Source organism: Anastrepha obliqua, chromosome 5 (assembly GCF_027943255.1).
Source record: "Anastrepha obliqua isolate idAnaObli1 chromosome 5, idAnaObli1_1.0, whole genome shotgun sequence".
Lineage (NCBI taxonomy): Eukaryota > Metazoa > Arthropoda > Insecta > Diptera > Tephritidae > Anastrepha > Anastrepha obliqua.
Window position 1 is genome coordinate 59,773,414 of NC_072896.1, and position 72,089 is coordinate 59,845,502.

Here is a 72,089-nt window from a genome sequence, read left to right on the forward strand (position 1 = left end):
CCTCGCTTTTTAATTACGGATTGGGAGTTAAACACGAAAAAGTAGATAATCTACTTATATGTGAACGTATTATTAGTTTATTTGCTTGAGCGTATTGGCGGGGTTGCAATGCCAAATTAAAATTTTTTATGGCAACATTAAAAACAATAGAATATCAAAAAAAATAATAATAAAAAATAGTGTATAATGATATTTCACTTGGAAAATTTATTATACCAAATATTTTTAATATATTTCTTAGCTATAGTATTTGTTGTTGAGAAATATCTTAATTTGAACCGCATTTTTTAGACTTTTTGGTACAATTTTCTATGACATTTATAACTTCCATGTTACATAAAATAGCGTTTTGGAATCAGATGATCTCAGCTGTGATCATTTTTTGACATTTTTTGTTTTTAATTATGAATACGTTTCAAAATGATATACTAAGGATGAGAATACGGGACAAGGTCGAAACAGAATGTTGATAGAAATTAAGACACAAGTAAGTATAAGGTGTAGATGTGGATAAAGTGTATTGCGTTGAATTTGCGAACGTCCACGGGACCATTCATGTTCATAAGTGAGCTTATGTGATCCATAAAACATATATAAATATTTATTTGATATAAGATCTGTATGACATGATCTAAACTAAATTTTTTAAGCTTTTTAATTTTTGGCTACAAATACTGAAAGGCTTATATTACGTTTCCACCAAAAGCAAACACCGTGTTTGCAGGAGTTGTGTTTGGGAGAACTGTCAACTGTTTCTACCGAAAGTTTGGGAGAAACTGTGTTTGAACTGTCTTTTGTTGACATTGTGAAATGAGAATTATAAAAATTGATAAAATTATAAAATGGTGCATAAAATTAAATTTGTTATGTTGATTTTATCATTTTATTTTAAAATAATTGATAGTGAGTTGGTCACATATTATTTAAAAAAAAGGTTAAGAGAAAATAAAATAATTTTAAGCGTTGCTGCCAATTTAATGCGTTCGCAAAGTGTATAGTCTTTGGTATGGTAAACAGATTTATGATACATTATTTGTGTATAATGTATATGTATATTTTAGGATGTATTTAGATGTAAATACAAATAAAATTACATATATAAATAAAAGAAATACCTGTTATACTATCCGCAACGAGTTGATTCAGTATTCCTGAGGAAAGATTGTAGATTTATTTGGCTTATTTGACTTATTTTATATTTTGCGCGCACCACTTAACGATTACCACAAGAAAAATATTAAAAAAAAAAAAAAAAAAAATAATTGGGGGCGACCGCTATTAGAAAAATGTTTTTATTAATTTTGCTTTCACCGAGATTCGAACCAACGACCTCTCTGTGAATTCCGAATGGTGATCTAGCACCAACCCACTCGGCTACGGCGGCCGTCAATCAAATGTCATATTGACAAATTGCAATCATTGTTGCCATATTTCGATAAGAATGCAATAATAAATGAGGAAAATGAGCAACATTGCCACCACTTAATAATTAAATTAGACGCAAACCCAACAAAACACGCTTTGAAAAGTGGGTTTAGGTATGGAGTTGTGTTTTAATTTTGTATGGGATTTGACAGGTGTTTTGTTTCGTGTTTGCGCTAAGAACACGATAGCGGCAGAGAACACGATAGCGGCTGCGGTGGAAACTTAGTATTAGTTCAACGTTAAAGTTGGGCGCAAATTGGCTGCCACGAATGAAGATTGCGAGTTTGAGCAATATTTAAAGGAAAATAAATATTATATTTTACTATCTATATCACGCAATGAAGTGATAAATAATAGTATAGATATTTTCAATATGCATGACTAATGGGAACATATGTATATATGGGAACATTGGATTCAAATTTATTTAAAAATGCTAGTAAGATTGCGTTAGGCAATGAAATCAAAAATCTCTATTTTAGATGCAGAGTCCATTTTAGAATAAAATTTTAAACAATATTCGAAAGCAAAAACGATGCTAATAAAAGATAATTTATAGTAAAGCCTTCTTAAAACTGTCTCCTCAAAATTAGTTTAATGATTGATAACAAAACGAGGATAACTTTTTCCGAAACGTATGTATACAATGTAAAAGTATCGTATGTATGTATTGAATCAGTAAAATACTGATACTTTATAAAGTTATGCCTTGCAACCGTGTTGACGTTTTGGAACATTTTACTTATATATACATACATATATAATTGGCGTGTACACCCTTTCTGGGCGTTTGGCCGAGCTCCTCCTCCTATTTGTAGAGTGCGTCTTGATTTTGTTCCACAAATGGAGGGACCTACAGTTTTAAGCCGACTCCGAATGGCAAATATTTTTATGAGCAACGGCGGCAGACATTTTACTTACTTTAAATATTATTAGAATATAAAAAATTAATTATTAAATAAAGTTATCTTGGATTGATAAAAAACTTGCAATAATACTTGGCTTTTTTCGTTTTTCACCATTTTTTCCTTTGTACATGTACACATATTGCATCAGCTTTTTTAGTTATGTCTTGGTTGCTTTTTGTTACGTATCGAGAGCATCAACGATATTTTTAGGAAGGCGATACATCGTCCAAGATTTCAGGGTTGCGTTTAGGAACATGATACTTTGTTCGAACACAAAGCAACAGGCGCTTTCAAAAACGCCCATATTTTTGTCGTATACTCTATTACACATTAAGAAAAAATAAAATCATTTTATAAATAAATCACACTAAAATATTTAAATCCCTTTATTGGGTGTACCGTTCACTTGATTTCAATGAAACATGGAAATAACTTCTTTTAGTGTAGAAATGTTAACCCGGATGTAAAGGGGGTGACATATCGACACAAATTTGAAAAACCAATATATCTCTAAAACCAATTTAGTTAGATAACTTGGCACGAATGCATAAATTGTATTGGGTATTTCAAAAGTGGCACCCAGATGTCAGTAATGAATGAATTTATAGATAGATAGACTTGCAGACCAAAAACTATGAGGGACTTCCAGTTCGGTTCTTTTAGCAACGGTATTTCGACATTCTCAACAATTAGGCATTCATCAATCGACTGTTTGGCTGATTTTATGTGTACACGTGCCTATGTTGGACATTTAAATGATGTAATATTTCACATAAGAGTGTTTTGCGTGTTCGGCAATTTTCTGCTATCGAAAATAATGGATCAAAGAAGTTGCATCAAACTTTGTGTAAAAAATGGAATTAAGTGATAAAAAAAAACTTGAAATGTTGACAGTGGCATACGGTGAGAGTACTCTGAGCAAAAAAAAAATGGTTACAAGTGGTACAAGCTTATCACAGAAGGTCGAGAGGATGTGAATGACGACGCTCGCTCTGGGCGCATCAGTACATCAAAAACTGACGAAAATGTTGAGAAAGTGAAAAAAATTGTGAAAAACCGTGAGAGAACCGTCGAATCACAATTAGAAAAGTTACTAAGGATGTCGGCATATCGGTTGGCTCATGTCATGCAATCTTTTCGAAAATTTTGGGCATGAAGCGTGTGGCAGCGAAGTTCGTTCCAGAATTTATAAATTTTGACCAAAAACAACGTCGCATGAGCATCGCTCAGGAATTGTTGATTCACGTCAACCATGATCCAGACTTACTTAAAAGTGTCATAACTGTTGATGAATCATGGGTATATGGTTATGATATCGAAACCAAAGCCCAATCGCCTCAATGGAAGAGTCCAGGAGAGCCGAGAGTCGATAGTAGAAAATCGCCGAACACGCAAAACACTTGGCTTATTTATGCCTCACACAAAAAAACTAAAATACTAGATATATTGCTGAAACCGTCAAAATATCTTCGAGACGAGTGTACCGACGTAAAAAAAATAATAATCGAAAGTCGAATTCACCATAAACCTCGTATAGCTCTTAAGAACGAATCTAAATTATTCCATTAATCCATTTATTTTAAAGATGTGCTTTAAAAGGCGGTACGTATTGGAAGAGCAAGTGTAGCACCTCCCATACAAAGTGAAAACTTCATATAGCTTTTCTCTGGAACCGCTTATAGTAAGGCACTGAAATTTCATATTGTAGTTACGTAAATGATTATATATGTATATATACATATATATATAATATAATTGGCGCGCACACCCTTTTTGGGTGTTTGGGTGTTTGGCCGAGCTCCTCCTCCTATTTGCGGTGTGCGTGTTGATGTTGTTCCACAAATGGAGGGACCTACAGTTTCAAGCCGACTCCGAACGGCAGATATTTTTTGAGGATCTTTTTCATGGCAGAAATACACTCGGAGGTTTACCATTGCCTGTATAGGGGCGACCGCTATTAGAAAAATGTTTTTCTTAATTTTGGTGTTTCACCGAGATTCGAACCAACGCTCTCTCTGTGAATTCCGAATGGTAATCACGCACCAACCCACCATTCGGCTACGGCGGCCGTAAATGATTATGAGTTACATTTTATAGTACAATTGAAATTGAAAACCTACTACTTACAGTGAGAATTGTTATGGGCCGAATTTTCGACCCCGGTAGTTTTAAATCGGCTTCGATTGGCGGTTTTCTTATATTTACACATATTGGCATTAAAAGAGGTACGACAAGTTCGCAAAAAGAAACGACTCAACAATGTAGTATCAGCAAGAACTGTACGGCGTCGATTGTACGACATAAACCTACCAGGCAGAATAGCTGATAAAGTTCCTCTATTGAAATTTAAGGAATAGGAAAAGATTTGCTCAAAAGCACAAATGTTGGTGTGAACCAGAGGGTATGAAAAAATGGTATAACATACTATGAAGCGATGGAGTAGGACTTATCACCTCATAACCAATAAAATCGACAAAGTGTTTTACAAGGGCATACTTCAAGAAGTGGTGCTACCATTTGGTGGTGGTGCCAATCGGTGGGTTTTTACGCAAGATAATGACTCAAAACACTCCTCAATGTTAGTACGAGAATGGTTTTTACAAAGTAATGTTAAAGTTATGGATTGGCCAAGCCAGTCACCCGACCTAAATCCCATTTAAAACCTATGGCGAGAAGGGGAAAAAAGGGATTATGACAAAAAATCAAAGAACTGTGGTATTCCACTGCCACAGGAACCTGCCGTAAGATTATCAATTACATGCCAAATCGAATACCCAAAAGTCATTGACAATCATGGTGAGCACAGTGGTTACTGATTAATTTTCAATAATTTAAACAGCATTTTTAATAAAATTAATAAGTTCTTCTTGTATCGTGTCTACATATTTCTTTTTAATATATATTTTATAGAATATTTTCACATGAATATTTCCTTTTTGCTTCTAGTTTAAGTTTAAGATGTGAAAGATTCTTGAATTATCTTATATATAAAATAAAGTCAACTTTTTGTGTGTGTTCGCTAACCGGCCGTGTCTTTGCACCGAATTAAACCAAACTTACACACATTGTTAAGTAGGTATTGAAGATGGTTTACATATAGTTTGGATGTCTATTGGTGGATATGAAAGCAAATGAAAGCTGTCGATAAGTACTTTAATTGGCAAATTCAAGAATGAAGACGTTCTAATACCGAGAATTCCAATGATTCCACCTGAATTGCCATTTGAATTCAAGCGTTTGCAACTGCACATTCGTTTAGCATTTGCAATAACTATCAATAAATCACAAGGGCAAACTTTAGAAATATGCGAGATGAATTTAGAAGAACCAGTATTCACCCATGGTCAACTATACGTTGGCTGTTCACGTGTTGGGAAGCCAACAACATTATATATTTACTCAAAAACAAATAGAAAAACAAAAAATATTGTTTATGCCAAAGCGCTTGAATAAAGAATAAAGAAATAAATAATATGAAAACCATATCTTTTCTGTTCTAAACCATATCTATTCTATTTTAGTGTGCCCAGCGAAGCGGGCGGGGTTTGCTAGTTATTTATATTTGTTATATTAATCTATTAAATAAAATCGCATACAATTTAATATCTATTATTATTAATTTTAAGAACTTGCATTTTTCGTATGAGCTTGGGGCTACCTATTTTAATAACCATGTGTGTTAGGCCGGGTCGATTTGTGGGGAGGCAAAAAAATCGCCCATTGCTTTGTGAAAATCATATTCTAGGGATCAAAATAAGAAACTTTGCCGAAGGAACCATACCTCTAAAACGAATTCTGATGCCCCCCAATTTGGGTCGAACTTTTTAGTTTCTTTTCTATAACTCACTTAAATTAATTTTTTCATTTACATATGTTCTGACTAAATAAATTTCTTAAGAGAAAAAATACAATAGATATTATTATTATAAATAAATATTATTATAAATAAATAAAAATAAAGAAAAAACATAGCCATTTAGCTGATTTTTTCATGTAAAGGCCAAAAATGGTGATATTTTGAAATGATTGTATGGGGAACGCTCCAGGGGGTGTGCCACTGGCATGGGTGGATCGGCTGTCCAAAGTTAGTGGGGGTCGGTCATACATTTGGACTCGATTGGAGCACTCTAAATGGGTCAAAGTGGGATTTTTCAAAATTTGCCCCTACCCAAAAGTTCGACCCAAATTGGGGGACATCAGAATTCGTTTTAGAGATGGTTTGAACTACTAACAAAAGGTTTGACAAAATTTCCAACTTCGAAGTAGTACTACACGATACCGAGCGCCGCAATCCAAAAAACCAATAATTTCGAACAGTTTTACTCTATCACGAATTCTGCGATACGGGCCCTAACTAATATATTAAAATTTACATTATAAGAACTGCCTAGTTCTAATGAACAAAGTCTATAGCAAAAAATATGAACGCGAATTTTTCAACTTACATTAATTTTTAAGCTTATCGCATGAAAATGAAATATTTATTCAACTTAAGCAACTCGAGCAACTTTATACAAATTCTCTCATCCAATATAAAAACTCCATTCAATAATATTAACAAAATTTGTTTTTTGGAAATGTTTAGGTTTATTTACAATATATACATTTAGCTGTTTAAATTTTAAAATTTCTAAAATACATATTTAGGTATGCAAAGCCTATTTATTTGTAATATAATAATAACTCATAAATAAATATGGATTATAATAGGTGATTAACAAACATACACTTAACTATTTGTTATATAAAACTTCTTTACACATTCAAGTAAAGTTTATAAATATGTAAATGGAACTATGAATAGTTAACGTTTTTCAAACATTTGAACTTGTAATAAATTATATATATGTATGTGTATATACAAAACTACTACTCTTAAATACTCCATTTCCCATCTTCAACATTATTCACTTCCCTCAGAAATCCACTTGCGAATGTTATACGTTTACTGAAATCACAGGTGGTAGTAATGTGTGGTAAATATACGTATGTATGTGTGCATATATGCATATATTTTGACATATTTACAAAGATATAAGTATGCATGTATATTCAACCATAAATATTATATTATTTTTTTCTAAACTAATATCTAAACATAAATAACATATACATAATTTGTGTTTAACAAGAACTGAAGTGTACTTGCCGTAAGCTATTTTATATACATATAATTTTTTTTATAATAGTTTGTTGGTTTTTCTCAGAAATCAATTCAAATACATACATATTTTAAAATAGGCATCTTTTTGTTTTTCTTGTAATACATTGGTATTTATAATACAGATGCTGTAAACAAAAATATCAGGTGGCAAGCTATCCAGAAAACTATATATTTAGGCAATAAAACCAGGGCTCTATGTATCTTATGGAGATCTTAGCGAAAAGAACTTAATCATTTGAGTTCAGTTTCCCAACACAAACCATACATCGTCAAATAAAAAAATCACTTTTCAACATTCTTGCTTCATGCACTTACAAAACATTAGTTGTTAGACGCAATCCTAGCTAGGTTTCATCTTTGAATTTAATTGCCTTTTAGAAGAAGTTGCTATTACTCAAAATCATATAGTATTGATAAGCAATTATGATCACATTAAAGAGCGTCAGAAAATTAATAAATTTTTTCGTTAAACAGACGCACAACGAAGAAAACGGCTGACATGATGTTTTGTAATGCCCGTTTACTTTCAGTAAATTTAAACTATTTTATTTATTCAGCGCTATCCTTCATACACATTTATTATAACATACTTGTAGGTGCATGCACAAGTGGGTACTAGTATTAAATATACATACACCTATAGATAGTATATATATATCCCTATCAGAAGGGAATTGATTTCACTATTATGAATTTTGACTTAATTGCCCATTAACGCGAAGTGTTGTTAAACTTCTTGTAGATTTTTCGATTTATTTTTCTTACAAAAGGTCACTGTTGCAATCAGCTTGAAGCAAATCATTTGCTTCATAGGTATGCATTGTACACCAATTTCACCATACATACGCTTCACATTTCGCATAAGTTCCGTAAGTATTAGTGAGAAAATTGAGTTCAAATTAAATTCATTCTAAGTAGTATAAAAATAAATACTTGGTGCGTAATTATATTTAATAAAGATTGTTTAGATAAATTATTCACACTCGCATTTCTACCTAACGCAATCCACACAAATACATATTTAAAAGGTTATTGTGTCTCTGCTCTCTCTCCATTCATGTACAAACATTTATGTCTTACAGCGGCGTTCAAGATGATTATGGAGCTCCCATTCTATTCATCTCAAATTTTCAAATCTGCTGGTGTACTTATTTGGTCTACTGAAAGAATCATCATATTTTTAATATTTGCTACCTCCGATTCTAGCCGCGCCAAATGAGATTTAAGTATGTGTTCGCGTTCCGACGGCGACACGCCCACTATTGAACTGCTGCCACAATTCGCTGTATCAACTTTTCGTTGAAATTGTGAAGTCCACTCAGTGCTGCCGATCGAGATACCAGAATCGCGTTCATCGCTCGAGTTGTCCCCGTTATCGACCCAAGCGGGAGGCGAAGCCCGATTGCTCACCGGTTCCTGTTTGATATGCTGAAGTGCCAGCAAAGCTGTGGCAGCGGCGTCTTTGTCACCTAAATGGGACTTGTGCCTTAACTTGAGCGGTAGACAATTATTGGAATCGGTACTGCTGGGACTGGTAGTACTAATGTTTACTACATTATTATGTTCTATATCTTCGGTGCCATCCGGTTCGTGTTCGTCGTCGCCAGAGACGACTCCCGACGAAGAGGCCGAGGACAGCGAGGATGATGTGGATGATAGTATATGTTCATATGCAGGTGAGCAGGCGCGACGTGATAAATTTAGAACGCTACTGCTAGTGTTCGCGTTTCCATTGGTGACAGAGGATGAAGAAACGGCATCCACTGCACTTGAACTAACATGGTTGGCCTCAGTTGATTTTGCCTTAAAGCCGCTTTCCATATTTTGGCTGGATGCTGATACTTGCTCCTTTGTGCTATATGCATAGATACTGGTCGGATGTGGTGGCACATAGAGAGGTGCCGTTATCGGTGCATTATACAACGGAGATTCAGTAGGTTCCGTTGTGACATTTGTATTTATAGCAGCGCCCACTACAGCCACAACTTTACGTAAATTGTCGAGATCATCGCAATTGACATTGCGATTAAGGGCTTGCAAAACATGTAAATTCTGCAAATTGGACGGTGGGGACTGCTGGGGCGTCTCTGATGTCGACATATGCCGAACATTCTCTAGATGTGATGTCGTGTTCGCGCTTGGATTTATGTTATTTAGCATATTGGAGTTGTTTGGTCTAGACATTTCAGTATGTGGATAGTTGTTGTTAATTGGCAGGGGTGGTGGTGGCTGATAGTGTTCAGCATTGAGATGTACTGGGGAGGTGGATAATTGCATGTGAGCCAGTGATGACATCGCATGTGGATGAGACAGTGTTGGAGATATATTTGGATGGTTAACATTTTTGATGCTCTGTTGCAGCGACTGTTGGGTAGTTTTGCATATCAAACTACTGTCTCCGTTCAGTGCATTGCTGGGATCATTGCTGGGAACCTGATTTAGGTTATTTGATTTCTGTGGTGTAAGTATTCCACTCGACGATGGGTTTTGTGCAATGGATGTGGAGGTCGGAGGACATCCTGAACCATTTGTGGATGTATGCGCAGGGACGCCATAAACAATAGATGTGGGTACGCCAGCTGTGGCAGCATTGAAACCGCTATTCATTGTCATCTTGGCACGTTTGGTTATACTCAAGACTTGTTCACTTGTTGGCAACGAGGCCAATATTTGTTCAACGCTCACCAAATTTTCCCCAGAGATGTTAAATTTGTCTTTGATGGCATCTAATTGTGCCTTTAATACGTGATTCTCCTTTGTTAACTCAACAACTCTTTGTTCCAAGACCATGTCATTATAGCGACGTTTTTCGCGACTACGTTTGGCCGCTTCGTTGTTACGTCGGCGACGATCCCAATAGCTGTCATCCTTTTTGCTATCTGGCGTAAACTCACGCTGCTTTCGCTGCGTGAACAACTCTTTGTGCGATTGCGACTGTTGTGATGATTTGGACATGTTATGAGAGTCGAATGAACTGTTTGAGCCGCTGAAGCTGTTGCGGTATTTTGTACCATTTACATGCGAAATGTTATCTGGTAAACTATGGCCACTATCACTGGACTGTGGGCTTATTGGGCCGTACATGGAGTAGGGGTGAACTGGAAAAACAAAAGAAAAAGAGGCAAATATAACCTATAGCTTATACATTTCCTTTACATGTAAATATATTAAAAATATGTACTTATATATTATATGTATATGCATGCATAGAGTGGCTGGTAACTGAATCCGTTAGACTCACCATTATTTGCATCATTAGAACTGCCATTCAATGAAAGCGTTGGCGAAATGGACGGTAAGCGTACGTTGTGCATTGTGGATGTTTTTGTGGTCAAACCTGCTACTGAGGAACTATTGTTGTTGGCGCTCTTGTGATGATTATTGTTTAAAGCAGCAACGCTAAGGATCTCCGGCATATCAGCAACGAAATTTCCACTATTTAAGGCCTCAGTACTAGCTGAGGAGGCGGTATCATGGGGGAGCTGCTGTTGACGAGCGATCAGTTCCACAACGGAATTGCGTTTATTATATTGTTGTTGTAAGAGCTCTAATTGTTGCTGGTTCAGATTATTACTGCTATTGTTGTTATTGTAGATATCTGTAATTTTGTTCGCATCTAAAAAGAAGCGAATGAAAACAAGTTAATATAAATATTCATATATGTATGTATACATCTACAAACATATGTTTATATTATAATCCCTGCAGTTAAATCTTCTAGTTATGTACTTTCCTACTACAATGCTTGCAACTGGAATCTTCCACTTGGCGTTATCCTACGAAATTGTCGAACTATGCATCAGCATTACACCATTTAACGAACTATTAAGCCTATGCATCAGTGTTATACCAGTTAAATGAAAATAGGCACATGCTTGATTTGCAATATTTACAATCCTCATTTTGTGCATCGTTAAAGTATAAATAATTTTTATATTTTTATTTATATAATATATTTTTGCTCACACCCTTAATAGGGCTCTTTGTAACTGGTACAATTCAGGTCACTTTGTAACTTGTATGAGTTCTTCTTTCAAGTACCACCAGTTCATGAACAGGAATATTTACTGAGAAATTTGACTTTTCAGAGGAGGGACAAAAAGATAGAATATAAAATAAGCTCATTGTTATTTTTATACAAGATCTTGGTTTCAAAAGTATCTATGTTAAGTTCGAGCTAGTGGCAAAGACGTCTTCTTGCGCCCTTCAGCTCCAAAGTTGAAAATATTGAAAAAAGATATGGAGTAGCTTATATAAGTTTCTAGCCGAGCTCCTCCTCGTATTTGTGGTGTGCGTCTTCACGTTGCTCCACAAATGGAGGGACCTACAGTTTAAATCCGACTCCAAACGGCAAAATGGTTTTTTATGACAGGATATGCAGACGCTTAGGATCAGGCTTTGACTTTTTAGTATAAATCTAACCCGAATTTCCTGCCTTACCTGCGTTACAACTGAGATGATTCAAACTCACGACTATCTTGCATTTTTTTGTATGGAACAATATTAGGTTTATATGTAGTTCTCAAAAACAATCAAAATAAAATGCTTTGATTTTCCCAATTGAGTCACACAATAGGCGGGAAAAATGACGCCGTCATGGCTTATTTCATAGAAACCAACTGGCGTAGAACTTCTATATACTTATTAATTGTTTAAATACCCGCATAATGTAGAAGACATTTAAACAACTTGCCAATCTAAACAAAGTGCTACTTCAGCACTCCCCTTTAATGAACACATGCATTTGCATGTATGTACCTAAGTATGTGTGTACTTGAAAATTGTTTCACTCTATATTTTCACTAACGTACTTTTATCCTTCATATAAATGTTATTGTTGTAACTTTTAAAAGCATTCACTGCTGCCCTGCTAGATGATGTTGCTGCAGTGGACTTTGTCACATTATTATTTTTCAAAACAAGCATATTTTTGGCAGTTGAGTTTTTGAATAAATTCACTTTTGGCTCCAAAGTGCAAACAATAGACATTTTTGAAATTTGAACAACTTCACTTTATATTTGTTTTAAGTTTGTTTAGGAATTTTTTTATTTAAACTTTTTGCCAAAGTTTTATTTTTTTCTATTGCTCAAAAAATATTTTAAACATTCACGTTTACATAGCACAGCATTTTTATTTATCCGTTATTAAATTATTTTTATTTTAGAACTGTATTTATTTTTGTTCGCCAAACACAATGTAGCGCGCAACGCAGTTAAACAGTTACGTATACGTACATATGTACAAATATCACAAGCCAAGACAGTAGCTAACGAATTCACTGCGCGCTCATTGTGTTATATTCACGACTTGATTTGGAGATTTTTTCTAATGCTGTCGGTTTTATTTAGTGCGTTCCATTTATTAATTCAGCTGTTTAGCTAGGTACTGTTGTCTTTTCAGTCAGAATATTGCATTAGCGAAGCTGCAACTCGTACAACCGTTAACCACGACTGTTAAAACACAATTGAAATAGAAAAGCTTTCACAAGTAAACCTCTTTCACTGTTCGTAAATGACAAATGGCAAACCCGGCTACAGCAGCTGAGTTGGCTAGTGCTGGTTGTTATGATGTGCTGGATAATGGCATTGCGAGCAGGCTTCTCTGTGTTTTGCTATTGAAAATACGGTCACGTTGCAGCAACACACGTTAATTAAGTCTCGACTCAAACATGTTGCAACCCACATATTTCATAATGAAACTGGTATTGACAGCTGTGGCACACTACCTCTTCCATTGTCAATCCAACTGCTGCCACCGTCGCTACACTAGTGTTGTAGTTCTATGTTGCTTCTACCGCCTCTCTCTTGGGGTTTATTGGCAGTTGGTTATTTGTCGTTGTCGAAGTGTGTAAAAGTGAAATTTCACCTCAAAACATGTTGCTCATCTAACTTAGCTTCAAGCCATTCTATGTACATAACCCACGGTTCGCATGCAGCGCCTTGTGACTAGTGAGTTAACTAAGCGAGCTGGCAAATAGTAAACTGTCTGCTCGCCCTCTAGCTAGCAGATCATATTGCCCATGTTCGGTTGTATTAAGTAATAAAATAATCCAACTACATACAGTAGTGGGGATTGGGGTGGGAATGCGATGCTTGCTGGATTTCAACTGTTCAAGCATAGTCACGCGTCATGGCCGCACTCTCACTCAGCATGGGTCCATTGCTTAATCGAAGCTGCGCGAAAGCAACGTGAGTGCACGATATACAGAATCAAAATCGAACCGTTATCTGTCTCTCAGCGAATTTGAAGGAATCAGGAAATAAGAGATATGACAGGGCTTTGTTTATAACATAGGTCGGCAAGAACTGAGAGTTTTTTCGTCATATACATGAGAAAAAATCAACGCAGCCATTTCTCATCTTACTCCGTTGTTGTCGGAACAACGACTGTACGCATATGAAATGAACGGGTACAATTGCACTGTCAAGTCCCCTATGACGTAGCAGCTAAAGTTACTTTCACAATTTTACTTCGGATGGTTTGAGTGCCATTAGCATTAGAGAGCAAAGAGATACCGACCTGGGATTCGAACGAAAATATGATGTGTGGTCAAGAATCATATAGTGTCGGTAATAATGACCTTGTGATCATTCTGTGGAGGTCTGTGGAAATAAAAAAACCTGAACATGGAAAAAGTGGTGAGGTATAATGATATGGAGCTGTTTTTTATTCCATGATGTTGTATCATTGTATCAGATCGATGGCATAATGAATTGGACAGGAGGAGCCGATAATTTGGGGCTTTCAAAAGGATAATGATCTTAAGCACGCGGCTGCTGCGACAAAAAAATGGCTGCGTGATGAGGATGTTCACGTGCCGGAGGACCCTCTTATTGCCCTCAATTCAGAAGCGGGAACTCTTAAAACTATCAAAACTCATTTTTTTCGGCATTAAGTTGTGTTGCAACTGCTAAGCTTTATGTGGACGTGTATTTTTTCCTTGGACATCAAAATGTAAGTGATAATAGCAAGCATATTCAACCACAAAAATCTTTAATTATATGCACTCATTCACAGCGGCGCCTCGCTTATGTGAACTAATTAAGTTTGCGCTCAAAAATCGGCTAATTTTGTTATTTTTTTATGTTCTTTTGCTGGCGGTCTAGCGCATTTTCTCCAATATGAAGAAATCCCAACACTGTCAGCCAAAAATATTGTAAAAAATCAGCGTAATTTTGGAGCCACTTGTATTCAATATAATTACGTATCTCTGGTTGTCAACGCAATGTTCTTAAGTATTTTTCAACGGCTGTACGTACAAGTGAATGAATATACGAACGTGTATATACAAGTACATATGCATACTCGTACATGAATACTCACTCTAGTATGCAATTTGTAAGGCCGCGAGTCAAAGTAGCCGGCAATAAGAACAAAATAATATACCAGTTTAACGATTCTCAAAATGTACTGCCCCACTTAAGAAAAAAAGAGTGGGTTACACACATAGGCTTAATGGATGGTAACTAATTTTATTGCCAACTTCTTCTTTCTGCTGAGTAGCTTAATGGGAGAGTACTAAGCGGAGCTAACATTTCTAATGATAGTGCGATCTTTTTTATTTGTACAGCCCTCGATAAATAAGAGCTAACAGTGGATTGTTAAAATAATAGAATGAATGTTCACATTTTTTCGAGTACAAATGTATTACTGGGCCAAATGTGAATTGGGGATTGAAGACACAGATTATTTCTACATACATACATATGTACAAGTATATACATATGTTACAAATCATATTTAGTCTTTTATTGAAGCTTTTGTATGCTTTCTAGTAAAATTTAGCCTAATAGCCAATATGTCTACATATGCACACATATATATATTCGAACCACCAATTTTTTCAAAACGCACTGCAACTTATTTGATCGTCATAGATCATACACCAGCTAAATAGAATGTTTGGTTAAAATTAATGTGCACATACTTTTGTAAGTAGGTTCTTGTGGCAAACGTAGATAAATATAAGTATAATACTTCTATGAAGAGTTTATTTGGTCTAACTCAAAGCTATACTGGTGAAAAAATTTATGTTAGTAAATGTGCTGTTAGTAAATGCTCCATGGATACGCGAAAGCAAAATTAAATATGTAGACCGAAATTAAAAAGAAACAAGTAAAGAAGTTTAAAACTTGGCCGGTTATTTTATTTTTTTAGTTTTACTTAGCTAATGGCAGTTAAAGTTTATAACATCGGAAGCACGTATGGAAATTTAGTCTTAGCATAAAGAAAGTTGGCGTGGTTCTTGTCTAATCTTAATAATATTTATGCCGGCATTTACTCGAAAGTGGGTATGGCACCGCTCATTTTTAAACATTTTTTTGGCTTCATCATTTATACCAAATGTGAGTACATTTGCTATATTTATAATATATTATGTATCAGTTTTTTTTTTTTAATTTTTTCAAACTTTTCTTATACTGCTGCAGTGGTTATTGACCGATTTTCCCATTTTCAGTACTATATTGAGGGAAGAGTAATATGTGTAACAATTTCTGCTTGAGTTATCGTGCGCACGGATGGACGGACGGACATGACTTAATCGACTCTTCTCATCACTCTGAGAATTAAAGTATATATGTATACGTATAGGTACTTATGTCTATCCCGACTCTCTTAGGCTCTTACATACAACTGTAAAATGATATATCTCCTGACTTAGTGGTCCTGTATCCATACAAATGGATTCATAATTGTTGTTTAAAATACGTTGCAAGAAAGATTCGCTTGTTTCGACTCCCCTACGGTCTGATCCCTCTTATACTACGGAACAACAACTGCAACTAGTAACTTTCCAGTAAAAAGGACATATAAAGGATGCTTTTCTATAAACATGGTTGTGGAACAAATATGGTGCTAGAGCTTTTAGATTTTACATTCAAAAATACATCGAACAGTCAGTGGGGCAAGTTCTAAATTTCATTTCGAGTAGTGAATAAAACAAAAAAATCCAAAATTGCATCTGATTTGGCAGTAGAACGTTTTGTTTTTTTTATTTTGACAATTTGTAAAGAGGAAATTTTGAAAGTATTTATTGTGATCAAAGAAACGTAAACGAGCTAAAATACATCTGACAATATTTTATAATATATATGTATATATAATTGGCGCGTACACACTTTTTTGGGTGTTTGGCCGAGCTCCTCCTCCTATTTGTGGTGTGCGTCTTGATGTTGTTCCACAAATGGAGGGACCTACAGTTTTAAGGCGACTCCGAACGTCAGATATTTTTTATGAAGAGCTTTTTCAAGGCAAAAATACACTCTGAGTTTTTGCTATTACCTGCCGAGGGGCGACCGCTATTAAAAAACTTTTTCTTCATTTTCATCAGATTCCAACCTACGTTCTCTCTGAACTCCGAATGGTAGTCACGCACCAACCCATTCGGCTACGGCGGCCGCCGTATAATATAACAACTTAAAATTAGTTGAAGAATAAGCATAATTCGTAAAATATCGCCACTTGCACTTGAAAGCACTGGCCAAAGCATGCCGCTTGTGAGCTAAGCGGTTGAAAACAAATTTGCTTGCATATCGATAAACTTTTATTGCTTTCACATACAAATTTTTTGCCTGGCGAGCAGCAGAATTCTCTAGTGAGCAGAGAAGTGCGAAGTAGAGACTCGAAAGCAGCTACTAGGTGGCGTAATTTTTCGCCATCATATTTGACAGCTGCAGTAAACAAACAGACCAACAATGGAGCGCGCAAAGGTCAATAGAGATTTCCATCACTGAAAACCATTTTTTTATTTAGTAAGAAATTATTCAAAAACAAAATTGGATTATTAATTTTGCGCCACCTTGTGCTTCTTAATTGAAAGTTAGTGAATCGATTCTTGTAGGCATTCGAACATCAAACATCAAACAATCATTATTAGCTAAACATTGAACCGCTGTGCACTGAATATATATTAAAAAGTTACAAACTTGTGTGAATTTAGTAATACCTACATAACTTCAAAGACGTTATACTATAATCTACTAATTTTCTTCAACTTTGTTTCGAACGCAGCAAATTATTTTATAGACACAATTGCAATAAAATATTTTTTCTGTAGTATTCTCTCACGTTGCAAACTAGTTATATACAAGTACATATATAAGCTATTTTAGTAAATATGTAACCATACACGTTGTTCATACAATTCTCCAACGTTTTGCTTGGCGAGCTGTTACGAAACACCTCTGCTTATAAAAACGTAATAGCAAAAACACATTCTTCTGCAGCTGTTGATATCATGTCGGCTGATGTGGTTGCTGTTGCTGTTGGCTTGGTTTTTGTTGTTGTTGCTGCTGTTATAAGTTAGAATCAGCGCTATTTATATATCAGAGCACGGGGCGGCAAGCTACGCTGCCACTGTCAGCCAACTAAGGAACAACGTGTGTCACGTGTAGGGAAATGTGCACTGCGTTGTTATGAACAATACCAGTGCAACGCTCCCTCAACTCACATGTTCTAGACACTCATTTCGCTGTTGCGGCGATCAGTAGTGCAATAGTAACAGAAATTGTGATAGCAACAAAAACACTGAAGCAAATAATAACATGCATACGTATTTTTCAATATAAATCGATGCTACAACAGTCGATAGTCAACTGCACTGCAGGGAGCTTGTGGGAGGCAGGAGAGCAATGTAAATGGGATCGAATTAAGTAGAAGTTAACGCGAATGTGATTGAATTGAATGCAGTGAATATATATTTGATGATAATACAGCGATTATGCAAAATGTTGTATTTAAATTAAAAGCAAATTTGGTTTTTTCTCCTTGTTATTTTTCATATTTGTTACGCAAAAGGAAAACAGCTTGCAAGTGAGAAATTCTACGGCATGCGAATTGCTGATTTATGCGCCAAGATACGTTATTAAGAAAGTGAAGTTAGTTAGTTTAATTTTGATGAATGACCTTATGCATGCATTTATTCTGTACCATGGGTCGTGAAGTCGTAGTGCTGGTGTGAATTTTTGTGCTTAGAAGGGCAACAAGATCAATTTTTTTCAGGACAGTTAGAAGTTAAAGCCTGATAGTCTGAGGCAGTTTTTATAAGCGCGTAGCAAATGTCTTATAAGCCTGATGGGAATTTTAGAAAGAGATAAACGAGAGTTGGGTACCGGATTGGACATCATCTCAAAAAGATTGCCACACTAAACCAAATTGAGAGGATCGGTCGAACACCATCTTTATAAAATATTTATTAAACTTCATGAGCATCGCTCATGTATACTAAGCAAATAAAAAAATTAAGTTGTTGCTTATATTATTGTATTTACAACAATCTGATTTATGATACCATGGCCTTTACCAGTATTATAATTTTTGCATACTTTTAAGCCAAAATTATCAGATTTTTTTATTGAGTGGTAAAATGTTAAATAATATGATGATAATTCGTATAATCGAATAATAAGATTACAGGAGAGTACCTATATATGAATTTTACATAAAAAATACTAAACATTTGTCTAAGAAAATAGTAAATAAAACTGTTTGAAAGACGCCTTTGAATTAAAAAACAAGTACAAAAAATAGTTTTTAGCAAACCAAATTTGCATTAAGTCCCACATTAGTGTCAGGCGAATAGCAATACAATCGTCAAGATTTGATAATTTTGGATATATTAAAGGAAAAATGAATATCTAGATACATGCAAGGCGGGGTATGCATACAACAGATTGAATATCGACTAGGCAGCTAAAATCTCTTTTATCATTTAATGAATTTTTAATTAGTAAAAATGAACTTTCAAAAAGCATAAGCTAAATAAAAAACAAACATTTCTTTCAAAGTTATAACCAAAAATGAAATCTAAGTTTTTGGATTCCGGAGGATTCTAGAAAAAAAAATATTTTGAATAGAATTTCATAAAAATGATAGATAAGTTATGCAACCCTATAACTTAAACTTTGGAAAATATTTTTAATTTATATGACCATAACCATTTACCACATTAATTAACGATTTGTTGCTAATTTCCGAAAAACTGTTGAGATCTGCACGCGAAGTCATGCTCCCGTGGATTCGATTTAATAGCATTGTAAACATAGTATGCAGTAATTGTATTCTTACCCATATTTCCATTATTATTAAAAATATTTTCTTCTAAAAAACCTTATTCATACATAAGCATCTGCATATGGTATGCATGATATATTGTATAAGGTGCTATACGTAATTTATCGAAGCAGCTCAGGACATTAGAAGGAAAAGGTCAAAGTTCAGAAAAACTGTGAGAATTACTGTTTTAAATGGATTGATTTGTATATTTTTAAGACAATACACACTAGCAAGGTTTTCGATGGAATTTGATGTAACGGCAGCAAGCCAAATAATAAATAGTTATGCATAGCCTCGTGTTGGTTGCGGCGTCAATCGGCCACGTTGTTTCAAACATTCTCGGCAGCGACTTGATGAATGTCAATCACACGTGAGAGTGAATTGTGCAAATGCGCAAACGTGACTCAACGTGATGATGATAATCGCCTTCGCTCCCGACAGCACACCACACCACCCATGTAAACACATACATACATACGTTGGTATGCATGTGCATATACACTTCATGATGGAAATATTATTGCAAATTAATTTATATTTTTGCTGGTCGTGTTTTTATTACAAGTATGCATACATACATATGTAAGTACGAAGCTCGCTGCTGGGCTATACACGAGTAGTACGGGTTCTTTTTAAGTGTAGATCCATGGAGAGTATTAAGAGGTCTACTGAAAACTGCATTTACATGCATATATCTGTATCGAATATACAATTTTCTGAGTTGAATTAAACTTATCATAACTTGAGTCGATAAGAAGGTATGCAAACATGTTGAAACTGAAATCAACAAGTTGAGAAGTGGTAAGTTAGAGTTTATATATCCGCCCAAATCTTAATAAAATTTAATTTGGGATGATTAGATTAGGTTAGATTAGTGGGGGGTTGGACAAGTCCAAGCACTCAATCACGAAGACCATTGTACTACACCCGGATAGATTACAGTGGAAGGAATAGAGAAACAGGATAGATACAATATGGGTGGTAAGACGAGCGAATTGGTCACTCTTCCGCGAATCTTTTGGAAGAGTATAAACTTTATCGATGCTCAGGACATCGCCCTCCAATAACCTAAGTCTGATTCTAGAGAACGCCGAACAGCTGCCGAGAAAGTGTCTCTAGTGCCCTCGTTTTCACGGCAAGCCAGGCATATTGGGTCGTCGATGATTCCCAAGGTAGCCATATGCTGCCCACAGGCGTTGTGCCCTGTGATAATACCTACCAGTACTCTCTGGCCCTTTCTGCTAAGTTTTAGGAGAAAGGTCGCTAATTTCCTGTTTGGTTCTTTCACAAAGCAGGGACAGCTATTCATTTTTTGAATCAAAGTAACAGCTTGTAACATCAGACAGACGGGCGGATATTTGGTCATAGCATATAAAAAGTGGCTATGGTTTTTATCTAATCTCAATAATATTTATATCGAATCTTGCCATTGCGGGTTTCGAACGTGAGCACTGCCGAATGATAGTCACGCACAAATCCAATCGGTTACGCTTATATCTTAGAAAAAAATTATTGAGATAAAGAATTGTAATCTTTATTTAATTTTTTCGTTATAGGTACCTTCGCTGACGTACATATGTATATAAACCATCAAGTTCTAGTAAAATTGAATTTATAAATACTTCTACAGAGTTTATGGAAGAGCTTTTAGATAATAGTCAAAAGGATTATTATTGGAGGAGATTTTAATATTGATTGGTTGAAAAAATGGGATTACTGTACTAGAACACTAAGAGCTCTAACACAACGGGTATGAAACAATTTATATCAAATGCTACTAAAGTGAACAAGGGAGTTTCACTGCCACTGATAAATCTTCTGGTAATAGAATTATGAAATGTTCTGTGCTTCATACTCCAAGGTTATTGCATCATTAAATAATTCACATTAAGTTTGGAAAGTTATCAAGCAGTACTTGAAGTGAAGGAGATAAGTTTCTGATGAATGGGAAACATAAATTACATGTGTTACTTGATTTTAACATATACAGTGCACTCGCGGTAACTCGAATAGCCGCTAAGTCGAACGACGTGCTAACTCGAACACATTTTTTCCCCTATTGACTTCTTTGTAACTCGAACAATAAAAAAGCGCTATAACTCGAACAAAAAAACAAATTTATTTGTACACACATTCTTTTCAAACATGTACATTTTGTACATAGATACATATGTAATAATATAGTATATGTATATAAATTATATGTATACTAGTGTATTGTCCATATGAATATTTCGACGTTAATATCCCGTTAGTTTTCTGGGAACAACATCTTGCATTGACCAAATTGCTTTAAATTTGTCATTTGTAGTGTATCAGTGCACGTGAGTAATGGATCGTAAAAGGTTGAAGTGTTTAACATTAAAAGAGAGGGCTGAAGTCCTTAACAAAATTAAACGTGGATGTAGTGTTACTTCTCTAGCGAAGGAATATGGGGTAGCCAAGTCCACCATAAGTCTTATAAAAAAGAAAGACAAGACAATTTTAAAAGCAGTAAACAACACGTTTTTGGGTCCTGGGAAGAGGAGAACTTTAAAAGCTTCTGAGTTTCCTAAAATGAAAGCCGCTTTATACAAATGGTTTCTGTCCCAAAGAAAAAAGAATTACCCAATAAGTGGACTCATCTTGAAAGAACATAACATGAAAAACATAATTTACAGGTCGAATTTACGCTTTATGATGTTAACAAATGGAATGATGGTGCCGAATTTACCGACACAGAAGTAATAATTGAAACTAGTGATTCTGAGTCTGAGTTTAACAACACAACTGAGACATGTGAGCGGATATCATCTGAGGGGGCAGTTAGCTCTATCAATAAGGTAATTCAGTGGGCCACAACTGAACAAGTAAGCCCCGCAAAGGTTAACACTCTTCAACATTGCTGCAGGCAAGAAAAGACAAACACACATTACAACTTTCTTTTCGGCCTAACTTTTCTGTTAAAGCTGACTTTTTTTGTGTAACTGACACAAAGACTGCCAAATATTTGATGAAAAATATTGAAACGAATTAATTATTTTAAACATATTCATGTTCATATCCATATGTAAATAAATAAATAAATTTAATTGAAAAAAATCGATATCGATGACTGTTTTTTTAACATAGCACACTCAATTGATAAGTCGAACAAATTCGATAAATCGAACAGCGCCTGTTTTAATTAGTTCGAGTTATCGCGAGTGCACTGTATATATATATATATAATATATGGCCGAGCTCCTCTTCCTGATTGTGGCGTGCGTCTTGATGTTGTTCCCCAAATGGAAGGACCTATAGTTTTAAGCCGAAACTTTTGAAAACAGTGTATAAAACTGAATCAAAACAAATTAAGCAGTAAATAGACTAAATCAGTTTTTTGACAGCAATATAGACTCTATAGTCGAAAATACAGGGTCCGCCATATAACTTTACGGAATTAAAAAATTCTATAAAAAGAAACTACTCAATATTTTTCCAAACGGTTTTTTTTTATTTTGAAGTACAATCCTTCCGGTTAATGATGGAACACAACTTCATTCATATGGCTGCCTCGGCTAGCCATGCACCATCCCATACGATCGGTCCAATTTTTCAACACATTTTCGATTGTATGCGGCTGTATTTCAGCTATGACATCGCGTATGTTGGTCTTCAGTGCATCAATTGTTGCTGGTTTGTTGGCATAACACTGGCCTTTAACGGCACCCCAAGGATAATAATCCAACGGTCGGTCACGCGTTGGTTTGTCAATAAGCAACCCAGTTTCTTTTACTTTTTTCGCAAAGTAACGCACATACGCTTCATTCGGTGCTTTTCTTCTTCCCATTGCCGTACGTAATTTTCGTACACATTCTGCAACATTACCATGATTTTCAAAGTAATGTCGCAATATTTTCCAGCGTTCTTTGAGCGTATACACAACCATTTTCGTTCAGCGGAAGAATAAAACTAATTTTCTGTCAAATCAGATGACAGCTAAGTGTTACCATTCTTCAAATAATATCTAGTTCAAATCCGTAACGATAGATGGCGGGCCCTATATATGTAACGCAAATGACTACCAAATGCACAGTAGTATTGAAAGTGGCTGTTCAAGCGAGTTTTCTGAAGTAATTAAGTAGTAGGTTCTTGGAAGAATGGGCAAAAATCTGATAAATACTAATGGCTCCGATGAGATGAGTTATGAAATTCTAAAAAAAATTGCCAGAAGTTGGTGACGAAGAAATTGATATTGCAATTACAATCACTTGCACAAATATTGATGCAAAATCCCTAAAAACGCCTGTAATTGTTTCTATTGCTAAATTAAGATAAGTTATATGATCTTAGTTATTCTCTTTTTACATCCAACCTGCAAAATAACACTAGCACATTTTGCGAATTACGTGGAAAGTAATAACTCGTAATATTCATACAGATTGTTAGTTGTACTCGTAGTTAAGATTTTCAAAGAACAATAGATAGCGAAGACAGGGCTATTAGCAGATTTTCTGGAGGACTACTAAAGAGCTTTTGGAACATTGAATATATATGTAGCTGTTGTTAAAAAGACTAGGGGAAATGTATAGCATTATTGGTTTTGTTTATGAACCAGAAGACCTAGAGGCGTATATTACCGTTCTTTCACCTTCAATTTAAGCAGAACAAAACATAGACGTATTCATAGGAAAATCCTATTTTTTACCCGTTTACAATTTATAAGCTTTATAAAGATGCAGTTATAAATTTGGGGCTTTTTCCTGGAAATTTTCGACTTACATATGTATAAGTAAGTATGAAAGTTAGCAATGTAACTGGGCTTAAACTTTTATGTAACGAATCAAATCTTCTTTGATTTTTGATTTTTTGTAAGTATGTACACATACTTACGTATTTCCCGAAACAAGTAAAAGCGAAAAAAGTTATAAAAAATCATTGCTCCGCTGTCAGTTTGGTAAATAACTGTAAATAGCGCGAGATTTCATTTTACAGAATGAACGCAACTAAATTAAAGTGTTCTACATATAAATTCAAAAGAAATAAAATGAGACCAAAATGCTAATGAACTTTTGTAACAGCGACGAATGCGACGAAGCGGTGGGTGGCTAAAGAGGTAAAATGCTTTATCGACAAACAAACAAGAGAAACAAATTGCGTGGACGCAAAACAATTCAGTAATAATAACTTTCACGCGTTGCGTTACGTGAGGTTGAACAATCACTGTATATGATAAGTAAAAACCACGCACACACATATTTACATACATATATTTATTAATTTCATTGCACATATTGTATTTACCACATTTGCTACATATGTACATATCTATAACGTTACTTATCTCATTACAATTAAAACACTTCTATGGAGCACATAGTGGCTGAACAGATATAAGGGTTAATTGGAGAAAATTACTGAATAATCGGAGTTTTGTATTTTTGAATTACGGCATCTTAGATGCTAAATACCAGTAAAACATCACTTCAGAGTTAATCTTCTAGCCAAGACGTGCATTCATGAAATTGCAAACGTCTTCTTCTCGAATAAAAGTTGTTCTCTCTTCTATGACTAAAAGACCGAACGCATGTGTGTATGTACAGCTTTCGTATTGCATTTTTGACATTAGAGTCCATTACAAAATATCCGAACTGAGTTGTCAGTCACATCTTGTTTAATATACCTTGGTTGCCCTGGATTTCGCTTTATTTTGACAGCTGAGATGATATACATTTTTAGGGCAATTTTAAAATTTTAGTGTGCGTTGAAATAAATAAGTAAAATTTGTTGGAGAACTGTAATTTCGAGTATAAATTTACAATTAATACAATTAATGTTTTTAAATTACATATTTTTTATTATATATTATATTATTGTATTATTTTTTTACAATGTTCAAGCGTTCAACAACGCAGTTAGAAAATCCGCACCTCTCCTTCGGTGAACTAAGTATTACTTCAGGGGAGGAAACCTTTGCTTGTCAATGTGTGGTGTCTTTTATGTGCATCTAAAAGTTTTTAAAAACTCAATTTATGTGATATGTACGCATATGAACACTTAAAATAAAAATAAACTCTTTTCCATAGAAAATGTAATACAATTTCGATGCAATGCTGTGTTCTGACCGAACTTTATACACGCGCACTCGTATATGGTGTTTTCTTTTCTCGCAATGATGTCGCAATTTTTCTCTCTTTGCCAGAGCTCTCAGATATTCGTTTTCGCAGCATATTCATAGGGTAGCGTTTTCTTTTCTCAAGTTGGTTTACTTGCACCAGGCGAATGGGTGGCATTTTTATGACATGTGAATAAAAATTAATGTTTGTACGAAGTTTCATCGAAATATATTATATTAATTTTTCCTTGCGTTAACATGCATACTGATAGACCGACGGATGAACAGAATTTCTAAATCGACTCCTCTCACCATTCTGAGCTTTTTGTGCTATTATAGGCACATATGTACAACCGTTATATGAACAAAATTACAATACCCTTATAAATTATATTACCCTTCACAACAATAAATTAAGACTCAGGTACATAATAGTTAATCGAAAATTTTTTGTGCATGTCAACCTTAAAAATATTCTGTGCTTCCTGTATAAATTGCATTGTATGTATAAAAAACCTGCCAACGGAATATGTTAATGGGAATATTATCTCATACACAGCATCTATGCGGAATAATATGAGGATAATTTCCAGAAATTTGAGTCTTTTTTGTCACTTTCAGCAGAATACAACTAAGTGAACAATATAAAGCTATTTTTTATAGAATTTCAGATCATACCTCTTTATGAACTTACAATATATACTCGTCTCACAATTTATCTATATAGTCTCACAATTTTGCTTCGGATAGCTAGCCCTTTTAATCTATTAGGTGCGCAACTAAGTTCTCGTTATTTTTTTATGAAAATACAACTTTTTTCTGAAAAAATGGTTACAAGTGAATCATTGAAAGTATTGCCCATCGCTGGCTACTACTTTTCCCATCTTTCTGGTTGATCTCGTATATCGTCGCGGTAAAACTGTTCATCTTTTGAGGCTATCCACGGATCAAGCTATTTTTTGATGTCTTCAAATGAATGGAACTGCTGGTCGCCTAGACCATGCGCCATTGATCGGAACAGGTGATAATCGGACGGCGCAATATCTGGAGAATATGGCGGGTGGGGAAGGATTTCCCATTTCAGTGTTTCCAGGTAGGTTTTAACGGGTTTGGCAACGTGAGGCCGAGCGTTGTCATGCTTTATAAACACTTTTTCATGCCTCTCCGCGTATTGCGGGCGCTGCTCGCGCAGTGGTTGGCTCAATCGCATCAATTGAAGTCGATACCGATCCCCAGTGATGGTTTCGCTTCATAGTTCATAATAAATAACACCAACATGGTCCCACCAAATACATAGCATAACCTTTGCAGCGTGAATATTCGGCCGAGGCGACGACGTAGAAGTATGACCGGGCAGTCCCCATGACTTTCTTTTATTTGGATTGCTGTAATGACTCCATTTTTCACGATATCACGTGCGCCACGATGCGATGAAGAAAACCCTTCCTTTTTTGCCGCTGGAGCAGTTGTTCACAGACGAAAAAACAACGTTCAACATCCATTGGTTTTAACTCATAAAGAACCTAAGTCCCCTGTTTCTGAATCATTCCCAAAGCATGCAAACGCTTGGAAATGGATTAGCGGGTAACTCGTAATACTGCAGAAAGCTCTTCTTCGAATGAAAGAGAAAAATCCACACTTCCCGCAAACGACGATTATTCGGCACAAAATCAGACATTTTCACAAAATCAAAAGTATATATAGGTATAATACCAAAACAAAATCACTAATGTGTCGAAACAGTTTGTTTACCATATGCCCTAGCTTGTTTTATGACGTTTAGGTTATGTTAGAATGGACTAGCACACACTGCTGGCGGCATCTATTGACACACAGCGAGAACTTAGTTGCGCACCTAATATCATTCTTGTTTATGCGTGAGGTTTGAAAATAGTAAATAAAACTACATGTTTATGGCTATAGTGTCCCAAATTTCACTACCTTATTTATATAATAGAAAAGCACGCAACATATTCATTGTTTTTCATTGTCTAGAAGGTTACCAGTTGCAACTAGTCGTTTGCCCTGCAGGGTATGTAAGTATGTAGAAATATATGAATATAATTACGAAACTTTCTCGCTTGCAATTGTTGTTGTACATATGTATATTATTCTTTACAACCACCTTCCTAATTTTCTACGTCTGCACGCCACTGAAGTTTTACTTTTTCTTCTGTTAACGGGTCTCTTTTTATCATAAACTCATATGTATAAGCATACATACATACATATTCACGACATGTACTCAATGTTAATATTCTTCCATACTCGTTTGCTTTCTTTCTTCACAGTTTTTAGCTTTATTTGTTGTTAGTTTTTTCTTTTCAATTTAGAATTGGGTCACATAACGGATTTCTTGTTCGTTATATCAAACAAGCTCAGTTTAATAACAACAAAAACCTCAGCCATACCGTATGAAAATGTAATGAAGCTCAAACAGCAAGAGCAATAACAAAAATTTAATGTAAATGCAAGAGAAAAAGAAGCGGCATACAAAAAACTTAAAAAGTTGCATACGAGAGCACATAATTGAAATTTAGAGTTCAGATTCAAACGAACCGGTTTACCTTCTGTTTGATCCACTAACATTTCCCCTCCAGTCGCCACTACTTCGGCCAATAACACTCTCTCAAAGCTGATACAAAGAAAATTTGCAGCTCTCAACTATTGAGTAAAGAAAGGTACGAGAGCTAAAGAATTGAGAATAGTTAGAAAGTGTGGAGTAATATGCAAGGGGATCGGGTGGTGGGGATGTTTTGGGCTGCTTCAGTGTTACATATGGTTGTGAATGTAAGCCCAAGTTCCACTTTTAAGTTTTTATTGAATGCTCGTTTATAAGCATCTCATTCATACTTAAATATACACATATGCACATACCTATATATATAGGTGTATATATACACAACCCGCATTCTAGGTTTATGCCGTGAAAGTGGGACGGTCGTTCTTGAAAGTGGAACTGTTAGTGCTTTGCATGTACGAGTATAAGCGATCGTGCGGCGCGAATACTAAAAAAAGGCAGCAGATAAACCGGCACAAGAAATAATTCAAAATGAATGTGGCAAGCAGTAAAACACCAGTGACACTTCCCCACAAAGATTGGAACCGTGAAACAAAAAGCGGCTCTCGAATGTACGGTTAGTAAGAGAAAGTGTTACGTTAAAGTTGCTTGACTGACTAGATGGCATGCGTACAGAATGGAATTGAATAAAAATACTTGAGCGGCTGCGTAAATGGCTAAGTGACAGCCTGCATATACATACATATGTATACCCATATACATGTGCACAAGTATAAATATACATATAACCAACTTATCAAAAGTATGAAGTCGTTGTACCATCAACGTTCGCTGTACTTTCAATGTACTGGATAAAGAGTATGTATGATATATAAATACATACATACATAGTTGTCGTTGGCGATATCAAGTGCCAGTCCCGTACTGAGGCGCATTGGCATGCCGCGCTGCATCTGCGCATTGGTTGGCCATTAGATCGACATAAAAAGCTATTTGGAGAAATTGAATGTTATTATTCACACAAATACTTAAGAGCAGTACTTATTCGAGCATTAGTCTGTAGAATCTTACTACTACTTACTTTCGACGGTATTCCGTAAACAACCGAAATAAGAAAAAAGAAATTTTTAAGCGCGATGACGTTAACTCTCGTATTATGTTGAAGTGAAAACAGATATAAAAATGTATTTATCATAAAAACGTATATATGTACATATGTATGTATGCATGCACATTATATCTATGTATTTCTATCCATCTCTGCGTAGGCACCATTTACTCTAAATTAATAACGTAAATCACTCTGTCAGTTCTTTCTGTGGAGGTCCGTGAGCACAAAAAACGGTGGAACACGGCGGTGGAAGAATAATGGTCTAGGCGTTGTTTTTCATACGATGGCATAATGAATTCCACAAATTACATCGATATTTAGAAAAATTTCTTGTTACTTTATACTACAGAGGATTTTGGCGCTTGTAATAATGATCATAAACAATTGGCTACTGCAAGAATACAAAAAAAAAAAAACAATAATAGTTGCGTATTGAAGGTGTTCACGTGCTGGAATGGTCTTAGAGCTCAGATGTCAATTCTATTGACAATTTCTGGAGCTCTCTAAAACACCAATGTCTCCAAAAAAATAGGTTTATTGACAATATATCTCGAAGGAGCGATGTGAACGACTGATGAAATCGATGACTCGAAATGCGTCGCTATTATTCAAGTCAAAATATTAACTATTATTATTTTTAATCTTTTTTTGATTAAATTGTCTTTATTTTAGCACTTTAAGTGTATTGATAGTGGTTTCTTTTATTTTTTTTATATATATAGGGATAAACGCTAAAAAAAACACTTTTTTCATGAATTTATTGTAGCGAAACGGTTCAAGTCAGTTTATTAAAAGTTGTTGCATATTATAAAGTAACATTTCAAGAATATTTGATAAAATTTTCATGTAAAAAAATTGCAAAATGAGAGAATGAGAGCACATTTACGTAGACGTCTTTTCAAAAATACATTTTGCAGTAGTCAGCATATCTCAGCGTAGAATCATCTGAAATCAAAAAAATCGAATAACTTAGTTAAAGTATGAGTTAAACTTCCCCCCCAATGTTTATTTTGACGATTTATTTTCATTTTCAGCCATTTGGTAGTCGTTTGAAGTAAAAAGTGATTTTTGACGAAAAAATGCCGCCATTTTGTAGGTGTAAAACCACCTTAATATAAAAAAAAATGGCGAAAAAAAAAAAACGTTGGCGGGAGGTTTTTTATATGTAAAATATGTGTGCAAAATTTCAAAAGGATCGGTTGAGTAGTTTTCAAATGCCAATGACTACGCACTTTAAAAAAAAAGGTTCGAGAAAACCGCGTTTAAAGTTTGTAACGGACTACGCGCGCAACTGCTGCGTCTCGGCAAATGTTTGAGGCGGCTCGGCTTTATGCTCTATAACTTAAAAAGTTTTGCTCGGATTGACTTAAAATTTTAACACGGTATTTTTGAAATGTTTTACTACAATGACATGCAAAAAAAAAAAATCGATTTTTATCCCTTACCCCCCGCTCCCCCTTAACGTATACGTTTCGGTAAAAAAGTGGTATATCGCTTATCATGCAATGCGCGAAATGCACTTCTTACAGAACGACCATTTTCATTAAATGTTTGGATCACTTTTGCACGTTATCTGATTATGTATACTTCGCACAAGTTCGCATAAATTCTAAACTGACAAATAAAAATCTGTTGAATGCACCGTGACTAATTTTGCCAATTTAGTGCCAATTGTGCGAAAAAATATTAACATATCATAAATAATCGCTGGCATAGATTTGCATCACCCTTGAATCACCCTATATGTACACCTACGTGCATTAAAATATATCTGTGCATGTAAATAATTCCTGATAGCACAATTCTAAAAATGGAAGCGAAATTTCATTTGCTTGTATACATACATACATATAAGCAATATACATACATATGTATGTACATATATACAAATACGCTTGCATAAGGAATACCGAGAATAAGAAAAATCACAGGGGAATGTAATATGTGTATTTAATTTTCGCTGATTACTCAAGAATATTATATAAGCCGGCGATTTCGCAATAACTCGACAATAACCGCTGCCTGCCAATGGGCTCGATCTGCACACATACACAGATACATCCAAATGAGAACGCCATTGCTCTGAGACGTAGTATAATTATGTATGTGTACATATGTACAGTTACAGAATATATTCATGTGTGTGTGTTGTAAAGTAGCTGTATAATTTAATGTTTTTTTATTAAATTACACATATGTAGATATAAATAATATAAATAAATGTTAAGTCATTTAATATACATAAGTACATACATATGTATATTACCTGCACATGCATTCACAAACATATGGATAGGTTATGTGTTCTATACATTACCACGGACAATATGCACATATTTAATATGTAATATGTATTTATCGATGACACACTGCGCTTATGAGTTACTATATCCCTTTTCAAGCAACTAAATTGCCTGTCGAGGAAAAAAGGGAGGTTGTCGAGAAGACGAGCAAGTTAACCCCTAGGCTCTACTACATACATATCATCTCACAAGCTCTCAAATAGTCTTTATATATGTATGTATACATAATATATTGTGCCTTGTAAAGCCACAGTCAAAGCAACTAGAATTAAAGGCTGAGAAAGAGGAAGGCTGTATGTGGTAAAATTCTTTCATAGTGCTAAATTTAGAACAGAGTCTATCATGTAGGTTGATTGGTCACCAATAAACAACAACTGTACCATCTCGCTGTTAAGCGTGGTGGGGGAAGAAACGAAATCGCAAAAATTCTGCGCAATTGCTCAGCTTGTTTTGGTGCTACTGCGCTGCAGATTACATTCAATCTTTTAGCGCTTGCTCCTCTTCATTCCTGGCGTTGATTGTCCCCCCATCACATACAACAGAGGGAGAAAAAGCAAGTGGCAAAACGAGCACGTTACGATCGACTTCAGTGTGATACTGCTTTAACCGACAGTGTTTCGGTCTTACCGACTACAGGCACTTATAGTACATCTACCTATTTTTTATACCTGTCTTGTGTAAAGGGTATTATAATTCTGCTTACATAACGCTTGTTTCAAAAAAACAAAAAAAATGGAAATACCTGTTATAAATTAGTCATATTTTGTAGAAATAGTGAAGACAAAAAAGTAAATACGACGCAAACAAAATGCTCAAAAATAAGCGGAGCCACGGCAACTTTAGAGTAAGTCTAAGTATCTCGATAATGACTTAATAGAACTCCCCCGAAATTGGTACACATGTAGCTCCACACTTTAGTTAGATCTGACATGTGTAAATATAATTGAAATCGGGTCAAAATTGTTCCCACTTTTTAAATGTTAAGACTGAAACATCGATTTCTAAGATTGAATTGAACCGTAACGAACTTCGGCAATTTCGGTCGCAGCCAAACTATATTAAATATTTTCAAGGGCTTATCGACATTTTCACCCTACAAACGGAACATTGTATCTACTTATATATAGAGCCGACCTGCAGTACTGAAAAATTGCTTAGTGAGCTCCACTCGATGGAGGAGCAGAAAGATATTTCAAAGCAATTTTTCTCCACAGAAAATATCCAAAACCCATATTTACCAATATTAAAATACAAAAAGTGATGGTTTACAAAATTTTTGAAATGTTCGGCTAAAATTCGCCTTTGTTTTGCCGAAGCCGAACTGAATTTTTGTGGCCAAAACTGACGCCGAAGGTTACTCCTTCTCTAGATATTTCTGCGAAACTTAGCAGGGACGCTTACCTTAATACGAGCGGAAGATGAGTTTATATTATAAGCGATAATTTTTGGCCCAAGCTTAGACGGAATCAAACTTTGTGTACCCATTCACATTTAAAATGTAGTTTGAACTGGCTGTTAATCATGATATTCCCTTGTAAATTAGTTTTACCAAAATGTGTGGCGGTATAAAAAGTTCAGTCTGGACGGAACTCAGCACGTTCTGGCTTGCTGTAATCTGCACTCCCTGACAAGATTTTGTCAACATTTTTCTAAATGTTTAAACTGACTTTTTAGTTTTGGATTTGAATCAACCGAGGAGCTTAGGACTTTAGCATGAATATATGTATGTATGTGTAACGTAGTATACATATAAATGTATACCCTGTACTCATATATGTAGTTGGTAGTTTTCACATTTGTAAGGAGGTGTGACATAACCAAGTAGCTCCGACTGACATAGGGTCAGATATGTAATAAATTCTGTACTGATAACTTGAGGTTTTAATTTTCAATATGTGTTCTGAATAGTGTTTTACGTCGAAAGACTTTACAAAGTTCTGATAATCCAATGGAAATCACTTATAAGTTTTGGAATATATTCAAGAAGTCGGTACAGAAATTTAGTAAGTCCCTAAACTCGTTGAGCAAAGATTGCAAGGCTTTTACATAAATACTGAATACCCAGTATTGCGCAAAATATAAGCAATGTGTCTATGCATGATACATATCTCCAGATGTAATCAAATCCATTTCTTTTCTTAAGCTTGAGAGTTTATAACATATTGGCACATGTAAATAAAATTCAGCATTTTTGCTTTGCATTTTTTAAAAGATAGATTACGAGTATTTAAAATCTTACTCCTTTATTTCAAAATTCAAGAATTGTAACTAACCGAGAGATGTCTAAAACTCGCGCCTTAATTTTTTAATAATTTTGTTTTTATTTGTTTTAATTTTATAACAAATTTCTAACAAGAAATTTATTTTTATATGCATTTATTTTCGCTTGTAGAAAGTTCCCCATGCCAATAATCCCAATATTAATTATTAAAATGAAGGTAGTACTAATGTTTGGCTATAGAAAAACAGTTCCTTAGTTATGCCGGTACGGTCGGTTCGATATGACAAAATATTAATTAAAACATCATTCGATCAAAGCTTTTCATATATTACAAATCTCATCTTTGAATTTAGTCTTGGAAAATTCTTTATTAATGGACGTATTCTGTGAATCTATATACGTAGAACGTTAGTACGTACATACATTTTTATGTGGTATATGAAGAAAAATGTTTCAAAAAATTGGGTATTCACTTAAACTTCGGAAACTTTCAGTAAAATCCAAGTTGTTTCTTTGGAAACATTTTGAGCCTTATAATTTTTATCCGCTTAATCATTATTATATCATGCGCTTATATTATTTCTGCTGTTTTCTACATACATATGGGTTGTTGATTATTCTTTTCATGTTTTTATTTTGTACATTTCTTAAGTCGCATTTCTCTAATCGTTTGCGATGCATGCTTTCTTTTGCAATAGCTTTCATTTGTTTATTTATACATACATACATACGTAGGTTGGTATGTACATACATCTGTTTATTGGCTTTAGAGCCATTTGGTTTTGCTTTCGTTGGCTTCATTGTTTTGTGTTTGAATTTGTATTTACTCTTAGCGCATGGCAAATGTTCTTGCTGTCTAACCACGGCAATGACCTTCTTTATTGCACTGTTGTTGTTATTGAGCTCTCCCCTTCTAGCCTTGGAATTTTATCTAAGGGCATTCCCTTTCCGATCCCTTACTCTGCTCACGGCTCGCGCTTATTTATGCTTGCATTAAAGGCAGACCATTAGTACTGTCTCAAGCACACATACATATGTTACATATAAGTATGTCTACAAACTTCCCTTCGTGTAGAAAAGTGAATCGGCCAAATATTTATCGCCTCCCCACCCTCATATTTCGAGTGTTCAGTTGACTAAATAAGCTGTCTGACGAAGAGTTTGCTGCTTGCGGCGCAGCGCCACTACTCATGGAAGTTTAAGGAACTTTTACAGACCCGTGCATCTCCACCTCCTCAACAACAGCTTTATACATTGCGTTGTACGGTCGATCCTCTTGCAATTGCGTACACTAGTGTCGAGAGGATAAAATGTATATATGAATGAACGAATGTTAGTGGCTGTATACATACATGTATAGATGTAAAAATTTTGCACGTTCGTGTTAATGTGCATATAAACAGGCATGTATGTACCTATATATACAGTGCTCGCGCAGTAATGTGAACAGCGTATAATGAGGATGCTTTATTTTTCATTGACTACTCCAATGATTGAGCAGGGCTTAAAAGATCTAAAAGATTTTCAATATGTGATACATTTAAATGCGTACTTACATATTGAAAATACATAATACATACATACATGCAATTTTTGAATTACTGAGTTTGGGGAATCCCATATCATTGCAAAATGTGCTTACTTTGCTCACAAACTCAGGCGCATTTAAGTCATACGAACTTAGTACGGGGTTAGGACGGTTTGATTTTTGGTATGTGCTCCAAAAAGTTTTTGCGATTAAGAATTTACTCAAATATAAAGTGTCCATCGAAGCAACATGAATGTTCAAAGACGCCTTGTGGTGTTTTATTCATTGTAAAGGAAGAAGGAGGAACAAAAAATGATTGAATCCTTTGAATAGGTGATTTTCATTCTTGTTAATGTAAGATGAGTTTTAGTTTGAATGCGTTAATTTGTTTTAATAAGTACATTTCTTTATTTATATTCTATTATTTATAAATGCTGATATATTTTGTTTCAAGGTCTGACATTATTAAAAGTCAACAAATTAGCAAATATGAACCCGCTTGGTTTTAAATAGTTCAGATTATCAAGCGTGCACTGTTTTGCAAAAAAATCGACTTGATTGTCGTTTTCTGTTGTCTCGTTCAGTTTTGGTGCCTTGCTTATTGCTGACGATGCGGTATGGTCACTATTTTTGCTGCTTTTGTAATACGGCTGTTGTGTTTTTTTATCATGGTTGTCTTTACTGCTCCGTCTGGTTTCATATAATGAGACAATAGTACCCTAAAGAATTGTTGCACCGCTGTAGTTATTGTTGCTCATTTTTCAGCAACGACTTAATACCGATAATGCCGGTCTTACTTATATAGTCATAAAAGCACGTACATATGTATGTAAACAACTACGCACGCATTTATACTAACCCCATCATTAACACTATTTAGCATCAGTGGCTCTGAGGTCTGAACAGAGTATAAAAGAACAAAGATTCGCACTTGCTCTAAAGAACCTGCTGCACTTGAAAATTGGGAATGTCGTGGGGCACGAAAACACCGAAATACAAGTATACATATGTATGTATGCATGTATATAGATAATAATTGAGAAACATTTGTTTTCATATTTGCTTTATTCTATATTTACTCACTGTTGCAAAAAATGATCACATTCAATATGAGAACAAAAATAATTGCAAAAAACATGAAAATGCTTCAGCAACTGAGACCGAGACTGTCAACAAAACAAAGCCAACATCCAACCGCACGACAGCGAACGCAATGATGACGGCGAGGGCTGATTTGCTCAGCCTTGAACTTCTGTTAGAGTGCATTAACTTTAAACTGCACTACACTCGATTAGCGGCAGGGGCTTTACGTCATGCGAATGTATTCGTGATACCTCTGGCTTTGTGTGAACGCGAGCTTGTGTGTGAGTCAAATAATACATGTATGCGTATATGTTTGTAGGTATATATGCATGGCTGTATATCTATAACAGAATGAAATCACTTCATCGAGGTTGGGTCGCTTTGTTATTGCAAGTACAAATACATATGTATGTATTTTATATTCTATGGAATGTGTGTACGATAAAACTTTTGATTGCACATGGTATGCGTGACTTACGCATGTACATACATACATACGTACATATGTGCTGCAAGTGGATGGCGGTCGGTCGCTTGTCGGTCGATTGCTTAAATATAATTTTTTTTTGCTACTGGTGCATTTATAGAGATTGCGTACATTATTGTACGATTAGCTTAGCAACGAGTCAGTCCACACCTCCTCTCAACTCTGCACGTAGCGTTTAAATACAAAAGTACAATATGGTATATGCATAAAGAGAACATTATTTATATTGAATTTTCGTACATTTCGGACATTTTTATTTATGAGAATTATAAAAACCGAAGAAATTGGTTAAAAACATACATTTTGTAAGTGAAATTACGTTCAATCGACTGAACTATAAACCTTTGCTAGCCGAAAAGAAAAAAGTGCAACACCGAACTATTTCCCATACACAAAAAAAAAAAATAGATCTGCACGCTGGCTAGCACGCTGGCTAGCACGTGGCCACTGTTAGAAATTCAGCGTGAGAGTAAGTGGGAGAGTGTTAATCACTCGTGTACTACAAAAAGTTCAAGAATAAATTGCTATATTTTGCAAAGAATGAAAGTGAAATTCCTTAAAGCGAAAAAGAGATGAGTCATTCATTTCCTGCAAACATATATACATACATACATATGAACTTGTGTATGCACAATATATGCGCAGAAAAGGTTACAAAGCAGACATTTTCCACAATTGTGGATGTATTGCCTTGCTAGTTACAAAGTAGACGCAAATTCCAGAACTTACCCATGGTGGAAGTGCAACTATTGCTGCTGCTCAACATATAGCATGCTTTTATTTACACATAAATTTGTATAGTACCTTTGTATTTTCTCCTAGATTTTTTCTGATTCTTGATGGGGAGAATAACTCAAGTTCAATAACGAGCTGTTGATCAATCCTATTGATTCAAGGAATTTTGAGTGGATATTTCCACTATTGCATCTATTGGTTTTAGGAGTGTGTGGTGATATTTCATCTTGACCTAATTAAAAACTGTTGTTGCTTTGTATCTCCCATTCTCGCTATCTCTATGCTCTATGCGTAGCAGCAACTAAACTCTTTGATTTCAATTGTGACACAGTTGTTTGTTATTTGTTTTGCTCTTCTATACGCGTTCAAAGTTTTTTATACTCATATTCTCTTAAAGCTTGCAAGTTTGTCTGCAAGTGCCGCCACGCACAGCTAACGCAAATGTCGAAAGCCGAAAGCCGAATGAGTGAATGGCGCAATTTCTCTAACAATGCTTTTAGCCCGATTGAGGACCGTACTTTTCGAGTATTCTAATTGCGCGTCGTCGATTTACGTACTTGTTTTCTGCTGTGCTAACAATACATACCTTTGTGTTGTATTTTTCTTATAAATTATTTGTTTGTATTTACTTGATAAAGTCCAGTTTTGATTGGATTTTATTATTTTAGGTTTGTAATACATTCATACATATCAACACATACGCAAGTACTTACATATAAGCATTTTTATACGGTATATATTGTTTATAGTTCTTTATAAAAAACTCACCGAAACAGTAAATTTGTAACATTCGGTGGATATCCCTAAAATTCTTCGTTTCACTTTTAATATTGGGTTTAGAACGTGGAATCGCCTGTCTTTTTGTTTTTAATTGTATGCACATATATTGTTCTTGAGATTGTTTTGATTGTTGCCTATTTAAGACTAGGTATTGTAAGGCCAAATCCGAATCGCATTATACACTCCACAATTGTCTCTTTCAAATACAAAAACAAAACACAAGAGCCCGCACTTTTCTATTTTATTATTAATTTATAATAGTTATTAATATCTTGACACTTTCCGTGGCATAAATAATTGCTTGAAAATGCGATCAGATCAGTTAAACTGAACGTCTCTAATGTTTAATACAATGACATCTAGCTGTGTCTCTAGTTATGCTCCTCAACGTTTGCCGTAAGAATTATGACTGATTTGTTGTTTTGAATTGCATTGGCGTTCGTGCTGGCTGTTGCTCCGACTAATGTGGCCGTAATGGTATTTGTATGGATGTGTATATGTATGCATGCCAATGAGCTTTGGCTATGACTATGCGGCTGGCGCTGGCATGGTGTGCTTGTGTGGTTATACGCTGTCGCTCTTCTAAAAAAAGGTAGAAGCAACTAAAAACATTGAAATGCAGAGAGAGAAGATAATTTGTTTGGTTCTCGCCGATCAAAACAAACGGAAAGAAATGGCTAACATAAAAGAGGGCATGGGTGGCTGCAAAAAAGTTGCATATACACTAGAACAGAATATCAGTGGCTAACGACCAAATTAACGGCGTCCAACGCCGATATTAATGATCTATCCTCCTCTCTCGACTGTTTGTCTTCCTACAGCACCGACTCCGTTCAAATTCTTTATTTACCTTACTTTAGCTTTCGTCGGCTTGTGGTGTTGCGCTTCAGTTATGTAAAAATGAGGCCAATCCCACAGAACTTGCAAGCCACTCTTTACGAGGATAGATACATGTATGTATTTAAGTTTGTATTACCAAGAACGGGGCGGAGGATGAAACCCCATTGGAATGCGAGTATAGAAATCGTTGGAAAAAATAGAACATGAGATCCGAGAGAGAATACAAAATAAATCCCGTTTAAGCTGGCTTTCGCTCAGTAAATGTATAATATGTATGCTCTCTTTGGCTGATATTAATAAATGTACTATACATACAAATGTATAGTTGATATGTGGGGCGTTGGTTAACCGCTAGTGGTTTCTTTTTCCAAACATATGCTTAGGATGATCCTTCAAAGTGAAAGTCTCTGTTAATGTAATCGCACACCTAATATTACTTAAGCGTGAGAGTAATCGCCGCTCAGACCTCATAAATTAAATAATTTTTAACAAATGCATACAAAAGAATCTATAAGCGTAATAAATCAAATATGAAAGTACATTTACGTATGAATCGGTGTATGCGCATATACATGTATGCTTATCTGTTCGAATGTTTAAACCCACACGCCGGCGTTTATTTAGCCCTCAATGTACTTATATAAAATATAGGATAAGTTTTGATCGCTTGTAAAACAGACTTCAAACAACCTTATCAGACATGGGATATATAGGCCACATTTAGATTAGAACAAAATTCGGGAGAGTAAAACTTCTTTTTTTTAACATGGGCATCAAATCAAAGATATTTAAGAAAACTTCAATCGCACTTAAAGGGATACAGGGTATATTAGAATTATATGAATCAATTGCACAGTTGCAGTGAAAGTTAAGGTACATATGTAAAATTTTGTTTAAATGACCGAAAGTGGAAAAGCAAAGTCTTTTTACATGGAAGAATATGCTATTTAAAAACTAAGTTAAAAAATGTGATTAATCAGGTCCGCTGTGGGATTTCTACTGAAAGCCTTTAAGATACAAAGTGAACCTCGTGGCGTTTGTATATAAAATTTCATTTCATAGCTATCAACATATCTGCAAAACTACGCTTGTATTAAATTTCATTTAACTCAGTTGCTTTAATAGAAAAGCGTATAATCCAATCCAAATACAATAGGCCAGAAAGTGATTTATTTTAATAAGGAATTAATAATTTTAATAAGTAGATACTTTAGGTATAAAAAACTCATGTCCTCCCATGTCTCATATCTTTATGAAATTTTGCCAGCGCTTCAAAGCCATACACTCGATCAGCTGCGAGTAGGAGAAAAAATGGCGCGAAATTTTGTGAGCTTGGAAATTGTTTAAGTGTGAACAATAAATGAAAGTTATTAATGGTAAATTAATGGAATGGAATAGAAATTAATGGAATTTTTTATGTTTTAAAAAGAATTTGTTGAAATTCGTTTATATATTTTCGTATTTACTGTTTCTTTAGTCCAACATTCGAGAAAACTTGCGCAACGTGCCCGGGTATTATGGAGTGAAAATTTACTTTTTGTAAATTTCCGCACACTACCGCAAAAGAGTAATTATTTAAAATTAATGTGGAAAGTATATATTTATTTATAATATAATATATACTACATTTGTAGTTTTTTGCATATTTTAGTTTGTAGGTAAGGTTGAGTTCTGTCAGGCAACGCAGCTCAATATTTGGATTTATAACATTGTAATAACACTTCGACAATGATCATTCTGATTTCGAAATTGAAGATCAGACATAGAATTAGACATAGATAGTGATATTTAAGAACTTATTGTATCTTAAGTAAGACCTTTTCAATATGGATTTCTTGGAATTTTTTATATAAAATTAGTGAAAATGAGGGAAATATGAAGATAAGTATTTTCTCACATAAAATAATAACGCCATTAATAATGTAACAGTTGAAAAAACTAAACAAAATTTGAACCTTAATCTAAAACCAACCAATCTAAAATGTATCTCAGTTCTTAAATATGTACATACGACATTATAATCGACTGTACCAAATTTCAAGTATTTAACTTAATTTTTCGAATTTATGCCAAACATTTCGCCTTCTGACCCATTGTGCAGTGACAAAATGTGTACTGCATTTACATTTTTTATCTTTTATTTGGTATATGCAAATGTATACCAGGTAGTATTTTAACTTGTTAAGTAATTATGTAACCCCACTTTTTATATTAGAAATTAGGTGGCAACGCTTCTAAAAAATTCTTAATTAAAGTTGTATACTATAAGATTTAGGATAAGAGACAGCCTTATACCGATATTCTCAAGTGTAACACCTATTTAAAAACAAAAATATTAAAAATTTATTTTATTCTGATTTTCAGCCCGATTATATAAACACAGTCAATAGCTGTATTCTTTGCATCTGACTTGGATAAGAGCGCTCAGAATCTATTAAATTATATTTTACACCGATGTCACCTGTCAAAAAATATGGTTCGTTTATAAAATTTTTAAGAAATTTTGTATATTTTTTTAAATCTAAATAAAGTATTTGGTAAATATATTTATTATACTCTGAAACACAAATCATATTTCTATCGATATGTTTATAAACGAACTATGTAATTTATTTATGTTTCCAGCAGTTTGACGTTTCACTGAAATTTCCCAAGCACTATCCAGGGGTCAATTTTTACAACAACAGTTGCAAAACGATTAAATCCCGCCTGTAAGTATGCACTAAGCCTTCGATTATCATTTAATTATTTCAGTTGTTTGGCCGAGATCCTCCTCTTATTTGTAATGCGCGTCTTGATGTTGTTCCACAAATGGAAAGACCTAAAGTTTTAAGCCGATTCTGGCTGATGGTTTTTTATGAGGAGCTTTTTCATGCTGGTACTGTGCTTTGTTAAGCCTCCTCTGGACACTTCATTCATCCATGGTAAGGTGGGCTCATTGGAAACAAGTTCCGTCAGTCCCAACTTTTTTATAATGAGATATGCAATGCTATCGGTCGCTTCGGGACTATCCAATTATTCTTCTTGTCGTAACTTTTTGGGAAGTGCTAGCTCTTTGCAAAACATGAAATCCTTCCTAGTCAACACATCACAAGAAATAAAGCTTTGTAAATTCTCCACTCATATATCTTGGATTACGTCAAATACTCTATCATGTCCTGACTTAAGAGGTGTGTATTCCACGTCATACTACCGTAGTCCTGAACATACCGATGAAAACTGTTGAGCGAGTTGTTGCTCGTAAGCAGATCATTTTGAAAATTGAATGTTTTGACTACAAATTTTACTTTTCCTCCACTTTTACTGAAAATTTCTAGAATTAGGAAACCGGTGTTTTGCTAAGGGAGCCGATTTGTCAAAAGAGAACGAGAAATCTGCTTACTGAGCAAACCTTTTATCATTGAATCATGGGTTCCCCCTTTCTCCCTAAGATAAACATTACGGGGTAACAAAACGCTATTTCTGCAGTTTGCAACGAGGCCCTTGGACACGTGGTTGCACCAACTTGAATTTAGTGAGGAATGTTATGGGCGGCGCTGTCTTCCCATTCTACTGAATTATACCGTTTTTTCACTGCACATCTATTAATAAAGGTCCATCTTCTTCTTATGAGGCTGGCAACCATTTTTAAAGGAGGTTTTGATCTATAGACGTAGTCTAGTTTTGGAAAGTTATAAAGCTATGCTGACTACCACTAGCTCACGTTTTAGCTAAAATTTCATCACCATATACATTAGGGTGGTCCAAAAAAAATTTGTATGCTGCCGCCCCCCAAAATAGTAAAGAATGAAAAATAAAAAGACCCGTATTTTTTTCTTTTTTAATCAGACCATATTTAATGGTGCCGCCGGGGCTTTGAAATATCCCATGTATTTTGCATGGGGAAAAAATACTTTTGTTCGAAAAACAATATTTTATATTACTTTTATGAAAATAGTTAATACAAAAAAATTAATTATTTCATAATTGGTTGTTATTCCCTGACCAATTATGAAGAGAAACTGAGGTATCCGGTTAAAATATATTCATTTTCCAGGTTTTTACATGAAATCTACGAAAAAGTATTTTTTTCCCATGCAAAATACATGGGATATTTCAAAGCCCCGGCGGCACCATTAAATATGGTCTGATTAAAAAAAAAAAATACGGGTCTTTTTATTTTTCATTCTTTACCATTATGGGGGGCGGCAGCATAAAAATTTTAATATAAATTTTTTCCCATGCATTTTTGGACCACCCTAATATACATATGTAAGTGTCACTCAGCTGCATTCTGAATTTGAACTAAAACGAACTTGAAATAGGACTATTCAAAAGATCTTGATCGTACCCACTATATGATAGCTACATACCTACATACAAATGATATACTTATATTTTGGGAGTAAGCTATATTCTCAACGAACAAAAATTCTCAAATCAAAGCTAGACAGTCCAGTACCGTTTTTACGTATGGATTGTGTAGGGCATATTCAATGAGAAGTTCTTACTTTTGATATGGTGTCGTCTGAACACAGAACGTGACCGCGATTCCACAATAAATAATTAGTCTCTCTTAATCAATGAAATATGTAAACAACAATTTTTACAAGAATAAAGTTTGTTTTACAATATGTAAATATAACTTACATTCATATCTATTCTTTTATAACACACGCAAGACGCTCTCCACTTTGCCTTCTTTTGCATATTCGTACATACCTATGTAGATCACCATGTGTGAAAGTAGTAAAATTAAAAAGAAAATTCAATTTCAATTCTAAACCACTTATCGTAGAATTTTTTTTCATTACAGGCTCATGACTGTTTCATGTCACTTTTGAAATAATTATACTCGTATAAGCTGTCTCGCTCTAAAAACAATACAGTATTACATACTCGTATGTAAGTATGGTTAAAGTACATATGCTTTGAATGCAAGCCAAATTGGACCATAAATAAGATTTTTCGAAATATTTCGATGCTAGGCTCACAGGGTAGTATACATTTTCAGAATATCGATAAAAGTCAATTATTGATAAAAGTCGCGGCTTCCCTATTTCAAATAGACTGACTGAGGCTATAGAAATCGTCTCAAAATGTACTGTTATACGTCCTAAATCATCCATAGTTTTTTTTGTTTTCTTACAATATTTTCAATCTACAGACTAGACGGTTCTACAATTTTATTATAGTAAAATTTGTACGAGTAAAATATAAAAGGCTGTATCGTCCAATATAAGGGTTTAATTAATTTCACTGGTTCACAAAAAAGTTGCAATTTTTGTATTTATGCAATGTTGAAATATTTATATTTAGAATGTAAAAAGGCAATCGCCGTATCGTATTTTTTATATTCTTTACTAAATAGGTGAGCATTCTAAATTAATTCACACCACTTTCATAATGATCAATTATCAAACAAAAAATTAATACATTTAAAGAGTATAAGCATGATATTAAAAGGAAGTTAAGGGATTTATTAATTTTTTAAGCATAGTCACCATTTTCAAAGTTAACGGTTCATACATATGCCTAACATTTTCTGTTGTTTTTGAGGTGAAATAAGTTCGTTATTGCTTTTACATGATCTTGGTCGAAATTAAACCTTTAGTTGGCACTCCTCAGGTGAGAAGTCACTCGCTACTTTATATGAGAAATATTTTAAACCATATCATATAATATTTTACTTGTTGTATACATCTACAATCAAGCAATAATAACTAGCTCCACTTCTACAATTACTAATACAACGAGCCACCAACCTAACCTGTAACTGTATGTAGAAGTGGTTGACCTACTTTCTGTCGCTAAAGCGTTTTAATAAAGAAAAGAAAAATGTATTATTTTATTGTGTTATTTTCTTTGTTTGCTTTCTTATTACTCATGCTGGTGGTGCGTCGTGTTCTTATGCGAGTATGCGCGCGATCGCTTTCTCTTTTCTCAACCGTAATTCAGCGTTAACTTAACTGTGTGGTTCTGGGTAGACGCAACATGTTACCACCATTCATACATAAGATTTGTATGTGTGCATGTATGGTCAGAAATTATCTTATATGCTATCATTACATATCGCTCCAATGGGAGCTTATATACTATGTACATCTTAGATTTTTACAAGTATATATACAGATTTTAAGTTATTATTTTATGTTATAATTGTAATTGCTACTACATAGAAAGTAGAATAAAAGAAAAAAATTTAAATGATATTTTTTTTTCAATTCAGTAACTCGTTTTAGTTCTCAAACAAACATTTTTATAAGGCCTCAAGGGTGCAAACTTCATAGCAAATACATATGTACTTATTTGTTAATTTTCATACCTTGAGATTAAATGGGACTGATACATAACACAACCCAAAAATACAAAAATAACTAATTGGGCAGTTGTACCTCTTTGGAGTATTAGAAACGTACATCTGGAAATACTTTTTAAAAATTTGTTTACGGTTTATTCAGAAAATAAAATAGCCATCAAAATGGAAAAGTGTGCGAGAGTTGTAATAATTATATATTTTTCACATATATGATTTACACCGATTACTACAAGTAGGTATATTATCAATAGGCTAAATTGTGGGATGGCCGAAATAAGGGAATCTTCGATGAATATTTTGAATATATCTTAACTAAAGTATTATTTTTCATTGCGTTAAAATATCAAGCATCAAAAACAAAAAACCAAAAAACAAATTGAAATTCTCGCACCAAAATGATGGTCATGTTTATATTTTTTTATTACCCGGATGTGGGGCACTTCGAAAATTTTCCAGAGTGAGGGAGAGTGAATAAGAAATTAATACCATGAAGTGTTTGGGCGAGTATATGAATTAAAAATGACCATATTTTTTATTTTTATTTCCATTATAAATTACAATTTGTTAATATTAACATTATGAATTAAAATGCCCCTTCCCTTTGGAAGAGAACATTATTATCTTTGGTGGTATTTAGTTACAATTTTACTAACACACTACTATTACAGAACGAGCTAGATCTGTGGGTGCTTTGCGCTTTAGTCTTCTTGGTTGAAGTTCCATTTTCGGTATCAGTCTCATTTCATAGTTTTTGTGCTCTAATAATCGCAAGATATGCCTACTGCTGCTTCCATTTACTGTTTCAGTGACGGTGTCTATGCCAAGGTCGCGGTGAATATCGTCATTTCTTATGTACCAATTTGCATTTGTGATTGTCCTTAGCATCTTAGATTGTTTCTTTGTATAATTTGTAGGTTTGATTTACTGTCAGTCCCCCAAATTTCTAGTCCGTAGGTCCATGTCGGCCTAATTATTGATTTATATATCATTTGTTTATTAAATAAGCTTAGAGCTGATTGTTTTCCTAGTAGCCAGTAGAGTTGTCGGAATTTGTTTTTCATCGCGTTTATCTTGTTCAGTATGTGTTGTTTCCATGTGAGTTTTGAGTCAATCGATATTTGTGGAAGAAAAATTCATGATATCCATTGTGATTAATCTATCAACCAATCTATTTAGTTAATTTACAATGATGTATATATTCATGTGTGTAATTGATCAAGGAGTTTACGGGAATACCCCAATGAGCTGTGAAAATTACATTACATGTATGTAAGTACGTATGGTATCGCATGAAAATATAATGTGATGTTTCACAAATGTATTTAAACATTATTGGCCCAGAAGGAAATGGTGCAATATCTTGCCTTCATAAGCTATTACAGAACAGCTTCTAAGCAAGTGAAATGCTTATGTCAACAGCACTGCTTACAGAGCGCTTCCAGTGCTCCTTCTCGAGAAGTGAGTAGGCAAGGTGTTACAAAATAAACTGTCGAGCTAACGTTTGTACCTATACATTAAAAGTGTATTTTTGTGATGAAAAGACGTGCTTCGGAAAGTCAGAAATAACTTAAGTAAAATTTATAATAAAAAGAGTGAGTGTAAATTAAATTAATTAAATGGCCTTGTGCTGAATAGCCGGGAATTTAAATTCGAAATCAGAGCTTTTATATGTGATACACCAGCACGTTCCTTCATGTGTGATACTATGGGTCATAAAGCTTTAGCAGGCTGCGGTAAATGTTACCAGAGAGGGGAAAGAATTAAAAATGTTACAACTTTCAAAACTAAATCATCGCTATTAAGAACCGACAATGACTTTAATGAAAGAAAACAACCTGATTTTCACAAAGAGATGTTTAAAAATAATCAAAGCAGTCTACAAACAATTGGCATAAAAATGATCACACAATTTCCGTTGGAGCCCATGCACTTGTTGGACTTAGGCGTTATGAAAAAGATGTTGCACATTCTATTTAATGGGAAAATAGATGTTTCAATCACCACCGACAGAAAGAAAATGTTATTCACTCGGTTATTATCATTAAGTTCATATATAATCATTTAATTACATTTATTTATCTTTTTTGTTTAAAATTCATATTTATAAAAAATAAATAAATAAATAAATCATCTATTAAAATACTTATAATTATTTGGAAGTAAGATAACATCACATGACAAAGACGGCTTCCTGCACCCCTTACAAAGTAAGCGAGCAAGAAGGGCATACTGCCAGGCGTTTGTGAAGCGCTTGAAGACAGCTCCTTCTCAAAAGCATTCTCGTACAAGCGGTGGCGTAATGACTTGCAATAACACCTTCTATAAGATGTTCCGTCGCAAACGAAAATGCAATGCCTTGCGTTTTGGTTCATTTCATATAAAAAATAATTAAGGAAATCATGGAGATGCTAAGGCCCTCCCGATTCCAAAGAAGAGCTTCTGTAATCGCTTTTCACTCCTTCTTTTTTCTACTGGGGGGTTAATTGAAATTAAATAAACGTCTATTGTGTAACCAGAGGTGTCAGAATTATTTTATATGTACCTCATTCCCATATCGGGGCGTAGTCATTCCTAAAAGATATTATCTTCTAGTATTTATCTAAGAGTGATCCTAACTTAGTTTTTCTATATTCATTGAACAGACAATACTAAACACAATAATTTTTCCCATATTCAAGCAGGGTAATCCAAATTTGGACAGTAACTATAGAGGAATTTCATTCATGAAAGGTGCGGCCAAGGTGCTGATGGGAATAATAAACAAAAGGTTGGCAAATGGAAGAATATAACATATTAACGGAGTTTTAAACAGGTTTCAAAAAAAAAAAACTTTTAAACTGTGGACAATATTTATAATTTAACGTCCATTGTACACTTAAAAATCAACGAACACAAAAAATTATACACCACGTCTGATTATTTTGAGACTGGCCCAGGAGTGAAGCAGTGATATTTGTTATCATCCCTCTTATTTACGCTATACCTGAACGGCAGATATGTTTATTTGGGAAAATGGTCTAATCGTCAAAATATTGATATAAAATATTGCTGTACGCGGACGATATTGTGCTGCTAGCAGATAATTCAAGGATCATGCACAAGCTATGATATATAGACTATAAAAAAATTCCGCCGAATGGAATACTCGTATGAAAGTTAATCCTAGTAAATCAGGCAAACATTAATTGCACCTGGAAAAAAGCCTAGCTAAATCGCTAAAAAATAGATGGCAACTTTTTCAAGCTGTCTGTAGATCCAGTTTTATGTGGCCCAAGTGTGGGGTTATTCATTATCGGATGAGGTCGGCAAACTGCAAAGACACTTCATAAAACGGATCCTAAGGATACCAGATTTCACGCCAATCTATGCCAGTTTGCTGGAAACATCAGATGAAGAAAACCACTTTTTTACATTGGGTCCTCACATTAAATACATATATTTTTTAAACTTTATATGAGTATAAAGAAAGCAGACTTCTGCATAAATTGTCGCAGTATGTGATACGAAAAAAACATTTTCTGGTATAAACATCTAAATAAAATGAGCTCAGAACTCGGATTAACTTTCGACAAACGCATCAATAGTAAGCAGTGGCACAGCCTTTGCATAGAGTTGCAGACAGAACTAAAGACCCAACAGACCATAGACAATAGCGAAAAGGTACATGCAGGCGCATTACGCATATATTGTACAAATACTTAGACCAAACAAAGGTTCAACATACAGACTAGAAGGCATGCGAAGCAGATATCTCAATGATTTTCAAAGCACGATGTGGCATTTTATTGGAAGATGTCCTGTACTAGCTGAGTTTAGAAATAATGATTTAGGAAAATCAGAATTAGCAGAAAAAGAAAGTATAAGTGCATTATTAAATGGAGAAAAATTATATGTTTTTTATATTCAGCTTAACGCTATAGAAATTATTTGATAGCGGAGTTTCACTAATTGTTTATTTTATTTATATTTCTATGAACTTCCTTATGAACATATACATACATATTTATATTATATTATACTTTTTCTATTCCTATATTGGTCTCTATCTTGTTGTTTATCTTTGTTTGTTTTGCTTTGTTTGTATCTTTATCCCCACTTTATTCAATTCCGATTTTTCAACGAATTATCACCTGTCGAAAAATTGTCTATTGTCGTATAAGAGCAACTTAAATCTAAATTTTAAAGCATTTAGGAGGCATATATGTGACCTGGTCTATGAAAAGGTACCTTACGTGTCAAAAAATCATTTTTCACTATTTTGTTGATTCGAATAGTGTGTGAAAGGCTCTTTAAAATGGTGAAAACCATAAAGTCATAATTTGCTTAAAAGTTTGTTAAAAGTAAAAAAAAAAAAGAAAAGTACAAATACGAAAAAGACTGATTTTTTTGCCATGATACAAATTAGAATAACGAAGACAATAATTTATGCAAATTAAAAACTGAACCATTCCTGGGCAGTCTGAGGTGTAATGAATACGATACTGAAGTCTGTTTTCAAAAAATTTTTGTTACCGGGTCTTATAAGTTTTTTTTGGCATGGATGTCGGTAAAAAAGCTAACTTATTTTTTAAAACGATTTCTACGATTTGCATTAACTTTTTCTTATTTATTTATATATAAAAGAAATGTTTTTCACTGCTTTTGTGATTTTATTGATACTGTGATCTATGCTGACGAAAATAAGCCAAACCGGATTGAAAAATATTAATATTTAAAAAAGTTACAAGGGTTTTTAGAAGTTTAAACTTTAACTGCTGTTTTCTCGAAAACTTGTTTTCGCACGTAAGGTACCTTTTCGTAGACCAGGTCACATATACATACGAGTGGTTACATACAGGATCCGGTATTCGAAGTGTAACTAACTTCAGACCGCTCGCGGTCTAAATGACAGTCCAGAGTATTGTTTAAAGGCGCGCGCAAGCATTTTGCCAAGAGTAAATGCGAAAAAAGAAAATCTGTAAAGGATTTCAAGCGTAACAGTGTGATTACATTATATTTGGCTGGAAAATCACAACCAGCGATTGTTCGTGAGCTCGAGCACCTTAAAATAAATAAAGTTTTTGTTTATCGCACCATTACTCGTTACAATGATACAGGTAGCATCGCGAAACGTCATGGAGGTGGTCATCAAAAGACTACAACGTCACGTGAAATGGTCCAAAAAGTGAAGAAAGGACTTGAGCGAAATCCCCGACGTAGTACCAATCAAATGGCGAAAGAGCTGAAAATATCTGACTGTACCATCCCCCGCATACTGAAAAATGATCTCAAAGTCAAGCCTTACAAGACCCAAAAGGCGCATGATCTCACACCAAAGCTGCAACAAGTCAGACTTGAGAGAGCGCAGGAGTTGCTTCGCTTGGCCGAAAGCGGTCAATTTTCGAACATTGTGGTTTCTGACGAGAAAATTTTTCGAATTGAGCTATTCGTAAGTTCCCAAACCGATACGGTTTATTTGACCGACCGTTCGGGAATTTGAGTCATAGATTGGCCACCAGGAGGCAGCACCCGCCACAGGTAATGGTTTGGGCCACTGTAATCACAGATAGGCGCTGTCCCATCGTTTTCATCGAACCTGGCGTCAAGGTAAATGCGAAATATTATCGGGAAAGTATTCTGGAAGTTGCTTTGAAGCCGTGGGCAGACGAACATTTCGGTGACAGACCATGGACGTTTCAAGAGGACTCGGCCCCGTCTCTCAAAGCTCGAGTTAATCAAGAATGGTTACATAACAACGTTGCAAACTTCATAACGTCCACACAATAGCTCTTAAATTCACCAGACGCGAATCTGATGGATTATTCTCTTTGGGCCATTGGGCCATTGGGCCATTTTGGACCGTCTCAAGGCCGCAGTCAAGGCAAGAAGTGGTCATATCGAGCAAAAGAAGATCGATTCTTAATTTTGTATTATATTCGCACATTTTTTACTTTGAATTGAATTTAATTGGTTACACTTCGAGGCCTGTATAGCGGCATTTTTGAATTGATTTCTTCTTCGCTGTTTATTCAACTAATTTGAAATTTGGTTAATTTGCTTCAGCATCAAAATGCATTACGAATGATAGCATATAATTCCTTATATTTATTTTTAGAATGTTTATAAGAGCTTGCTTATAACAAATATATCCTCGAACTTAAAAACTTTCTGTCAGAAGTCGGGTAGCACTAAGTGGCGTATTGTCAGAAATGAAAAAGATTATGTACATATGTACAAAGAAACTTCTTAGAATCTTTAGTACAGAAAGAACTAGTTTCATAAACGGCACAAATCGCTAAAAATTTAATTGTGTATTAATTTCTTCATTCCTTCATTTGTGGAACAACATCAAGAAGCACGCCACAAATAGCAGGAGGAGTAAGCGCCAATTATATATTTATTTTTAAGAGATACATGCAAACATTTGGTCAGACACTGTCAGATGAAGAGCATTCCATTAGCAATTGTATTGTTGTGACAATAACAGCTTTCTTCATATTCTCCTTGCTTCCGTCTATGCATTTATGTTATATATTATATATATAAGTATTATACAAGTATATTGCCAAATTAGGTAATAACCAAAAAGTACAAGCACAAAAGATACTTTCAATATTTAATATATAACTTCAAATAAACGTTTTAAGTTTTCTCTAAAATTATTTACTTACATTATACAGGGCCCGCCATCTATCGTTACGGATTTGAACTAGGTATTATTTGAAGAATGGTAACACTTAGCTGTCATCTGATTTGACAGAAAATTAGTTTTATTCTTCCGCTGAACGAAAATGGTTGTGTATACGCTCAAAGAACGCTGGGAAATATTGCGATATTACTTTGAAAATCATGGTAATGTTGCAGAATGTGTACGAAAGACTTTTACCGAAAAATCATCTTTTCGGATGAAGCTCATTTTCATCTCGGCGGGTATGTTAACAAGCAAAATTGCCACATTTGGGGCTCAGAATATTCGCACGCACTCGAAGAAAAGCCGATGCATTCACAACGAGTCACTGTTTGGTGCGGATTTTGGTCGAGAGGCATCATTGGTCCATTTTTCTTCGAAAATGAGCGAGGAGTGGCCGTAACCGTCAATGGAGAGCGTTACCGGGCCATGTTGAACGAATTTTTGTTTCGAGAAATTGAAGAGGAGGATATTGGTGGCATTTGGTTCCAACAAGATGGCGCTATTTGCCACACAGCGAATGCTACGATCAATCTTTTGCGCACTGTCTTCGAAGATCGCATTATCAGCCGAAATTCTGATATCGTTTGGCCGCCTCGGAACTGCGATTTGACGCCGTTGGATTATTATCTTTGGGGTGCCGTCAAAGACCAGTGTTATGCCAACAAACCAGCAACAATTGATGCACTGAAGACCAACATACGCGATGTCATACTACTGTGTCCAAAAAATAAGGTGACATTGTATTTATTTTGAAAATTCTTTATTTATTCTTCCAAATCAATTTCATCCCCTTCAAAGTAATCCCCTCCCGACACAATGCACTTATGCCAACGTTTTTTCCAATTTTCGAAACACTGGTTGTAGTCACTTTCCGGGATGGCCTTCAGTTCCGTCTTCGTTGCGGCTTGAATCTCCTCTATCGTGTCAAAACGGTGTCCCCGGAGCGGTCTGTTGAGCCTGCTGAACAGCCAGAAGTCGCACGGTGCCAGATCAGGTGAATACGGTGGTTGCGGAACGATATGGGTTGAGTTTTTGATGAAATGATCACGAATTACGAGTCCAAAAAATTCAATGTTTTCGGTACCCGTCGAGATTTGACGCGCTTGAGGCCCAAAACATCCTTCAAAATGGTATTGACTGAGCCTTTCGATATGCCAACATCATCAGCAAGGTCTCTAATCGTTAATCGACGGTTTTTCAACACCAAATCTTTGATTTGTTGGGCGTGAGCTTCGTCAGTTGAGGTTGATGGTCGCCCAGGACGCTCTTCGTCTTCGACACGTTCACGACCGGCTTGGAACTCAATATACCACTTGTAAACATTTTTTTTAGACATAGCCTCATCACCAAAGGCTTTCTGCACCATCCTCAACGTATCCGAAAATTGATTCCGCAAACAAAATTTAATGCAAATTCTTTGCTCAACAAATTTCGACATTGCAAAAAACGAGAAACTCACTTTTAGCAGCTCACAAAACGACGCGTATCTCAAACAGTAAATGAATATTTCACATGAAATTTGACATAGATGTCACTCACAGTACTACCAACCTAAAAAAAAAAAGAATTCTCCTAATCCTTCAAAGCGCGCAGTTTAAAATCAAATGTCACCTTATTTTTTGGACACAGTAGTAGCTGAAATACAGCCACATACAATCGAAAATGTGTTGAAAAATTGGACCGATCGTATGGGATGGTGCATGGCTAGCCGAGGCAGCCATATGAATGAAGTTGTGTTTCATCATTAACCGGAAGGATTGTACTTCAAAATAAAACAAACAGTTTGGAAAAAATATTGAGTAGTTCCTTTTTTATAGTAATTTTAATTCCGTAAAGTTATATGGCGGACCCTGTACATTTTATCACCTTTTTTTATGGTACAACTTTGACTCAATTCGCAAATTTGAATTCGTGTTTGTTTTTACTTTGCGATCAGCTGTTTTTCTCACTTGCAAACTCTAACAAGAAAAAATTCATCCCATAAAAACTTGCAACTTCCCCTCAAAATGAAATGTCATTTTGCTCTCTCACTTTCCCCTACTTTGCAAGTTTTTTCTATACATGAACACCAAAACTTGATAGTTTGTAACAATTGTTATAAATTATTTGCTTCATGAACAGACCTATTGACACCTCGTATCTGTCTCGATTTTCATACGTTTGGACCACGTAATTGAAATTTAAAATATGTGACAGTGTTTTGACTTACAATAATGTTTTAACCTTTTTGGCGGCCGCCGTAGCCGAATGGGTTGGTGCGTGATTTCCATTCGGAATTCACAGAGAGGTCGTTGGTTCAAATCTCGGTGAAAGCAAAATTAATAAAAACATTTTTCAAATAGCGGTCGCCCCTCGGCAGGCAATGGCAAACCTCCGAGTGTATTTCTGCCATGAAAAAGCTCCTCATAAAAATATCTGCCGTTCGGAGTCGGCTTGAAACTGTAGGTCCCTCCATTTGTGGAACAACATCAAGACGCACACCACAAATATTAGGAGGAGCTCGGCCAAACACCTAACAGAAGTGTACGCGCCAATTATTTATTTTTTTATTATATTTTAATGTTTTAACCTATAACAATGTAGGTAGTTACAGGAGTATGAGGAAATGTTTTAACATCAATATATTGTATGTAAAGGGTGCTTTTTTTAGAGGTTAGGTTTTTTTCGTAGATGGTCTTTTTGACAGCTGTCACTTGATTTATGCTCAGTTTGGTTTGCCATTTCATAATGAATAGACTTACACCTGAACAACGTTTGCAAATCGTGCAAATTTATTACGAAAATAATGGTTCGGTTCGCGCGACGCATCGAAGAAAATTTTGTTCAGCGATGAAGCTCACTTTTGGTTGAATGGGTATGTCAATAAGCAAAATTGTCGCATTTGGAGTGAACATAATCCACAAGCCATTGCTGAGACGCCGTTACATCCTCAAAAAGTCACTGTTTGGTGTACTCTATGAGAAGAGGGAATCATTGGTCCATATTTCTTTAAAAATGAAGCCGGCCATAATGTTACAGTCAATGGAGAGCGCTATAGAGCCATGATTAATGACTTTTTCGTGCCTGAATTTGACGATGTTGATGTGGACGACCTTTGGTTCCAACAAGACGGCGCCACATGCCATACAGCCAACGCAACAATCGATTTATTGAAGGAAACTTTTGGTGAGCGCATTATCTCGCGCCGTGGACCTGTGGCGTGGCCTCCAAGATCGTGCGATATAACACCGCTGGACTATTTCTTGTGGGGCTATGTGAAGTCGCTTGTCTACGCAGATAAGCCCGAGACGATTGACGTCTTGGAAGAGAATATTCGGCGCGTTATTGCTGACATACGGCCCCAATTGCTGCAAAAAGTGATCGAAAATTGGGCCTCTCGGCTGGAATTTATTCGAGCCAGCCGCGGCGGCCACTTGCCCGAAATCATTTTTAAAACATAATGAAAAACCCTTTTCTTTATAATAAAGCTAAATTCTTGGCCATAACATTAAATTATATACGTTTTATTTCATCTTGAAAACCTAACCTCTAAAAAAACACCCTTTATTATGGTGGGATTGCCAGTTGTTATCCTTTCTGTTTAAGTTTTTAATGAAGCTAATTTTTTCATTGAAAACACAACATAAATTTACAAAAATACAGATTTCTTGTCTGTACAGAATTTTGAAAATATAGAGTTTAACCTGTTTAGAATTTGATTAACATTTTTTCCAGAATATGTACCCAAAAAATATTGTAGTACAGGATTTAGGACTAAAGATACCCTTCCCACTTCTGGCCAAGCGAATGACATATAATGTAATTTTACATAGCCGTGAAAGATTTCACAGTATCAAACTAAAAATGTGTTTTCTAGCAGTCTGAAGCAGCTTTGGAATAAACAAAGGGAGGGCGCGTGTTAATTACTTACTTTTTTCCATAATTTAGTTTTGATTAGATTTTGATTCCGTAATTTCCTGTTTATGTTTTTATTTGTTGCTAATGCTATCGCTATGATTTTATTTTAATTATTTAATAATTGCTTTATGAAAATGTAATTCATTCTGAAAAAAAAAATCAAATTTGCTAATGATAGAAAACTTGTAAAACTCTGGTCCATTGTGTTCTTAACATAGGCTTAAAAATCAGTAATTAATCTTTGGAAAGCTGTATCAGAACTTGAGTTTTATAAATAACTGTAATTTATATAAAATTCTACCAATATTTATTCATCAAACAAACGACTTTAACAATATTGTAAAAGGAAGATGACAAAAAGAGCGTACACCAGTACGTGCATATTTCTGAAGAAGCTCATTTTGAATATCAGTTTCAATTAATAAATAACAGTATTTTAGACCAATACGTGCAACCAATTATTTTGATTTTACATAATTATAAACCGGCAAGTTTTCAATTTGTGGTGAAGTAAAATGCCAACCTTAACTGTTTGTTCAAAAAGTTTCAACCACATTTGAAGGAGTTGGGCGAAATGTCTATGACCGTAATGTCGGGTCATGCAGCTAATTAAGTTCGTCTGCACTCAGTCTCGCGACAAAAGCAAATCGAAATATTTGGCAAGATTAATAGCATCAACATGTAGTACATAGTATGTATGTATGTGCAATGCGAGTATATGTATCTTAAGGTTACCGCGTGGAAAAAAGAACTGCATTGGCGTGCGCCAATCAAAACACCATTGCTGAAAATCGGCAACATAGGCATATCGTAAGCGGTAATAGTTATTTTATTTTTCCATGTAAACTATATTGGGGGTATATATGTATGAGTAGAGCGATTATAATAATAGAATAAAAGAATCGCTTAATTTAAAAATATAGTTTATTTCAACATAATTTACTATATTACCCTAATAGTAACAATTGCAGCGAAAGCGTGTGCGCCCTTTCACGCGCCATCTCAGAAGGAAGCCCATAAGTTTACTATAGCATTGCTTGACCTATAAACAACTAAATGTCGAGATTCGAAAGCGTTAGATCTAACGGGGGTTTATTTTTACCGACAATGTGGATGCTGGAAATACTGAGATAGACTTCGACTCCCTATGTTATAAAGTAGTGGCGGGCCTGCCAATCATCAATCTGAAGTCTAAGACTTGACTAAGAGCTCCGTAGAGAATACTACGGAGTAGTGCCACATAATGAGATTTCAAAATGAGTGGATGTTTAAAATTTTCAGTGTTTCTTTTTAGAAACCCAAACTTTGAATATTGTTCACACTTCCCCAGGACCTAACGGGAATTCCCTTTCATTGATGAAGAGTAATAGCTACAAGGTTATTGCATTGCTCTTGTACGGTTGTACGTAATAACATAAAGGAATCGAGAAAAATTAAGACGTACACCTAAAAAAAAAAAAATAATTGGCGCGTACACTTCTGTTGGTGTTTGGCCGAGCTCCTCCTCCTATTTGTGGTGTGCGTCTTGATGTTGTTCCACAAATGGGGGGACCTACAGTTTCAAGCCGACTCCGAACGGCAGATATTTTTATGAGGAGCTTTTTCATGGCAGAACTACACTCGGAGGTTTGCCATTGCCTGCCGAGGGGCGACCGCTATTTGAAAAATGTTTTTATTAATTTTGCTTTCACCGAGATTCGAACCAACGACCTCTCTGTGAATTCCGAATGGAAATCACGCACCAACCCATTCGGCTACGGCGGCCGCGTACACCTACAAGTTCTAAATATTGAAAGGAGTCAATATAATCAAGTCTGTTCGTCCGTCCGTCGACAACTTCGTGCGCACAATTCGAGCAAAAATTAATATATTTCAATTAGACTTGAATGTTACAAGCTCTAACTCTCATTGTATATGAGCTTGTTTGATTTAAAAAATTAATAACCAGCTACATAAATGTGCCAAACTAAAATATGCAATTCAGAATTCAAAGGATCTCGATTTGTTCTTTAAATACATTTTTTTATTTCCTTTTTTCATCTATCAAGGCCGATTTGAATTTTACTTTAAAATCCACATTGGGTATCCACTCCGAATTTCAATATAACTTGTTTAATTTGTGATTCAAAAGGTTCCATCTATGCAACGCGCAACGCGGCCTTGCGAAAAATTATCCCCATTTATCTTATTAAAAGTATTTATAATTTACAAATCCAATGTGGCGTGATTTATGTATGGTTGTAAAATAATGACTCACTACAAATTTCGAGTCTATCTGCCAATGACTCGTGCCTAAGCCTACTTTTATGTTATCCTACGGTAGAACCGGATTAGCGAATCGAGATTAAATCCTGGTTTCGCGATATCGTAACTCTCCTGAGTATTTTATAATATTACCCAATCCCAAGCCAAGGCATATCTTCCTGATACTATGACGCTCTGAAGGATGACGTACACCCGGTCACTCTAAAGAATATAGCACATGTATATACCCACACATACAGGGATATAAAGTTATGTGCAAAGCTATGTATAAAAGAACAATGGCCTTTCACTTTCATTCAAAATGAAGAAGCAACAAAAAGTGTGTTGCAAGTGCACCAGGAAATATGTATACATATGTATACGTATTTATAATGACATGACCAGCAGCGAGAAATGAAATTTGTCCCAGCTGAATTGTGTAGAATCAATTCAAAATAATAAAAAATCTTTATATTTGTCTCTCTCATGTACTGAACGAGATAAAACTTGCAGCATAAAATTTAGAAGTAGTTGCTTAAAGGCATTGGGTTCTCGCATCAACCTCCGTTATGAACCCTTATGTAAGCATTGTTTCATGTGACAAGAGGCATGCGCGAAGTTGTGAAATTGTATTTTAAATGAACATGCCCTGTAGAGAAAGCGGCGAGTAGCGAAATGTTCTCGCCAAAATAATATTAATAATAATAATAATAATAATAATATTATAATAATTGCTGAGCCCACATGTCGACCAAAAATTGTCGCACTTATGGCTTACCAACTCCCCCATCCCTTCCCTTCCTCCCCCCTTCTCTGTCCTTAAATGGTATCACAAAGGACGAACCAAACTATTTCGTCCAAGTGGGCCCTACTCTCTGGGCAACCATTATAACCTAACCTAACCTATGGCTTACCAACAGGTCGATATTTGCGAAACGGAGGGTACCATTCTCGCCATACAAGATGGTGTGATTCCAACCAGAAATTACATTAAATATGTAATGTGAGATCCAAATGCCGCTGCAGGCAGATGTCGAAGATGCAATAGTCGGAGTGAGACATTAGACCACATGCTAGCGGGATGCACCATACTGGCAAACTCTATGTACCTGAAGAGACACAATGACATCGCGAAAATAATCCATCTAAAACTGACGCAGATGTACAACTTCAATCCAAGCAAAGTTCCGTACTTCAGATACACCCCAGAACCTGTTCAAGAAGACTCCAACTACCTTCTATATTATGACCGAACAATTTTAACAAATGTTACAAGAGACCACAATAGGCCAGCTATTTTCCTGATTGATAAATCAAAACGATTGTTCCTCTAAACAAAAAACCTATGCGAAAAAAATATCTAAATATTCTGACTTAGGCATTGATGTCAAACGCCAGTGGAAGCTAAGGAAGGTGCACATACTACCAATTATCATCTCTGCCCACGGATTAGTGCATAAAAACTTAGCAGACAACGTGAAAACTCTTCAACTCCCAGAATATTTAATTTTCGACATGCAGAAAGCAGCTTTACTCAATTCTTGTCATACAGTCCGAAGCTTTTTACAGTAAACGTTTTTCTTGTTTGTAAAATTGTTAACTATTTTATATAATATTTATAGATATTTATTTAATTGTAATCTTTGTACCTCTTATGAATTATTGGCTTGCAGCAAAGCTGTCGGCAATTAATGTAAATAACTCCTTTCTTGGAATGCAATAAAAAATAATAATAATAATAATAATTGATGCTTACACACTTTGCTGGGTATTTGGCTGAGCTCCTCCTCCAATTTGTGATGCGCGTCTTGATGTTTTTCCTCAAATGGCAGATAGTTTTCTATGACGAACTTTTTTCATTGCAGAAAAATACTCGGTGCCCTGGTTTGAAACCCCGCTACTAGAAAATACTGTTTCTTTTACTTGGTGTTTCATGGGTTTCATGCTATTCCGTAACCATTTATAGAGAGTTTCGTTCTATTTTATCTTAAAAGTATTTGCGGCCTGTACTAAATCTAGGAGCCGAGCTATTTGTGGTGTGCGTCTTGATGTTGCCCCACAAATGGAGGGAGCTACAGTTTTAAGCCGATTCCGAGCGGCAATATTTTTATGATGAGCTTTTTCATGACAGAAAAATGATAGTCACGCACCAACCCAATCGGCCACGCAGCCGCATACTTATATATAAATATAAATATGTTGTATTGAACAAAAGAATAACAATATATTTTTGCCATTTATATCATCGACCATCAAAAATAGACTAAGCTTGAAGTTAAAAAAAAGAGGTTGTCTGTAAAGTCGGTTTACTGACGATAGTTTAACGTGACAACGTCATAAGAAAATACTGATGGAATGGTTGCATTTTTCAAAAGAAAATTTAATTTTATTTGTTTGATAGATATTTTGTATGGATATAGAGAAGGAGGTAATTGGAATCGCAATGGAGTTGATCAATTTACATTTACACAAACGTGAAAAATTACGAAACATTTAACAAATTCATGAAAGATATGTTCAATTTCGATTGTGCATCAGACGTTAATAAGTCAACAACACTAAGAGGCACCATCATCGATTTGACTTTTTCAAGATACATTACACTCGAAACACTCCCTTTCATTTCCTACTTTTCCTATCAATCATCGTCCTATTCTCAACAGAGAAATGGTTCATTACCATGCACACAGGAAGAAGTCATATGTAAATACAAGTATGTGAATTTATGCTCACTCAAGTAGGAGAGAGCCAGATGCCGAACGTTGCCGAGCGCGGGGCCGATTGTGCCTCTTTCTCGTTCATTCCGCGCTCTCACTTTCAAGCAAGGTACATTAGCTTACATTTGCTTGCGTACAGAATAGATTCGTACATTTGATATGTCCATATGATTTGTATGCATCTTTACACATAGATTTGTTCTTTTTGTTTGAAAATTGCGCGAACTTGTATATATGCATGTCTATATATATGTATTGGCATAGGACATATGTATATTCGACTATGAAAATTGCCCCAAAGTATATGTATGTATGCATGTTTATATACATACATATATTAATTAATTAATAAAATTATTTTTCCCGCACCTGAATGTTCACGTTTCAGTCCGATTCTTATACAAGGTGGCGCTAGCTTATTGGAAGATTTATGATTTTTGCAAAGGTGTCGTACGTCAACCATATTTGACACATGTGAACTAGACAGCTGGAGTAAACAAACAGACAAACAATGCTGCGCGTAAAAGTCAAAGTAATTTTTTAGTTAATAAAAATGTTATTTAAAAACAAAACTTAATTTCGACAACGTCAAACGAAATCACAGACGTGGATAACCAAAAAAATTGCGAAGTATTTGGCTGGAGCGGACATGCGAATCATATTAAATAGTAACCTGCATTTTATGGGAAAGTATCGTCATAATTATTTTTACTTCAGATACGGCCATTCGTTCTTATTCTAACCAGTATACAGCAATGAATCTAATGAAGGTAACGCATGATAATGTTCCAGAGAATATTGTACAGAAATGTCAGTGGCATGTTTACCTAGAAAGCTAGCTCTGAAGATATCTTCAAAATTTATAATAAGTAAAATGAAATATTACATGAAGATGTGTAAAATTTATTTTTATATAATAAAGGAGTTCGTCTGAAATAAATCAAATCCCTTTAAATCATATAAACTAAATATTGTCTTATAAAGGAACTGTCGCAATGTGTAAAATAAATCATTTATTTCTGACTGCATGGCATAAATCTAAACGATCATATAAAATTAGATCAAAGCAACCCAAATATCTTTCACATAACATCATTAACAGGATTAAAAATGAGAAAAAATAAACAGGAAAAAATTTAAGTAATTTTCTTGATCGCCTTCGGCATTTTGACTTATTATTTTTGACAGTGAACAGCTGAGTAATACAAATTCCACAAACTTTCCTCGAATGTTTTTGTATAACAGTGTGCTTAAAATTTATTAAACTATGTCTTTGATAAAATTAAGTATAAAAATTAAGTATATAAAAAGGTATTAACCGATTTGGTATCTACATTTAGCCGAATGGATCTCAATTCATCAGTAAACAATCTTTCGTTTACCGAAATATCATTAATTACGAATTGAAAGTATTTCTATATAAATTTTTCTCGCATGGTACTTAAGTATAATATTATGGTGAATTTTCTGAGCTGCAATGGGTAACATATGATTTTACAAAACTTATTTTTATTCTTCAAAATGCAATTTAGCGAATTGTTGCGCATTGGGCTCCATATATGTATGCATATTTTTTATATGAATACAAACAGACATACATTTTCATTTTAGTTGTTGTACATACCAACATATGCAAGTGTGTGTGACTTCTTCTCCACAGGTTTCTGGTACACTAAAACTGCCGAAAGCCAAAGTGGTAAGGACGAAAATTGAAAGTAGAATGAAGATGAGAAGGAAACGGGCCATGTGAACGAACTGTTAATGACATTGTGCGGCGCGTTAAGGTATGACGAACTCAACCTTGAAATTTAGAACCAAAACGTACATACGAAAGGACATCGACTCTGGCAAACACAGTCAACGTCTGCGTCATCATTAAATTTGATATCATTATTATGTTTACTGAATGTAGTGTTTTCTGAATGTGAGTATATACATATGTACGTGGATAAAGGCATTCAGTGGCTTAAGTGAATAATTGTGAGAAATGTATAAGGGACAACACTCTACAGCTGATAGGAATTGGTTATTGCAAAGTTTTAAGCTCATAGTTTTAACCTCACGCCAGGAAACAGATACTTTATATTAGTTTGAATATGAAATAAATGTCTCCATGTTAAAAAAATCCTTACCCGATTAGCATACATTAAATTTTTCGGGGTTCTGGAATATAATTCAAAATGATATTGTAGATATCACAATTTTGTGTATTTTAAAAAATTCAATACAAAAATAGCGGGTATTTTTGATTTAAGCAGAAAATGCTATGAAGTTTTCGGTAGCTCAGCACATATTTAACGTACATGGTGGCGCAAAATTAATCATCTAATTTTGCTTTCGAATGCCTTATTTATTAAGTAAAAATAATAATTTTGAGTGATAAAAATCTTTATTTTGGCAAAGGTCCACCGCTTGGCTGTTCTCAGCTGTCTAATTCGCAAGTGTCAAATATGGTTGACGTACAAGGTCATTTGCAAAAATTATATTTTCCGATAGGCTGATTAATTTTACCCCACCTTGTGCATATATGTACGTAAGAGAATTCCATTGGCAAAGTCATTGCCATTACATTTTGGGTCATAACCTTTGTATATATAATATAAGTACATACATTTATGGAATAGCAAAATGTTTAGACGCGAGCTGTCATATAGCTCTTGGGATGCATAAATGGGTGTACTTACATACATACCAGTTTTCAGTGGACCTTCATTGCCAAGGCCGAGTACGTTCATAAAGAAATGCGTGCAAGGGTATATATATATTAGGCCGGGTCGATTTGTGGGGAGGCAAAAAAATCGCCCATTGCTCTGTGAAAATCATATTCCAGGGATCAAAATAAGAAACATACCTCTAAAATGAATTCTGATGTCCCCCAACTTGGGTCGAACTTTTTAATTTATTTTCTCATGTAAAGGCCAAAAATGGTGATATTTTGAAATGATTGTATGGGGAACCCCCCAGGGGAGTTCCAGGGGGTGTGCCACTGGCATGGGTGGATCGGCCGTCCAAAGTTAGAGGGGGTCGGTCATACATTTGGACTCGATTGGAGCACTCTAAATGGGTCAAAGTGGGATTTTTCGTTCGACCCAAATTGGGGGACATCCGAATTCGTTTTAGAGGTATGGTTCCTTCGGCAAAGTTTCTTATTTTGATCCCTAGAATACGATTTTCACAGAGCAATGAGCGATTTTTAAATCGACCCGCCCTAATATATATAGATATAGTTGGCGCTCACACCCTTTTTGGGTGTTTGGCCGAGCTCCTCCTCCTATTTGTGGTGTGCGTCTTGATGTTGTTGGGACCTACAGTTTCAAACCGACTCCAAACGGCAACTATTTTTTATGAGGAGCTTTTTCATGGCAGAAATACACTCGGAGGTTTGCCATTGCCTGCCGAGGGCCGACCGCTATTAGAAAAATGTTTTTCTTAAATTTGGTGTTTCACCGAGATTCGAACCTATGTTCTCTCTGTGAATTCCGAATGGTAGTCACGCACCAACCCATTGCTGATTTCAACCAATCCGTTCTGGTAACATGGACGTCAAAGATAAATGCTATAGTAGGCCAACAGTATAAAGTATTGTGCCTGAGAACTGAAGATTAGCGAACAATTAATTAATGGCGAAAAACCTGGCAGCGAAATCCGCGAGGAGGTTAGAGGCTGCTGGAGTATTCACCTGCAGAACCTTCGGTCACAGCTCAATAGGAAAGTGGAGCTCAGGTTGCACAGACTGCATGATTCCGTACTTTAGTTGGGTAAGAAGGTTTCGCACTACAATTAAAGAGGAGGGATTGGACCAAATCATGAAGCCTGGCCATAGAACTTTTCACGTCTATACAGACGGCTCTAAAACTTTAGACGGAGTGGAAGCGGGTATTTACTGCTCAAAACTAGGGATAAGGCAGCTTACCAAGCTGCCAGACCACAGCAGTATTTTCCAAGCGGAAGTTTTTGCTCTGGGGAAAGCCGCGGAGCTAGCCCACACTAGAACAAGAAAGAACTGAACAATTAATATATACGTGAACAGTCAAGCAGCAATTAAAACAATAAGCTCATATTGTAGGGAGGCCATCTCTACCGGGTACCTGGTCACCAAGGCATTATGGGGAACGAAATAGTAGATGAGATAGCAAAAAGTGCTGTTAGACTACCTTTTGAACAAGAGAACCGCTAAATACAATATACAATGAAAAGGACGACTACATAACCTAACCTAATATATAATGCGAATAATGCGAAAATACGTTGAGAACTTTTTACCAGGGATGGAAAATAATAATAATTTTTTTAAATTTTTAGAAATTTGTTTTCGTACGTCCTACTGTAATCTACAATGATTTTTATTTTTCGAATTTTACCAATAAAAATTACAAATGATATTTCAAATTTGAATTTTGCTCAAGAGTAAATATTAAAATTTGCTTTGTATATTGCCGGTCATGGATAATGATTTCATTTCGATTTAATTTTTTTTCACTTAAGAATAATACGCAGCTTTTGCATTTGCAACATAAGTTGGAACCCCCCTAAATCTGAGGGTCTGCGCACGGGCCTGGTGACTACTATTCGGAATTTAAAGTACATTGGTTCGAGTCTCGGTGAAAGACCAAAATGAAGAAAAAGGTTTTTCTAATAGCGGGTTTGTCAACCGTAGGTATGTTGTTAATTTTTACGGCTCGGACCTAGTAGATGTGCCTTGCTGTATTCATAAGTTCCCTCTTCGTGTACCTATAATAATAAAAGTAAAATTATTTAAGAATAAAAATCTTTTTTTATTTATCAAGAATCAAATATCTTGACAATCCGACAAGAAAGTATTTATGACGCACTATACCGCAATCCATTTGTGGAACAACATCAAGACGCACGCTTTTCTTGCTGTTGTTAATTTGTCTACTGTCACTACTGTAGTTTGAGTTTAGTAAGCCGTTGTTGTTGCTTTTGATTTTAATATTAAATAGTTGATATTTACCGTCTTTAGAACTCAGCTAGTTCTTGCCATTTGTGGCATTTTCGGCGGCCTAGGTAACCTTACCACCGGATACTTCCATAAAGTTCACACTCTTGATGACACCGACAGCGACAGTCTGTCTCATATCACGTTCAGCGAAACAACCCAATGGAGGGAATTCCTGAATTCTGCGCTCTGTGAAGAGTGTTCATCTTATTTGAGCTGAGAAGCAGCCCGAAGTCATTCAAGAACAGCTATTACATCCATTGAAAACAACCATATGGTGCGGCCTATGGGCTGAACGAATCATCGGTCAATATTTCTTCAAATACGAGGCTGGCGCCAATGTAACAGTGAATGACGAAGGCTATCGCGCCATGGTAAACAACTTTTTGATGCCGTTAATTGAAATCCGTGATCTCCACAACATTTGGTTCCACCAAGACGGTGCTACTTGCCATACAGCTCTTGAAACAATGGATTTACTGCGTCGCCGTTTCGGTGAGTAAATTCTCTCTCGTCTCGCAATGGGTTGGACCAAGATCATACCTTTGGATTTTTATTTGTGGTTGTATGTAAAGTCTAAATGCTTTGTGGCATTGGAAGTCAACATTACTAAAGTTGTTCACGAGATACCAACCGAAGACCTTCAGCGAGTCATTCAAAATTGGTGTTTACGGATGGCCGAATTACGCCACAGTTGCAGTCAATATTTGGAAGGGATTATCTTTATGGGAAGTTCTACCCCACCCGCCTTATAGCCCAGATCTTGCACCATCAGATTACCATTTGTTCCGGTCGATGCAGAATGCCCTTACGGGAGTGCGTTTCACTTCGGTTGAAGGTATCCAAAATTGGCTTGATGAGTTCTTCGCCTCCAAAAGCGAGCAGTTTTATTGGGACGGAATCCATGCATTACCAGAGAAGTGGGAAAAAGTTATAGCTAGTGATGGACAGTATTTTGGATAAAATAGGTTGTACCAATTTTTAACAATAAATTTTTGAAATCGAAAAAAAACCTTTAAAACTTAGTTGCACACCCAATAAATGTCATGAATGATTTTATCATGCACAAAAATAATAATTTGAATGTTCGTTGTTTTATTTCAATCTAAAATCCGATACCTCTAAATTGATCACCCTTTAGAATACAGTTTCTAAAATTATAAGAATTAAAACGGCATGGAATTTAGTATGTAACCAAAAATTCCTCAAACAAGGAATACCGTAATATTTAATATCAAAATAAAACCGTTAATTTGCTCTCAGCGATTTTGAAAGAATGAGCTATTTTATTGTTGTTGGCCAACCCCCATTTCAATCCCATTTTGCTATTTAAATTCTACACTCCTTCAGCTCCGATGCTTGGGATCGTTGTCTTCTTGTAAAATCCAAGGTTCGCTAGTTCTTCCAAACATCTTCGCCGCTGACGGTATTAATGCGTTTTGGTAAATTTTTTTAATCCAAACTGCATTAAATTTCTAACAAAACTAACGTGTATTGCGAAAAGCACTTAAATTTTTTTTTAGCGGAACTCTAAGTTTAAGTTTTGCCGTCACGCTTCTAACTATTAGACAGGCACATGTACAAACATATGTATGTTATTTATATTCGTTTATGAAATAAGTGCCAATGTTTTTTGACATACTTTTCTAACAAGAAATATGGTATGAGTTTGTTTTTCTTTTACCTTAGTCATAATTTTTAATTTGTTGCACTTTTAATAAATTAAAAAATGTGCTAACATCATCATCATTGTTGGCTGGACAACCCTGATCGGGTCTTCGCCTGCTGTAGCATATGCCTCCAATTGTCTCTGTTTCGTGCCTGTGCCCACCATGCGCCCGAAATCCTAATAAACCTGCGTCTTCTTCTACACCGTCAATCTAAGCATGGGGCGGCCACTTCTTCTCTGTTTGTGGCAAGAGTAGTTGTGCAGGTGGGTGCTCCGGGTTAGCCCGCAATATGTGACCTGCCCATCTCAATCTTTTGATCATGATTGTGGTTATCACAGATAGGTGCACATATAGTTTTTCGAGATCATGATTGCAGCGTTTCCGCCACTCGCCTTTATCACATATCGAGCCAAAAATTTTTCGTAGAACTCTCCTCTCGAAAATCAGCAGCTTCTGTTTATCCGCATCTCCGAGTGTCAACGTTTCACTACCGTATAGCGAGATGGAAATAATAATTAAGCGATACGGTGAAACCTTTGTTCTTCTGTCTAGGAGGCGATTCTTTAGGTGTTGACACAGCGAAAAAATTTGCTATAAATTTTAAAATTTCGTATTTTAATACTTGTATGCAAATCTATGACACTGTTTTGACACCACAATTTTTAAGGCTAGTCTAACACTAGAAAAATGTTTACTGTCCGCACATTGATTGGAGGACTGATTATATTCAACTAACCTCACTTTGCATATTTTCTTTTCATTTCATTCGCCTCTCTCTCCCTGTCAAATTCCTTATGAAGCAACTCTCACAACTTTGCTTCGGATGGCCAAAACTTGTAGTCTGTCATTCTTGGTTTAATATCGTGAAGTTAATTAACAAAGTGGATTTAAATTTCGAATTAAATTAATTAATAATATAAAAATTAATAAAATTCCTAATAACACGACACGATAAACGAATATACTCCTTTAAGTACTCTTTTCCTAATTTTTACCAATTTTCAATTAAGTAACGCCAGTCGCGTTTTTGTACAGTATGGGTCAAGCGAAAAACGCCTCTCTACTATTACAGATCACATAATGCGCTTCATATTGGAAAACCAAAAGGAAAATCTGGCATCTTATGCTATTGTTGCTATTAAGATGTAATGCAACTTTCAACATCTACTGCAGCCACTTTCTATTATTGAAATGATCGCAACGCTATTGTTTCTCATTTTCGAAAGAGTTACTATACAAACTTACACATGTACTATATATGCCTAGAAAGAGAGACATTTTTGCAACTGCAGTAACTTCTTCGCCCACCCCGCGGTTTTACATTTCCTAAACGGATATAACAATATTGCCTATTGTACGGGCACTCGTACTTTTGTAGGTATGCATGTGCACATAGCTAGTCCATACATATACGTGGGTAGCAAGCGGTCCATCCACTGTCTTAATGCTGCCTCCACCAGTCCACCCAAGCCACCTTTCCACTTTACCGTTCTGCCGCTCCCCCTCCTTGATGAATGTGGTTAAATGCAATTATTCAACCGCTTTTCCTATTTTCGTTTTTCAAGAGGAAAAGTTGGTCATGACAATCAAAGTTGAAATGGATGACGGAACGACGCGAGTCGTTGCAACTCGCGGTGCATGCAGCGGGAAAACAACAGCCATTGTCAAAGCGACTGAAATTCGTAGCCATATCGCTGGCAATGGCAGTGGCACAGTGGCAGTGGCATAGTGGCAGTGGCACACTAACAGTGTTAGTGATAGTTGCAGTGGTGGTAGTGGTAATAATTTGCTTTTCTGTTAGCGAAAATCACGATCGGTGTCACAGCGCAGTCAATAGTAGTTTAAAAGTGTGTAGCTTGTTTCCTAACGATCTCTCCGTGATGCGCTGCATTGCATTTGGGAAATGTGTGCGATAATACATATACACTGCTAGAAATGAAACGGCTTACTGTTGTGAAACACCTTAAATAAATTATTAGTACTACCATTAAAATATTTGAAGCTACATACATACGAGGATATCTAATTATAGTGTGCGCCTTGCTTCTGATATTTTCCTATGGATGGAAGCACCGAAAGTTGTATGTATGAGAAGATGGTTTTAGAAGAAATGCACTGCCTGTCTTGGGGTGGCCGCCAAACAAACTAGAATCCCACTATGCGTACTACAACGCTGCATTACTCCGCCCCTCTTTTAATACCATACAATTTTGTAAAATTTACCAAAATAATAAATATTTTTTATCACCACAATAACTCTAAAAAATACTTCATTCGCGAGCTTTTAAAGTAGTTACTTCCCCTATTAATTCTAATTGAGACGTTCATATTTAAAGGGTGATCAGTTTAGACGCATCGGATTTTAAATGGAAATAAAACAACGAACCGTCAAATTGATTGGGTAATCTTTATTATTTTTGTATAGAACTATTCATGATATTTATTTTTTAAAATTAATTCCTTTCAAATGTTGGTCGCAACTGCGCCCTAGTTTGGCCGTCTGTAAACGCCAATTTTGAATGACTCTCTGGAGGGCTTCGGTCGGGATCTCGTTCAATGTGCACAAGACATTTAGACTTTGCATACTCCACAAATAACGTTAACGTGGACATTAAGCCAAAAACATTAAGCTGGACACCATAAGTTGGCCTGAGCGCGCGATGAACACTTTTCATAGAGCGTCGTTTTTCGTAATAAAAATAAATAAATAACTGCCGCGTACACTTCTGTTAGATGTTTGGGCAAATTCAGTGTTTCATGTACGGAGATTCGAACTTACGTACTCGTATTTTCGTAATACAATTGAACGATTTGTAAACATTGTTGAAACATAAGTCTTTCCATGATGAAATCTCAATGATAACTGAACAGAATAATGTATTTAGTTTGGCAGTAGTCACGCGTGATCAATAAAAAAAAATCTTACTGGAAAAAGTAATCTTGAAGTAATCTGTAATTTGATCACCCCTTAGTGCATATCGCTCATTTGCTGCAGGAGTGTGAAAATACAAAATCATGAAAAAAATAAATTAAAAAAGTATGCAGAAATGTCTACAAGCTGATGATGTGTAAAAAATGCATGGCGATATCAATTAATAGTACCTTATTTGATGAGAATATATATTTTTTTTTACTTAGGGTGGCATAGGAAATTTTAATTTTGAAGCCGTTTTTCTGAACATTTTGGGTCTTATATTATATTATGACGCTCTTGCGGAAAATTAGCGATATATTTTTAACAAAAATAAGTCAAAGTCAATTCGACTATAATTTTTCTTCGAGTGTCTTTACAAAAAAGAAAGTTTGTGGGTTTTCAATGTTGCATGCAATTTTCTCTTTGCTATTTTGTATTGTGAATATTGTGAAATAAGTACAAATACAATACATATACATTTAGATATTGTGTAAAAGTTGCATTTGCAGTCGCAACCAACTTTCAAGTCGAAGTGCAAAATTGGGGTTTAGACGACGGAGCAATTGCGACGGCAGAAGCAGCGAAGCGTTTATTTTGACTGTTCGACTATGTTAAGGTATCTCGGTTACTGGATGCAATAATAATTGCATTTGTCCCACTTTACTTTCACTAGATCGAGAAAAAACCGGCGAATAGAGATTGTGTGATTTTACCAGTCCGATGCTATGTGTTACTATAGCTAATGTTGTTATTGCATTGCGCTGCATTATTTTTGCAATGTGCAATCAGCAATGCAGCGATTGCTTTCAACGTAGAGTTTTCATTTTTTCTTTTTTTCAGTTCGCTTACTTTTTTGCACTTTTCCACCATAGCAATGAAAATCAACTTCGGACGGCATATTACGGGAAATTGGGTCAATCATAACACCATAATATCTGTTAGTAATTTCAGTTTTCTCTTTGTTCAATTAACTAGATTTAAGGCATTAAAGCATGCTTGATTACGATTACTTACATACATCTCTATATACATGTATGTGTATGCGCATGCGCACATAAACTGGAGAACTCAAGTTTCAGTAACCGATTATATTTACAATATTAATATTTATATAAAATAAAGGGCATTTGTTTTAAAGTAAATCATGTCAAAATTTAGGTGATTTCAAGTTCCACTATTTTTATACAAAATACGGCTCTTAACAATTACATGTGAAAAATTGCATTATTTTAATGTCATGAATGCTTAACAATCTTTGAATTGTCGACTCATTCAAACCATTACACTGCGTTACAAAAACGAACTTTTTTTCTGTCCTATGAACCAAATATACTTTTTCGGAAAGGGGAGAAAAAAGTAAAAATACAGGTGTATCGGCGATTTTCATGTACACGTCAGATTTTTTTTGTTATGTATAAAATATAGAACTCGTAGTCCGCCTGCGTGAAAAGCTTTGGATCAATTTTTAACCCTTTTTCCGTG

The 72,089-nt window shown here is 35.2% G+C and overlaps 1 protein-coding gene across 2 annotated transcripts; it reads right to left on the reverse strand.

Moving 5' to 3' along the window:
- Positions 1-6,940: 6,940 nt before the first annotated feature.
- LOC129247088 (ras guanine nucleotide exchange factor Y) lies at positions 6,941-38,498 on the reverse strand. Of its 2 annotated transcripts, none has more exons than XM_054886007.1 (3): positions 38,386-38,498; positions 10,739-11,113; positions 6,941-10,595 (listed from the first exon to the last, which is right to left on the reverse strand). In XM_054886007.1, exons 1-3 carry the CDS (start codon positions 38,405-38,407, stop codon positions 8,620-8,622), a joined length of 2,373 nt encoding a protein of 790 aa, XP_054741982.1. In that variant the 5' UTR covers positions 38,408-38,498; the 3' UTR covers positions 6,941-8,619. The 2 variants fall into 2 exon arrangements, with proteins under 2 accessions (XP_054741982.1, XP_054741981.1); XM_054886006.1 differs by lacking the exon at positions 38,386-38,498 and adding an exon at positions 12,309-13,031.
- Between the last annotated feature and the right edge of the window lie 33,591 nt (positions 38,499-72,089).

Bases quoted from the DNA above. Each gene is read 5' to 3' on its own strand.
- LOC129247088 (XM_054886006.1), bottom strand. From the start codon at position 12,486: ATGTCTATTGTTTGCACTTTGGAGCCAAAAGTGAATTTATTCAAAAAC. The intron at 11,114-12,308 runs GTACGTTAGTGA...GCTTCTTTTTAG, and splicing joins CATTTATATGAAGGATAAAA to ATGCGAACAAAATTACAGAT. The intron at 10,596-10,738 runs GTGAGTCTAACG...TTGTTTTTCCAG, and splicing joins TTCTAATGATGCAAATAATG to TTCACCCCTACTCCATGTAC.